Genomic DNA, 72,089 nt, shown 5'->3' with positions numbered 1-72,089 from the left:
CCTGGGTTCAATCCCTAGGTCGGGAAGATCCCCTGGAGAAGGAAATGGCTACCCACTCCAGTATTCTTGCCTGGAGAATCCCCATGGACAGGGGAGCCTGGCAGGCTACAGCCCATGGGGTCACAAAGAATTGGACACAGCTGAGCAACTAAGCGTGCACGCGCGCGCGAGCACACACACACTACACACACACATGCAACACTGTGGATGAGTCTCCAAAAAATACAGTGAGTGAAATAAGCCAATCTCAAAAGGTTACAAACTGTATAATATTAATATCATTATGGTGTATTCTTGAAGTGACAAAATTATAGAAAGGGAGAGTAGCTTAATGATTGTAAGGGGTTAAGAAAGGCAAAGGGATGAGAGGAAAGTGAATGTGATTATTATGGGGCTATGTGAGGGATCTTTGTGGTGATGGAACTGTTCTCTATTTACTCACTTGATTGTAGCAACATTAGTGTCTTGGTTCTGATATTATACAATAGTTATTCAAGATGTTAGCATTGGGGGAAACTGGGTAAAAGGTACATGGGTTATCTCTGTATTATGTCTTACAACTGCATGTGAATCTATATTATTTAAAGTAAAAAGTTTAAAAATTAAACTGTTTTTAAGATTGAGTTAGTTGAGAGGCAATAGTAGAGAAGGGCATTCTAGGTAGATGAACAAATGGAACTGAAACTCAGCCAAATAAAACTGGAGTACAGGATGCATGTTGGGTGGTGAATAAGGCTGGAGTGATCAGTCAAGGCCAAATTATAAAAGACATCATTTAAGGAATCTAAAATTTCTGAAACTTACAAAGAATCTTTGAAGAATTTTAAGTAGGACAGCACAGAGTCAGGATTTTGTTTACAGTGATGACTGGAGGATTAAGCAGTAGTTCCCAACCATTTTGGCACCAGGGATCAGTTTCGTGGAAGACAGTTTTTCCATAAACTAGAGGGTGGGGGGATGGTTTCAGGATAATTCAAGTGCATACACTTATTGTGCACTTTAATTTCTATTATTATTATTACATCAGCTTCACCTCAGATCATCAGGCATTAGATCTTGGAGGTTAGGGATCACTGGCTTACAGGAAGTTGGATCAATAGAAAGGGGCAAGCAGGCTGGGAGAAATGTGGAATTAAAATTTTAGAGATATTGATGAGGTGTAAGAATAGGGATACTGAAGATGAAAATTAAGAAAAGGTGGGAAGATGTAATTTGGGGGTAGCTATAAAAGAGGTGGCAAGAATACACTAAAGAACTGTACAAAAAAAAGATCTTCACGAACCAGATAATCACGATGGTGTGATCACTGACCTAGAGCCAGACATCCTGGAATGTGAAGACAAGTGGGCCTTAGAAAGCATCACTACGAACAAAGCTAGTGGAGGTGATGGAATTCCAGAGGAGCTATTTCAAATCCTGAAAGATGATGCTGTGAAAGTGCTGCACTCAAAATGCCAGCAGATTTGGAAAATTCAGCAGTGGCCACAGGACTGGAAAAGGTCAGTTTTCATTCCAATACCAAAGAAAGGCAATGCCAAAGAATGCTCAAACTACCGCACAATTGCACTCATCTCACATGCTAGTAAAGTAATGCTCAAAATTCTGCAAGCCAGGCTTCAGCAATACGTGAACCATGAACTTCCAGATGTTCAAGCTGGTTTTAGAAAACACAGAGGAACCAGAGATCAAATTGCCAACATCCTCTGGATCATGGAAAAAGCAAGAGAGTTCCAGAAAACATCTATTATTTCTGCTTTATTGACTATGCCAAAGCCTTTGACTGTGTGGATCACAATAAACTGTGGACAATTCTGAAAGAGATGGGAATACCAGATGACCTGACCTGCCTCTTGAGAAACCTATATGCAGGTCAGGAAGCAACAGTTAGAACTGGGCATGGAACAACAGACTGGTTCCAAATAGGAAAAGGAGTACATCAAGGCTGTATATTGTCACCCTGCTTATTTAACTTCTATGCAGAGTACATCATGAGAAACGCTGGGCTGGAAGAAGCACAAGCTGGAATCAAGTTTGTCAGGAGAAATATCAATATCCTCAGATATGCAGATGACATCACCCTTATGGCAGAAAGTGAAGAGGAACTAAAAAGCCTCTTGATGAAAGTGAAAGAGGAGAGTGAAAAAGTTGGCTTAAAGCTCAACATTCAGAAAACAAAGATCATGGCATCTGGTCCCATCACTTCATGGGAAATAGATGGGGAAACAGTGGAAACAGTGTCAGACTTTATTTTTTGGGCTCCAAAATCACTGCAGATGGTGATTGCAGCCATGAAATTAAAAGACGCTTACTCCTTGGAAGGAAAGTTATGACCAACCTAGATAGCATTTTCAAAAGCAGAGACATTACTTTGCCAACAAAGGTCCGTCTAGTCAAGGCTATGGTTTTTCCAGTGGTCATGTATGGATGTGAGAGTTGGACAGTGAAGAAGGCTGGGCGCCGAAGAATTGATGCTTTTGAACTGTGGTGTTGGAGAAGACTCTTGAGAGTCCCTTGGACTGCAAGGAGATCCAACCAGTCCATCCTAAGGGAGATCAGTCCTGCGTGTTCATTGGAAGGACTGATGCTGAGGCTGAAACTCCAGTACTCTGGCCACCTCATGCGAAGAGTTGACTCATTGGAAGAGACTGATGCTGGGAGGGATTGCGGGCAGGAGGAGAAGGGTGATGACAGAGGATGAGATGGCTGGATGGCATCACTGACTCAATGGACGTGAGTTTGGGTGAACTCTGGGAGTTGGTGATGGACAGGGAGGCCTGGAGTGCTGCAATTCATGGGGTCGCAAAGAGTCGGACATGACAGAGGGATTGAACTGATCTGAACTGATCAAGATTTTAGTCCAAGAAGTGGAATGATATTAGTAAATGGCAAAGAACTAGATTTGGAAGAAGAGTAAATTGCTGCAATAGAGTGGAACGTTGAGGAACTGTGATGTCAGATACATTGTGCACATGAACATTAGATGCACCTGGGACCTAGAATGGTGCCAGCACTAGAGAAGAGTGGAAGGTGATAAGTGTGATCCAGATGCTCTGTTCTATAATAAATGTGAATAGCACCTAGAAAGTCAACAACAAGGGAAAGACTGGGGGTTATAGCAGATGATATAACCCTCAGTGGAAGTATATTTATATAAAGGAGGAGGGGTAGTTATCTGAAGGTGGCAATGTTAAGCAAGATGTGTATGATGTGTGTCCCTTCTGTCTTTATGTGAGCGGTGAGACAGTGAGCAACCTAGGACTGGGAGGTGGGGACAAACAAGCAGATGGAGTGTTTGGGAGAAAGGTAGATATAATCAAGGATAGTTTATAAAGAGTGGGGATCCCAGAGAGTAACTTGAGAAGGGCTGATTGATATGTCAATAATGGGAGGATGATAGGTATAAAGAGTGAGAATCCCAGATAGTGACGTGAGAAGGGCTGATGGACATATCAGTAATGGAAGGATAGTAGGTGGATATTGGGGGCGAGCACTGAGGAACTGAACAGTTGAACGGAGGTGAGCATAGAAGAAAGGACATGTGATCAGAGGGGTTTGTGTGTTGCGTAGTGGTGAAGGATGACGGTTGGTGACAGGCATGGGTGAAGTAACTGGCCTCAAGATGCTGACTGGATTTCTGTTGTCAAATGTCTATTAAACTGGCAGAACCATTAGGCCCTGGTGGTGTCTGAGACAGGATGACATTTGTTGTTTGTGTTCTGGTCAGTGGATTGTAGCCTTCAGAAAGCAATTGGTTTCTGTTTCAGAAAAGTCCAATCCAAAGGATGGGAAGTGCGGTTAGGCCAACACATGATTGGAAAAAATTTCCAGTGTCTGAAAGACTTGGGCTTTGGTAGAGAAAGTTGATATGGTTAAGTTCAGGCTGGCCACTCTTGACCTTTGTGAAACCTGAAGCAAAAAGATGAATTCAGGCCCCCAGCCTGTGTTTTCCCCCTTGTCCTCTCCGTCTTGGTTTTGTTCTGCACCAGGCAGTGTCCTGGGGAATCCCCAGTCCACACATCTCATCTTTGTCCGTTAAATCCTGACAGCTGCCTTTGGCTGCTATTCTGGCCCAGTGGGGAGGAAACTGTTGGCCCAGTTCTTGCTCAGGAGATCTGTCCTGAGCAGTCCAGGCAGGCCCTGGAATGAGCCCATGGCTATTCTCAGGGAATTCAAAGGTTCTGGGTACCTAGACTCTAGTCTAATGAGAGGGCATGGGCACCAGACTGTCGTGTCCCTGTGAACTTCTTGCCCTTTAAAAGAGGCACCGCCCCAAAGATGGTCAGAGAGGGGCCCTCTAAATGACAGGTACAATGCTGGTGGGAACCCATTTTGCATGGGTCTAAGGGTGGCTGCTGCTGCTAAGTCGCTTCAGTCGTGTCCGACTCTGTGCGACCCCATAGACGGCAGCCCACCAGGCTCCCATCCCTGGGATTCTCCAGGCAAGAACACTGGAATGGGTTGCCATTTCCTTCTCCAATGCATGAAAGGGAAAAGTTAAAGTGAAGTCGCTCAGTCGTGTCCGACCCTTAGCAACCCCATGGACTGCAGCCCACCAGGCTCCTCCATCCATGGGATTCTCCAGGCAAAAGTACTGAAGTGGGGTGCCATTGCTTTCTCCGTACAGCAGCTTAACCTACCCTAATTAGTGCTTTGGGTTTTCTGGGTTGATAATCCTATAATTTGATAGTCATTTGTTTAATTTGGTAACAAACTCCCAAACTGTCTTCTGAAATGACTGTACCATTTTGTATTTCCACCAACAGTGAACTGGAACACCTGTTGTTTCACATCCTCATCAGCATTCGGCATGCCAGTGTTTTAGATTTTGACCATTCTAATAGCTGTGTAGTGATATCTCACTGTTGTTCCCTAATTCCATTTTGATACTCTGCATTCTAGTTGAAAGCTATCTTTGCCTTGAGAATCTTTAAATGCCCTAGAATTAATTATGTATTCTACTTTCTCTACTACCATGTACTAAGAACAGAATTATTGTCTATTTTATTATTTAAGGGTGAAAATGAATTAAAACAATGAGACTTAAGAAAAACCCAAGGGTAATCCGGTGGCTCATTTGGACATCTTGGAAACTGGTTAGGTAGGTTTTGAGATCCTTTTGTATAAGAAAATACACATGAAGCAAAAACCAGGTAATAGTCAAGAGACTTTAATTTTAGGAAGGATTGTATGATAGAAAAAATAATGGCCTTCTATAGATACCTATTTTAATCTCTAGAACTTGTGAATATATTACTTTTCATGGCAAGAGATTTTGTGGATGTGATTAAATCAATGATATCCGGGTAGCGAGATAGCCTAGACTATCCTTGTGGGTCCAGTGTTACCACAGGGTCCTTGTAAAGGGAGGCAGGTAGGACATATCAGACAGAAGATGTGAGGACAAGAGCAAGGTCAGGGAGAAAATAACGCTGCTGGCTTTGAAGGTAGAGGAAGGGGTCAGCAGCCAAGGAAAACAGCTCACCTCTAGAAGCTAGAAAAAAGAATGGATTTTCCCACAGAGCACAGAGAATGAATGCAGCCCAGAAGATTCCTTTTAGACTTTTGGCCAGCAGAACTGTAAGTGAATAAATTTATATTATTTTAAACCACTAAGTTTGTGGTAATTTGTTACAGCCAGTAATGGGCGGTTTTTACCCACAACATTTCTGTCACCAAACGTGTGGGTTTTCTAAGCCAAGCAATTCTCCAGTTTTCTGTGGACACCAACTGGGTGTCCCACAGTTCAGTTCAGTTCAGTTCAGTCGCTCAGTTGTGTCGGACTTTTTGCGACCCCATGAATCGCAGCACTCCAGGCCTCCCTGTCCATCACCAACTCCATCACTCTCCTCTTTCACTTTCATCAACTTTCATCACCCAAACTCATGTCCATTGAGTCAGTGATGCCATCCAGCCACTCATCCTCTGTCGTCCCCTTCTCCTCCTGCCCCCAATCCCTCCCAGCATCAGGGTCTTTTCCAATGAATCAATTCTTCGCATGAGGTGGCTGAAGTATTGGAGTTTCAGCCTCAGCATCAGTCCTTCCAATGAACACCCAGGACTGGTCTCTTTTAGGATGGACTGGGTGGATCTCCTTGCAGTCTAAGGGACTCTCAAGAGTCTTCTCCAATACCACAGTTCAAAAGCATCAATTCTTCGGTGCTCAGCTTTCTTCACAGTCCAACTCTCACATCCATACATGACCACTGGAAAAACCATAGCCTTGACTAGACGGACCTTTGTTGGCAAAGTAATGTCTCTGCTTTTGAAAATGCTATCTAGGTTGGTCATAACTTTCCTTCCAAGGAGTAAGCATCTTAATTTCATGGCTGCAGTCACCATCTGCAGTGATATTGGAGCCCCAAAATAAAGTCTGACACTGTTTCCACTGTTTCCCCATCTATTTCCCATGAAGTGATGGGACCAGATGCCATGATCTTTGTTTTCTGAATGTTGAGCTTTAAGCCAACTTTTTCACTCTCCTCTTTCACTTTCATCAAGAGGCTTTTTAGTTCCTCTTCACTTTCTGCCATAAGGGTGATGTCATCTGCATATCTGAGGATATTGATATTTCTCCTGACAAACATGATTCCAGCTTGTGCTTCTTCCAGCCCAGCGTTTCTCATGATGTACTTTGCATAGAAGTTAAATAAGCAGGGTGACAATATACAGCCTTGATGTACTCCTTTTCCTATTTGGAACCAGTCTGTTGTTCCATGCCCAGTTCTAACTGTTGCTTCCTGACCTGCATACAGATTTCTTAAGAGGCAGGTCAGGTGGTCTGGGTGCCCATCTCTTTCAGAATTTTCCACAGTTTATTGTGATCTACACAGTCAAAGGCTTTGGCATAGTCAATAAAGCAGAAATAGATGTTTTTCTGGAACTCTCTTGCTTTTTCGATGATCCAGAGGATGTTGGCAATTTGATCTCTGGTTCCTCTGTGTTTTCTAAAACCAGCTTGAACATCTGGAAGTTCATGGTTCACGTATTGCTGAAGCCTGGCTTGGAGAATTTTGAGCATTACTTTACTAGCATGTGAGATGAGTGCAATTGTGCGGTAGTTTGAGCATTCTTTGGCGTTGCCTTTCTTTGGGATTGAAACGAAAACTGACCTTTTCCAGTCCTGTGGCCACTGCTGAGTTTTCCAAATTTGCTGGCATTTTGAGTGCAGCACTTTCACAGCATCATCTTTCAGGATTTGAAATAGCTCCACTGGAATTCCATCACCTCCACTAGCTTTGTTCATAGTGATGCTTTCTAAGGCCCACTTGTCTTCACATTCCAGGATGTCTGGCTCTAGGTGAGTGATCACACCATCATGATTATCTGATTCGTGAAGATCTTTTTTGTACAGTTCTCTGTATATTCTTGCCATCTCTTCTTAATATCTTCTATATCTGTTAAGTCCGTATCATTTCTGTCCTTTATCGAGCCCATCTTTGCATGAAATGTTCACTTGGTATCTCTGATTTTCTTGAAGAGAACGCTAGTCTTTTCCATTCTGTTGTTTTCCTCTATTTCTTTGCATTGATTGCCGAGGAAGGCTTTCTTATCTCTCCTTGGTATTCTTTAGAACTCTGCATTCAAATGGGAATATCTTTCCTTTTCTCCTTTGCTTTTCACTTCTCTTCTTTTCACAGCTATTTGTAAAGCCTCCTCAGAGAGCCATTTTGCTTTTTTGCATTTCTTTACAGTTTAGTTCAGTTCTGACACTACCCGGAGTTAGTACATACCCCACAGGGTAAGGGTTCACACCAACAAGACTACTCCAACTCCAGACACCAGTCTCAAGTCTGAGCTACCAGTACTTCAGACAAGCTGACTATAAATTATAGATTCCCGTGACCCCCTTGCCAGGTTCAATAATTGGATGAATGGCTCACAGAGCTCAAGAAAGCACTGTACTACCACTATTATTTATTACAGGGACGTTCTAACACATACTAATGAACAGCCAGATCAAGAGGTACACAGAGCAAGGTCTGGAAGGATCCTCAGCACAGGAGCTTCTGTTCCCATGCAGTTGACATGTGTCACCTTCCTGGCACATGCATGTATTTACCATGTGCAGTAATCATTCTGGGTAGTGAAAGGTCTTAGACCTAGCTGAATCAGTTTTAAGAAAAATGATGCAGCGAAAGTGATGGGATATCACTTCTGAGATTGGGTTAACAAGGATGTCAGCTTCAGCTCCCTCCCTCTCCAGCTCTCTCTTGCTTACTCTGATGACGTCAGCTGCGTGTTGTGAGCTGAGTTACGGAGAGGCACATGCGAAAAGAACTGAGGGCAGCCTCTCATCATTCAGTGAGAATCTAAGGCCCTCAATTTAGTACCTCACCAAGGACTGAATCCCACTTGGATATTTCCTTCAAGTCTTAAGATGAGACCATAGCCCATACCTTGAGCATAGCCTTGAAGCATAGACTGTGGCAGATACCTAGTTAAGCTGTTCCCATGTTCCACACTCACAGAAACTGTGAACTAATAATGTTTATTAAATGGTATTTAATTTATTATTAATTTGTTATTAATATATTATTTAGTACATATTGTTTAATAAATAAGCCCCCTAGTTTTGTTACATAACAGTGGGGAATCAACATAAATAGATAAGAAGTGTTACATTCCTATGGCTGCGCTAACAAGTTACCACCAACTTGGTGGCTTAAAACAACTGAAATTTGTTCTCTCAAAATTCTGGAGGTCCAGAGTCAAAGTCTTAATTCCTGGGCTGAACTCAGGGTGTTAGTAGGGCTGCACTCTCTCTGGAGGCTCTAGAGGAGAATCCTCTCCTGCCTCTTCCATCTTCTGATAGCTGTTGACATTCTTTGCCTTATGACCACATCACTCCAGTCTTCAAGGCCAGCACCTGTAAGTCTCTCTGCTCCATCTTCATATTGGCTTCTCCTCGTCCCCATTCTGTAAGTGTGTGTGTGAAATTTCTCTCTGCCTCCTTCTTATAAGGATACCTTTGATTGCATTTAGATAATCTAGATAAACTCCCCATCTCAAGATTTACCACAGAAAGATAATATTTACAGGTTCCAGGTTTTCAGATGTGGATATCTTTCGAGGGAATATTATTTAAAAATTTATTTATTTTAAATTGGAGGATGATTGCTTTACAATGGTGTGTTGGTGTCTGCCATACATCAACATGGATCAGCCATAGGTATACATATGTCCCCTCCCTCTTGAAACTCCTGCTCACCTCCCATGCCATCCCACCCCTCTAGGTTGTCATAGAACACCAGGTTGAACTACCTGCATTATACAGCAACTTCCCATTAGCTATCTATTAATATTTTACATATGATAATGTACATATTTCAATTCTACTTTCTCAATTTGTCTCACCCTTTCCTGCTTGGGGGAACCTTTTTCAGCCTGCCACAAATAGCTAACATTTTAAAACACTTATTTTGCTCTAGATAACTATGGTAAACACTTTACATGTATTTTCATCTATATGAATTATCACTACTCTTTTTATATACAAAGAAACTGAGTCTCAGAGAGTTTAGATGACTTGTCTCAGGTCACACAGCCAGCAAGTGATGAAGCCAGAGTGAACCCATGCAGTCTGAGATCGGAGCTCATCTATCTAACTGGTATGTTGTATTACCTCTCCATAGTTTCATATGTATTTCTGTGTGCTCAGTTGCCATCATGTCTGACTCTTTGTGACTCTGTAGCCCACCAGACTCAGACTGTGTCCATGGGATTTCCCAGGCAAGGATACTGGAGTGGGTTGCCATTTCTTTAACCTGAATAATTAGGAAAGGGTATATTCATTTCATGGCATATAATATGTTCAGTGAGTTCTTATTAATGGTGTGTTTTGTGATATCATTTTAATTCTCAAGTTAAAAGAATTTTAGTTATTTTGGAATTTTCAGTTATTTTTAAGGAAAGACACTTAAACTGGGAGGACCTTATCTAACATTTAGAATCAAGATCTTTTGCCTAGAGAATATAGACCAAATAAATAGCCTTCCTTAGAGAATGGATCCCAGATGGGGTCTATTCCTCTTTGGTATGCCACATTTACATAATCCCAGTCTCTGATGTGGGGGCTCTGAAGAGCTGGAATAGCCAAACTGTACCCTGTGTGCCAGGGAATTCCCTGGTGGCTCAGTGGTAAAGACTCTGCCTGCCTACGCAGGAGACACGAGTTCTATTCTGGGTCAGGAAGATCCTCTGGAGAAGGAAATGGCAACCCACTACAGTATTCTTGCCTGGAGAATCCCATGGACAGAGGGGCCTGCCAGGCTACAGTCCATGGGGACCATGGGGTCTCCAGCCAGACACGACTTATTGACCAAACAACAACCACCATCCTATGTGCCCTGCTCTAGGAGAACTGATTGCTTTGAGTGCTTAGAGGCGCTTCTTCATAACCAGTTTTCGATGGATTTATTTTAGCTTTCTTGGGAAAAGTTCATCTAGAGACGAAATCTAAATGAATGTAGAGAGAAGTGATTCTTATGTTGATCAAAGTTCAGAATGAGAATGTGTAATGTATACCAAATTAGGTTCTGCTTAGCATTTACTATGCTATGCCTTTAACAATTTACTGATTTTTGTGTGTGTGTATTTCCTGTTAGTCTAAAAATTCAGATCACACAGGCACTTTAGCTCTGTGTAGATTTAAAGTTTAGGCTGTGACTCTCTTTTCTACAGAGCTCTTCTTGGAAGGAGATTCCACATTTAAGGAAGTAATGCTGTCAGAGGCTTTGAAGCTATTTCTTGAGCTTTTGTTTTTATTGCCACTGCACTAATTATGGCAGGGCCATCCCTTCCCCTCTGTGACATGCTTGAGCAGGTGTGCAGATGGTTAAAGCACTAGGGGGATGGGACTCAGGTGGCAGATGGTGATGCCTTGTCATGGTTCCAACTACACTTTGAACATTCTGTCCCTCCTCCGACACGCATCACTTCAGGTGGTAACCTCATTTGGAGGTGAATTGTTCTTTGATGTTTGTGTGTGTGTGTGTGTTCGAGTTGACCTCATACCTGGCACTGTGTGAAATGTATTGGCCTAGATTCTGCCCCAGAGATGATAGAGGCCTATTCGTATTTACTGTGTCCTCTTTCATATTGATTTTTAGAATAGAACCTGAAGAGATCTTCTAGTTTTACCGAGATTACCTAGTCACCGGCACTCTTCTATTAACCTCCATCTGGTTTTCTCTCCAAGGACAGATGCTTCATGAAAAAAAGGTGTTCCAGAGTCAAATTATGGAAGAAAGGGCAAATGCAGTTAGAAAATATTGATTCCTTTCCTCCCCCCATCACCTCTGTAGCCAGCGTGTTGATACCTACACCTTCTCTTCTGCACCTCTCTGAATATAGCCATAGTGGATGTTTCTGGTGTGCTGATAGCTTCTCCCCTTAAGTCAGCTCTCCTCTTGGCCTGAAGTAATTTTCAGCACTCTGGGAGCTTCCCTGGGTTCCCTGCAGGTGATACTCAGAAGCCATGGGAGTGTTCACGTCCTCAGCCCTCTAACTTTGGGAAGTTGGACTTGATAAATGCCCCAAACCAACCCATCCTCTGCAGAATAATTCTGAAGCCACATCATAGTTTCTCAGAGAGTTTCCAGCAGAACTGAGCTCTAAACAGAGCAAATGCTCAGAGCAGTGACCTACTAACATAAGCTGCATGGTGTTTCCCATTTCCCTGTTTCATTTTTCCCTGTCTCATTTGTGTTTCCTATTTATGTCTCGGACACAAACTACCTGCACTCAAGTCCTTATCTGAGAGTCTGCTTTTGGAAGACTGCACCTCTGGATAGCCCTATGCATATCCAGTTTGAGAGGTTTTTGAGTAGAGAAATTTATTTAGTCCTGTTCCCTAAACTTGCCATTCCATTCCACATTTTTTTTTAACTCTAAAATTCTGTGTATCTAATTTTTTTTGCAATATCATTCCTGAATTTGGCTGCTGGAGATATCTGAGAGAGGTATTGCTTAATAGTGGCCCTTGAAGGAGCCCACAGATTCCTTTTTACAGTTCATTTTTGTCTTGAGTCCCCTTGGCAGAAGCCTCAAGGTCACAGTTCTACAAGGGACCTTAGAGTCTATTTAACTCATTTTATCAATAGAGAAACTAAGACCTAGGGTGATGGGCTGTCTTTTGGCTCAGTCATCTGCAGTTTCATAGGACATGTGCAAATTATCTAGCCCAAAGTTTAGTAAACTGGCTTATAGGCAAAACTCAGCCTGCAGCCTGTTTTTGTACAGCCTACAGGCTAAGAACCGTTATTACATTTTTAAGTGGTTGAAAAATTTTTGAAAATACTATTTCATGATGATGAAAATTAATATAAAATTCTAACTTCAATATCTATAAAGTTTTGTTGGAATATAGGCACACCCATGGGTTTATGTCACTAAACCAACAGCTGTTTCACTGCTACAATGGCAGAGGTGAGTAGTTGTGACACAGATGGTCTAACCCACAAGCCTGAGATATTTACTATCTGATTCTCTGCAGAAAAAATTTTCCAGTTCCTGTTTTAGCTTCTCAGGACATGATGAAGAGAATTGCAGATGTCAGCATGCACACAGGCATAAATTAATAGAACGTGGTGGAGAGGTCAGAGTTGTGAGTTGTGGGTGAGAATCCTGTTCTGTGCAGTGCTCTTAACAAGCCTTGTTGGATTTTGGACAAATGACAACACATATTTAAACATCGATTTCCCCATTTATGAAATGAAGGGACTAGATCAAAGAGTTCTTAAATTCCCTAGTAGTCTATTTTCTCTTAGTTTGTCTATTCCGGATCCATTAATCACTGTGCTGGACTCATGGTCTCGGTTGTGACATCTCCCCTATGACACAGCTTTCACAGGTGTGCAAAAATCATATTATAAACTTTCCAGTGAATCTCGAGTCCATTCCCCAGCTACTTCCTTTATCTAAATCTCACACAAATCCAAGAATTCTCCTGCCATATTGCCTAAGGCCAGGTACCAGGCAACTAGAGACCACCCCTAGAGAGCAGAGGGCACCAATATTATGAAAACTAGCCAATTTTAGACCATTTCCCCCTTCCCTGCCTTGCCTTTCCCATAGAAAACACAATCAAGGCTCTAGGCCATGTTTTCCTCTCCTTCCTGCTTGTACCCGCTTGGTGTTTGCCCATGTGTGTCTCGTTTCTGGGGAATTGTAACAAGAAGCTCTTTTTCAGTGACACGGACCTTTCTGTATCATTACTCAAGTCACCTTTATAAATTAAGATATGCATAAATTGCTTAAGCACAAATAACTTATAACTGTGTGTGGTTATCTCAGAGTTTAATGTATGTATAATTCTAGAACATGATTTGTTCCTGATATTCAGCCTAAGCCAGTCTTCCTTTATTGCAGCTCAGTTCCACTGCTCCTCATCCATGAGCTGTAGGAAAGTGAGCACGTAGGCTGCATCCTTGCCTCTCAGGGAGCCTTTGGCTATTTCTAAAGTTCATATGACTTATTGGTAAGTCTGTGGTTTGCTGCCTCATAAATCAAAAGCTTAGATTAAGAAACACTTTCTCATCACATTATATGGTTTTTCATTTGTCTTTCCTCCTTACAATGCTCTGAGTCCTGGAAACACTATGCTTTCCTATTTAGCCCGGTATAAGCTGGGCTATATTTTTTTTTCTAAGTGCTTGCTTTAGTTATGTCAGGTATGATTGATTCTGTTTTTTCCAGAAAGTTGTTTGTCTTTTGGTAGCTCCTGTCGCTGTTGGTATTGTCATCTTTCTTTCAGGGATTCTGTCTTCTGTGTCGCCCTCAGAAATCAAGGTCAGTTAGGACTTACAGGGGTGTGTGGTGGCGCAGATGAGTAAACTAGACTAGGTGTGACACAAGCGGGGTGATGGGGACTGCGGTGAACAAGTGGCCACGTGCCGTCGACTCAGCTCTTATTTCTCAGCTTTGAGCAATTACTGTCACATGAGAATTCTGTCCAGTGGTGACAAAACTTTTCACTTTTTAAAGAGAAGTCCCAAATCTGGAATCTTAGATGGCATCTCTAGAATTTCCGATAAGTGAAAATGCGGGGAAAAAAAAAGTTTGAGTCAAATGAAATGCAGCTCAATTTGAATGGGCCTGTGAGCCATCGCTTTGCTATGTTTGATCTGTGATAAATGGGAAAATCCTTCCAGACTCATTCCAGACTCATTCTTGCTTTGACTAAGTCACTGGACCCGGAACCTATGACTGCTGAACTCTTAGCTTTTGTCAACACTTGTCTCATATGCCATGAGATCCTAGGATCCAGCTCCTTGCTATTTCAAGGGTAAATCAGGCAATCTAATGACCTCATTCATTCTAATGGGCACTTTTGCTAGGATCTTTCCTTCCTTCTTCATTAAGATGTATATTTTATGAATGAAATTATAGGGATAATATTCTTGTAGCTCTTTTCTATAATTGAGGATTTTAAACATGTAAAAGGGTCAGAAGTCCATAGTCGGCCAGAGGGAGATATATAGGCACAACAGTAAGTGGTACTTTGTGTTACCTCCCTAATCACAGGTATTAGCAAGCTGTCAGTGTCCAGGGCCAGGTCTGAAAATAATCTGGACTTGCATCATTGTGCCTGTGGTTGCCATTTTATCAGTATCAGCATCAGGTATGGGCTGACTTACAGAGGACCGTTAACCAACTTTAGTCAGTTCTCCCTTAAAGTTAAGGGTGCTTCTGCTGTTGATAGGCACTGTGTTTTTGAAGATTGTTTGTGTATGCACCTAGTAATTGGAGAAAGTGATGGCACCCCACTCCAGTACTCTTGCCTGGAAAATCCCATGGATGGAGGAGTCTGGTGGGCTGCAGTCCATGGGGTCGCTAGGAGTCGGACACAACTGAGCGACTTCACTTTCACTTTTCACTTTCATGCATTGGAGAAGGAAATGGCAACGCACTCCAGTGTTCTTGCCTGGAGAATCCCAGGGACAGGGGAGCCTGGTGGGCTGCCGTCTATGGGGTTCCACAGAGCCGGACACGACTGAAGCGATTTAGCAGCAGCAGCAGCATGCTCAATGGCACCCCACTCCAGTGTTCTTGCCTGGAGAATCCTAGGGACGGGGGAGCCTGGTGGGCTGCCGTCTCAGGGGTCGCACAGAGTCGAACACGACTGAAGCGACTTAGAAGCAGCAGCAGCATGCTTAATAAGATCCCCCTGAGCTTTTAAAACATTTAAGTGGAAGATTTAGATTGCACAAATAGAAGAGGCAGCTGGTGAGACTTGGTCATATGACAGGTGGAGGGGATATTTTGAGGTTTAGAAGCCCAAACCAGACTTTCTGTTCTTCTCTGCCCATTGGCCTAGAAGGCACCCACATTAAACCCACCAAGTTTTATTCAGTGAAACCAGTGAAATGTCTGCTGTTCCCATCTTCTTAGACTGCCAGCAGCACTTAACAAGAATCCAATGAGCGAGCGCCTCAGATGGCTAGTTGACCAGCTCTCTACCCCAGCTCCCTCTCAGGAATAATAAGGTTCTATGCCAGGATTGTACACATCCAACAGCCCAGCATGAGTCATTCTTTTGCCCCAGGGTTGGTTAAGATTGAATCAGTGAGTTGAGGAAAAAAAAAACAGAACAGTGATTTGATTTCTTTTATTCCCCCTGGGAAGTAGGTTGAGGATAAGGATGAGGACAAACTCGTTTATTTTACATGCTTATTTGCAGCATTAATATATAGTCTCCTTCCACGAGTAATGTTTTGAGCACTATATACAGCTCTATCATTAATGAGAGGGAAGTGGGAACTGTTTCATTTCCTTTTGGGGTAATTCTTTTGAGGCTAGCACCACCGTGTGGATAAACTGGATGCAGACATCTTTGGCTTGCGTAACAGGCCAGCACTGTGCCTCTGGCAACATGATTTGGTATCTTCTCTCCTATTTCATCTCTTCTGAGTCATCGTAGAACAGCATAGTGATAGGGATATTTTTTGCAGCCGTGTTATACAGTGCTGGGCTCTCAGGATTCTGTGCTTCCACAAGTGACTGAACTTGCAGGAAGACGACAGGAAAGATTCACAGAGCAGATTTGTATCAGGCAGAGTGTAAATTAGACCCCTAGTTTGGGATTAGCCACTGGACTCTAAAGTGGATGGTGCCAATTTGGACTCTGTAACAAACAACAGGGTCTGTTCTGAGGCAACTTTATGACCTTTAGTACCCGAGAGGAGCAGACTGAATCAGAGAAAATGAGGAGACATAAAATTTGGTGGTGGGGTACAAAAGAATTTTACCAAACCACAATGGTTTGCCTCCTGGTTGAGAACATGAGGTGCAGCTCCTCTCCTGACTCTTATGGTAGAATGAAGAGGAGAGAAGAATACAGGGCAGTTCTACTGACTGTGGCTTTAGGGCCTGCAAGCAGGGGGGGAGTGGCTGGCAAAGAGAGGAGGAAGATTTGCACCTCCATAGCGGCCTTTCCTGAGAGCTGGCACCAAGATCCCTGGAGAAGCGCAAGCCTGCTGCTCCCTGAGGGGTTGTTTCTTCACTTCCAAATTGACTTGTATGTGTGTGTTGGGATTGGGGTCTAACAGATGAAGGTAGGGAAAGCAGTTGCTTATAAAGAACTAGCCCCATTTAACTCCTAATAGATCACCCTTCCAGTCTTTTTCTTTGTTTAGTCTCCCAACTCCAAAGAGAAAAATTTTACTAACACTTAAAATGGGGAGCTGTGATTGTAGAAATTTCAGGGAGTCAAGAAAAAAATCAGGATATGCTAACATTCCTCTCTTCGATGAACTATTAAAGTGATAGGAAATGTATTGAACAGTCCTTGCCACCCACCACTCACTATTGCCTTTATATATCCCCTTTGGTGTATGCTCAGTTGTACAGTTGTGTCCAACTCTTTGCCACCCCCTGCACTGCAGCCCACCAGACTCCTCTGTCCATAGGATTTCTCAGACAAGAATACTGGAGTGGGTTGCCATTTCCTACTCCAGAGGATCTTTGCATCCCAGGGATCGAACCTGAGCTTCTTGCATCTCCTGCATTGGCAGGTGGATTTACCACTGAGCCACCTGGGAAACCCATATCTCTCTTTTACTCTTTTCCATAACTGACCTGGCTCCTACAGCTGTAAACATTAATATATCTGGGATTTCAGATTGAAACAGCTTCTTGTGGCTGAGTATGGATTAATGCCAATCTGGTGAGGACTTTCAAGGGACATGTTATGGAACTTTCCTCTGTAGAAAGCCATTTTTCAAACCTTAGTATGACCAGGAAGCTGGGTGGGCTAGCTGATATGTAAAGTGCAGATTTAGGTTCAGATTAAGATTAGAACAGAGATAAATTAATTAGAGAATAGAAAAATAGAAAAATCAATGAAATAAAAAGTTAGTTCTTTAGAAAGGTCAACAAAATTGACAAACTTTTAGTTAGATGACTGAAAAAAAAAAAGGAATCAGATAATTGCTGATATTACCACTGATGCTACAGAAATAAAAAGTATTATAAGAGCATACTATTAACAATTGTATGTCAACAAATTGGATAGTCTGGATGAAATGGGCAAATTCTAGAAACATAAAGCCTATCAAGACTGAATCATGAAGAAATAAAAAACCTGTTCTTAGAATAGATCTTTAACAAGTAAGGAGACTGAATCAGTGATCAAAAATCTCCCAAAAAGGAAGAGGCCTGGACCTGATGGCTTCACTGTTGAATTTTAACAAATACTTGAAGAAGTATTTGTTCTCAAACTTTTCCAAAAATTGAAGAGGAAGGAAAAGTCCTAACTCATTCTATGAGGCCAGCTTCTCAATCCTTCTCAAACTTTTCCAAAAATTGAAGAGGAAGGAAAAGTCCTAACTCATTCTATGAGGCCAGCTTCTCAATCCTTCTCAAACTTTTCCAAAAATTGAAGAGGAAGGAAAAGTCCTAACTCATTCTATGAGGCCAGCTTTTCCCTGATATCAAAAGACCAGACAAAGGCAATATAAGAAAATGCCATTCATAACTTCATTGAAACCCCTAACAAAACCCCCGTGAATGATTTTCTTTTAGGAGTAAAAATATTTAAAGAGTCATCCTGAAATTCATAGGAAATTTCAAGGTACAGTGAATAGCCAGAACAATCTTGAAAAAGAAGAACGTAGTTGAAGGACTCACACCTCTTGATGTCAAGACTTACTACAAAGTTATGGTATTCAAAACAGTGTGGTACTGGCATGAAGACATGCATGTATACCAATGCACCAGAATAGAGATTCCTGAAATAAACCCTTCCTTATATACTCAAATGATTTTCAACATGGATGTTAAAACCATTCAATGGGGAAAATTCAGTCTTTTCAACAAATGGTACTGTGAAAACTACTTATTCACATGGAAAAGAATGAAGGTGGAACCTTACCTAACACCATAAACAAAATTAAATCAAAATGGATCAAAGACCTAAACATAAAACTATTGAATTTGTAGAAGAAAACATGAAATTATAAAACTCTAAGAAGAAAACATATGAAGAAATCTCCTTGATATTAATCTCTTTGGAGAGAACCAAGAGGAAAGAAGAGAGGTAGAAATTTCTTCTACAATCTAGATGTCACCAGGAGCCACCGCTATCTTTGATGCTGGCTTAGATTGCTTTTCCTACTATCCTCCACATTTCATGTACTATATTTTAGTTCTTTTTCTGAGGATTTCTGCAAATGTTTTCTCCCACTTACTTCTTTATTCTATAACTTACAGCTGTTTCTTTATTTCTGATTGAGCATTGACTCAAACTGAAGAGATAACAGCTTCTTTTCTGCCAAAATTCACTTGTAAGGGTTAACAAAAGGCAACTTGTACAGGCAAATATCTATAACCATACTGGTAGAGTTTACTGGCCAGTAAAGTAAGCATGTAAGAGCAAATATTGCAGCACCACTTAGAAAATGATCTAAAATTGAATATCAGCTTTTCTTCTCTTCTGATAGTCCCTTGGTCCATTTCCACCAGCTTGGATTTCAGTGTCTCATCTTTTTGTTCAGCTTTCTCTCCTTGCTTCTTCTCTCAGATGTGACAAAAAATTCGTGTATTTCATTATTATGAAAAGCATTTCAGTTTTAGCACTTATCACTCCCTCACAATTCACACTTTGCATAACTCAGGGTTTATTAATGTGCCCTGCTAAAAAAAGGTTCATGCATACCAAGTGTCACCCTTTCTTCTTTCCACTTTCCCTGATAGGAGCAGGGAGAGAAATATGGCAGTTAATTTCACCAGAGCTAAGAATTATGCTTTTACCTTACAAGACTGGAGGGTACAGTTGATTTCGATTTTAAACAATAATTGCAGCAGCATCTTCATTATATTATTTTCTGACTGTAAAGAGTTGGGAAATGCTAGTTTCCCAGAAGGGCCACTGAAAAATGCTCAAGAGATCTAGTTTTATCCTGATTCTGTCACTAACTAGTTATGTGATTTTGGGTAAAGTGCCTCACTGAGTCGGAATGACTAATTCCTAAATTCCTTGCCAATTTTATAAATCTGTAATTTGTCTGAGAGTCTCCCAAATTCTTCCATAAATGTAGCCATGGCTGGGATTTCCCACTTCACAGGTGGGTGAACATCCCACCATGCTGGACTATGCCTTAGCCTTTCATTGGCCAGCTGTCAGGTCAATGTCTGCTGTTAGAAACAACAGAGGTATTAGAGGCCAAACTTTGGGTCCAGACACAGGCACAAATTCTGTTTCTTTCAACTCAAAACTCTGATTGTTCTGTTTGCTCTCAAAACTGGCTATTTGTAAACTAGGTAGGTTGTATTTAATACAGTGATGTTCATGAAATACTTAGTAAGGGGCCTTGTATATAATAAGTGCTTAATAAATGGAATTCATGATCATGAACATCATGTCTGTTATAAAGGGGCTGAGTAAATGTCATGACAAACTCTGAGTCTGCTGAGACATCTTAAGGCTTGTGGTAGAATGTTTCTCTTCTCAAGGGGCAGAAGTTGCAGAAAAGTCTGGAAAGTGCCTGGAAGGGAAGGTATTCACCTTGAAGCCTCCTTTGGAGTGTGTCACTGAGCCCTTGTGTTTTGAGGGTTGAGTCTTCAGAACAACCTCCTGACCTCCAGATAGGTGGATTTCCTAAGAGTAGGCTAACTTCCCAGATTGCAGGGATCCCTGTGGAAGTAAGGCTGATGGTAGCAGAAACTGGAATAAATCCTCTAGGAACTTAACCTTGGAAGTATGTCTGGATACTTGAAAGGAACAAGAAAGGTACAAAGTATGAAAGGTACAAGAGGTGCAGCTTGAGCTCTGGCACCAGGTCCTAAGCATGGTCACCCTTGACACTGAAAAATGAGATGTAACTGCATTAGCAAAATATATCATGTCAACAAGATTTTAGATTATATATATATATAACCATGCATCCTTGGTTTCCTTTGTAGCTTAGTTGGTAACAAATCTGCCTGCAGTGCAGGAGACCTGGGTTCAATTCCTGGGTTAAGAAGATCCCCTGGAGAAGGAAATGGCAACCCACTCCAGTATTCTTGCCTGGAGAATCCCATGGACAAAGGAATCTAGCAGGTTACAAGAGTTGGACACGACTGAGTGACTAAGCACACAACCATACATCCTGGTTTGCTGAGACAGTCCTGTCTGATTTCTCTTGTCCTGACATAATTCTTAAGAGTATCCTTTCCTATTATCAGATATGTCTCCACTGAGATGATTAATTACTTAGTCAACCTGTGTAGGACACATTTCCAACAGTGACATCGTGTGGCCTCAAGAAGCAATGACGGTGAACCAAAGAGTTAAAGTTCATTCCCTGCTGGTGTGGAAGTCAGTGACCCCTTTGTGCTCTTGGACTTCAGAGCTGTCAAGGCTCCTGATCATTTAGGAGGGTGGGGAAGTTCAAGAGGAAGCTTAAGTATATCCTGTCAAAAAGGCATGTACATGGTTCAACAATTAATTGGGAATGTTGGCTCCGTGGTAAAGAATCTGCCTGCAATGCAGGAGACACGAGTTTGATTCCCGTGTTGGGAAGATCCCCTGGAGGAGGAAATGGCAACCCACTCCAGTATTCTTGCCTGGAAAAATCCCATGGACAGAGGAGTCCGGTGGGCTACAGTCCATAGGGTTGCAAAGAGTCAGACATGACTGAAGCTACTGAACACGACTTGACCATATTTAGGTTATCCCAAGTTTGTGAAGCAGTTAATATGCCACGTGCTATTTACTTTATAGCATCCTTGCTTCAGCTTTGGAGATCTGGGTATTCACATATTTATATTGAGCTCTTTGCAATAGCTTATCTCAAATTATGATCTTGAAAAGCTATAGTTTTTACTGTTAGGAAGACACAGGAAGTGAGCTACAGCTTTGAGTTTAATTGCCAGAGTTGTATGTTTATGTGTAAGGCTAAAACTAGTGATTAAGTCAACGTCTGCTTTTGCCTCCAGTATCCTTTTCCCCTTCTCTGAAATTCAGTGCCCCGTTTCCTTTGGGAAGCACATTCCATATAGCTTACATGGGGCTGATTCCTTATCTCTTTCTTGTCCCCTTGCCTACCTTGTTCCTTTCAAGAGGTTGGACATATGGTTCATGGATTTGTGCTTGACTAATCGGAGTATTCCCATCCATTTGGCTATACTGAGTGTGTGACAGGGGTAGACAGTTGATCTCAACTAAGTCAGTTTATCTGAACTTTTCAGCTGGAGCTATTAGAAAAGATGGTTTCATTCTGCTAAGGATGCAACTCTTATAATATGAGGCTTAGGCTGTTGGTACCATCTTCTTGCTAAATGGAAAATGCCCATTCACTGAGAAGAGAGAGAGGTGAAGCTCCACTGACATTGCTTTCAATTTCTGGATCCAGCCATGCCTGGAGTCCCAGATTTTTAGTTCCATGAGGCAATACTTTTTTGTGTGCTATCGATTTATACATTAACTTAAACTAAGGCAATTTTTAACCAAAAAGTTCTAATATAAATAATGAACAATCTTCTGCTTTGCAGGGATCCAGTGTCTTAAATTTTTAAGATTCACCAGAAGAAGTGATCAACTCTAATTTTGTTCAGCATCTATGATATTATTCTAAGAATTGTCTACTCTATTTACTCTCTGGTTCTATTTAGCTTATGCACATAGCCACAGAAATCCATTGACAGAGCTCTTTACTGGACAAGGTTAATCTTGGAAAGACAGTGCAAGGTGGGATGGTGGTGAAGTAGGCAAACCTCAAGGGAAAAACTGAAGAAAACCTCTTCCCTCCACAAGTTCTGCGTCTCCTAGTCTATGGCTCAGGTGCTACTTGTCTTCTTTTGCTCAAGGATATTTCTTGGGGATCAGTGGGGTAACATGTCCTCTGTCTCAAGTGTGAGAGATGGAAAGAGGAAACATCTTAGCTTCCACAAGACGTTCCTACTCAGTATCTTGGGCAATATGTTGACAAAGAGATCTGGATTTATGAAGCTTATATGGAACAACAAGTAGCCCAGCAGTCTGATGAGAAACAGGGTGGTGAAAAAGAAATATTGAAAAATCCTGGAAAGAGAAAGCCGAGAAATTGTTAACTAGAGGTTAAAAAACCTGGAACAAAACAGTCATACCTAAATGCATGTCTGATTCTTTGATGTTCAAATGTCTCTATTCCTAACAACCCTTTTTAAAGGCAACCTCTTCCCCTCTGCTGGTCTGCCAGCTACTCTGTCTCTCATCACCATGTTTAATTATCTTTCAGCATTAGCACTATTTAAAGGTATCTTGTTTTGTTTGTTTTTATTTTGGAAAATTGTTTTTGCTCCAATTTATGTTCTATTAGCAGGGTGTGTTTCTACAGCTCCACAGCTTCTTCAACATCTGGTATTGTCAGATTTTAAAGCTTTTGCCCATCAAATGTGTATAAAGTAATATATCACTATGGTCTTAGCTTGCATTTCCCTGATGAACGATGGAGCTGAACATTTGTCCATGTGTTTATTGGTCTTATGTGATTCCTCTTGCCTATTTATCTTTTATGCTGTTTGGGCCTTTCTTATTAATTTGTAGGAAAACTTTGTATATTCTTGGTATCAGTCATTTGCCATTGTGTATATTTTGAATATTTCCCCTCTAGTTTATAACTTTCACCTGCTTTAAGAACAAAAGTTTTTTTTTCAAAATTTATTTTTAATAAAGTCTAATTTATCAACCTTTCCTTTAATTAGAATGAATGCTTTTTGTATCTTGTTTGAAAAGTCATTCTCTACCCCTAGGCCTAAAAGATACTATTTTCTATTAAATCTTTATGGTAGTTTAAAAATATGTCCACAAATTCTCCGTTACTCCTCCTTTTGAGAGCTTCCTTTCCATTGGAGTATGGAATAGACTTGAATGACTTGCTTCTACAGAACAGCATGTCACAGAAGTGACAGCATGTGATTTCCTAGGCTATGTACTAAAAGCACTGAAGCTTCCTCCTTACTTTCATGAGGAAGCCAGCTGTGAGTTTGTGAGGCACACAGGCAGCCTGCTGGAGAGGTCCTTGATATGAGGAACTGAGACCTCCTGCCAACAACCAGCTGTGTGAGTAAGCTCCTTTGGAAATAGATCCTCTGGCCTCAGCCAGGCCTTCTAATGACTGTAATTTCAGCCAACGTCTTAACTGCATCCTCATAACAGACCCTGAACTAGAACCACCCAGCTGAGTAGCTCACAGATTTCTGACGCACAGAAAATGTGAGTTGATAAAATGTTTGCTGTTTGCAGTCACTGAATTTGGGGTCAATTTGTTATGTAGCAATAGATGACTAATACTGAGTTTTATAAGCTTTTAAAAATTGATATTTACATCTTTAATTATCTGGGCTTGATTTTTGTTATACTATATAGTAGTGATTCAATCTTATTTTTTCTCATTTAGATAACCATTTTTTCCCCACCATATTTATTGAACAATCAATCCTTTCTTTCCCCTCTGACATATAATCCCTGCCATATATCAAGTTTCTGTACATACACTGTTTCTGAGCTCTTTGTTCTATTCCATTGGTTGACTTTTCTATTCCTGTGATAACACCACACCATCATAATTACTGTAGCTTCCTAGTAAGTCTTGATATCTTAAAGGACATGTTTCTCACTCCTTAACTCTCCTTTAAAATTGCCCAGGTCATTATTTGACCCTTTACTCTCCCGTATATGCTATATTTTATTATCATTTTATTCAATTTCATGAAAAATCTTTTGGGGAGTTTGATTGGAATTGAACTGATTTTATTCATTATTTGGAGACCATTGATATATTTATGATATTAAGGCCTGCTATCCATGATCTTAGTATTTTCTTCTTTCATTCATGTTACCTTTAATATTTCCTAATACATTGCTGTAAATTTCCTATGGTACTCTTGATTTCTTTTTTAACTGATTAATTGTTTCGCACTTGTGGTTTTAATATGATTGACATGAGCAAGCCTCCCCCGTTTCCTTTGCTATATTACCCTCATCAAGGTGTGGTAGGCTGCATTCTGCCCCAGGACAAGTTCACTGTTCAACTCCACTCACCAGTCAAAACAGCCCTTCCCCTCCAGTTTTCTGAAGTTTTCCTGTAGAGTTAATCTTGGTGACAAGATCCATTCTAGTACAGGATCTTGGTCAAAATGAGAATCAAAAGCTGTTTACCATCCTCTTCCCACCACTCTCCTCAATGTTGGATACCATATTCATGAGGAGGGTCTGGGATGACATCTCTGGAAGGACATGCCTAGGGACAATCTCAGGAACAAACTTGCTTTCTTATCAGCACACATATACCAGTGTCCCAAGGATGTGGATCAGGACAAGAGGAAAGACATTTGCAGTTTGATGTGATAAGGTAGATTTGCTGGACTTTAGGCTACTAACTTTTCTTTAGGCTACTAACTCTCTTTAAGGCAGACAATTTTTATCCTAGGAGTTCACGTGGGCAATTCCATGCTGGGCACTGGTTTCTGAATTATTGGTGAAGGTGGCCTAGGAGTTATAGGGAAAATTCTTCTGGTTGTTCTGGGAACATGCATTTAGGGATATTGGAGTATGTAATACTTCACTTATCTGGTATGAAGGAGTATCCCTCTTAACCAAATTTTCCAGACAATTGGAGCTGGACTTTAAGCACCAATAATTTTATGTTAACCATTTTGATGGGACTCTTTCTAAATCACATGTCATACCACTTTAAATTTATCTTTCTCTATGTGGTCATGTATGGATGTGAGAGTTGGACTGTGAAGGCTGAGCACTGAAGAATTGATGCTTTTGAACTGTGGTGTTGGAGAAGACTCTTGAGAGTCCCTTGGACTGCAAGGAGATCCAACCAGTCCATCCTGAAGGAGATCAGCCCTGGGATTTCTTTGGAAGGAATGATGCCAAAGCTGAGACTCCAGTACTTTGGCCACCTCATGAGAAGAGTTGACTCATTGGAAAAGACTCTGATGCTGGGAGGGATTGGGGGCAGGAGGAGAAGGGGATGACAGAGGATGAGAGGGCTGGATGGCATCACTGACTCGATGGACATGAGTCTGAGTGAACTCCGGGAGCTGGTGATGGACAGGGAGGCCTGGCGTGCTGTTATTCATGGGGTTGCAAAGAGTCAGACACGACTGAGCGACTGAACTGAACTGAACTGATGCCTTCTTAAACATATTGAACATAATTTGACCTTTTCTTAAAAATGAAAGGGCTTCAATACTAATTTTACTTTGCAATGACGGTGATTCCCTAAGGGCTAATATTGACTCAGTTGTTTGAATTTTGAGTTCTTATTTGTATTAAGATTTTTGAGCAGCTATTGTGTGCTGGATACTGTTAGGTGCTATCTCTTTTTCACAATCATTTTCTCTCCCTTTTATCTGTTGTTAGGCAGTGGTATCCTTGCATTTAGAAATTCTCTCCCTATTTTTATTTTTCACATTAAGAGGTAGTATGCTGATGTAGCAAAGTTTGAGGGAGGCATATCTCACACAATAGTGTAAAAACCCAATCATCATGCTTATGAACCACAGAAGGATCTCCCCATTTCTAATCTACTGATGTTACTGGAAAACCAGACACATCAAACTAGTTGAAAGTGTTAAAGGGAAAAGGAGTAAGAAGAGACTTACCGCATCTCTTCTAGGTAATAAGATTCCTGTTTCTAATTACTGCTAGGCCACTGGCTTCTAACACTGGAAAGTTGAGATTGGTAATCACCTTCAGAGAAGGAAGTCATAACATTGACTGAGAAACGCAGTCATTGTTGACTTGACTGTATGTGTGTGTGTGGTTGTGTGGCTAGACTTTGCTCTTTGCCAGAGTAGCTAAGTAGAACTCCTAGTTTTCTGGGAAGTTTACTCAACGATATTTACTTACCTTTTACAGAACCCTGCTTTCTTCTTTTGGAGAGAGTTATCCTAGGAGAAGAAAGGACAGTGATAAATAAACAATATCTGGAGGCTATTATCACTGCCAAATAATATTCATTGAGCTGTTAATTAAATGTTATTTTAGATAAAGTTTTACAGATTTTTTTCATATGCATAAGGAGATGAAATTTTCAAAGCCAAATATATGTGTGTATATATGGATGTGTGTATATGCACCCAGTCCTTCAGTCATGTCTGACTCTCTGTGACCCCATGGACTGCAGCCTGCCAGTCTCTCTGTGCATGGGATTTTTCAGGCAAGGATACAGGAGTGGGTTGCCATTTCCTCCTCCAGGGGATCTTCCTGACCCACGGATTGAATTCGTGTCTCCTGCATTGGCAGGTGGATTCTTTACCACTGAGCCACCTGGGAAACCCATATAAATATATACACGTACACATATATATGTAACTGCATCACCTTTTAATATTCTGATAAGAAAGAAGACATAGAAAGGGAAGGTCATACAGCTAGTAAGTGGCAGGACCAGGCCTGGATCCCAGGTCCTCTGAGTCTACTTTCTGGGTTCTCTCAACTATACCCTACCTTTGGATTAGCCAGTGACCTTTTGAGAAGTTTGTAGGCTATACAAACCACACAAACATATTCTAGAGATAAAACTTGAAAGCTATAAAAATGTAAAGATGAGGATATACTCTGGATTTCTATGACATTTCTCTTCCAAATGTTTTCTCAGTTATTTTCCTTTTAACTTCCTTGTGAGATAAAAAGGAAGAGAAATTATGATCACATTTTAAAACTGTGGAAATGAGGCTTGCAGAACTGGAATTAGAAAGTAGCTTTCTGGGTTACAAATTTGATTCTATAGCTTGAGTGAGATGAAGTGGCATGCTAGCTGGTCACCTGCTCAGGTAGCCTCTCCACAGGGATTGCTCAAACCTCATAGGTAATTGAACCATCTCATGGTACTCTCATAATCTTGATGGATACACCCTGTTGTTTCTCTGATAGGTGACCACAAGGAATAATTTAATGAGCCACTGGGATTAGATGATGGGACACATTGGGGAGCATGCCAAGCTTGGTTCTAGAGAGGTGGACTTCATTTATTTCAGGAGTTTTGCTTGCTGAATGGAATACATAAGCTTGGGACCAGAATAACCTGTTCAGAACAGTGAGAACTACAGTCATACAGTCTAATAAATATTCAAACATCTGGAGGACTTCAAGGATAATAGTCAATTGTTGATATGTGCTTTTAAAGAAGAGATGACTTCTCCTTTCTATGATTATAAAGACTGTATATCTCAACAATAAAAAATTCCTGATTAATGTCAGCCTTGGTTCTAAAGGAAATATAAATTACAACTCAAGTCCAGTAAGATTTATCTATGTACTTGCTGCCATAAGACACCAAGCAGGCCCAGAGGTCTGGTGCTGTATGTCCACATCAGTTTCCTTCAGACCTTTGCATATGTGCTGGTAACATCATGATGTTAAAGACTTACAAACATGGAAGCTGTGTCATAAAGAAACAATTGCTTCCTATGTTTTCACTCACAGGCCAACTCTGGCTGGACGGTGATAGATGCCCTTGGCATTCTGTGCAGTGAAAGACTCAGGACCATGCTGGGATCATCAGGAAAGAGTGCTGTGATTGGTGCAGAGCAGTGGTATATATATTGGCCTTTTGTCCATAGAGTGCACCCTCAGCTACTGTTCCTTCTTGCTTCCATTCTAAACTCTCTCTGCTCTTGGACTGGTTTCCTTGAGAACACATCATTTGCATGGCTGTAGGAGGGAAAACAGTTGTTCCTAGTGTCCTCTTGGTTTAAGGTTGAAATGCTTTGAAATGACATCTAGTACTGTTCTTGGAAAATGCACCTGGGAAGATTGTTAGATGTTTGGTGGCTTATAGTGATTTTGGAAACTCCTTTGAAAAGCAATGATGCTGAAGCAGCTAAAGATGGAGTGGGTACTTACCTTGTTATTTTGGCTGTTATACGCTTTGCTTGTGGAGTTCATGCACATAACTTTTGACCTAGGGGTAAAAGAACCAAGACAGAGATTGGATAAATTGCACACAGAGATTCATACTATATGGTGGTTATTTTAAAATAGTTTTATATTCTAACGCTATGTTGTCCACTATTGTAGCCATTTGCTACATGCAGCTATTTAAATTAATTAAAAAATAATTTCCTCAGCCATAATACCTGTTTTTCAAGTATTCAGTAAATGGCTTAGTGGATACTTAACAGATAGCATATAAATTTTTGTTGAATAGTCTTGGTTTAGAAACTTAGCTTAGCAGTCAAGCCATACCTAGTACTCAGGAAGGATTTTGGGAGACTTGAAGGTGTCCTTTAAGGGTGAGAGCCTCCAGGTCCCGGTGCCTTGGACACCAGGCCAGCATGTGTGCCTGCTTACTTAGAGGCTTTATGCAGTTTGGGTCTCTTTCTCTTCATCCTAAGATTCCAAAATATTTAATAAATAGAGATACTTCTTGATTGAATTAAGATTTAACTTCTAAAGAGGGTAAAAAAATTGAAGTTTTTGATTTAAACTAAAGAATTTAAGTGTCTCCCAGGTATCTCAGTGGTTAAGAATCTGCCTGCCATTGCAGGAGACATAGGTTTGATCCCTGGGCTGGGAAGATCCCCTGGAGGAGGAAATGGAAATCCACTTCAGTATTCTTGCCTGGGAAATCCCATGAACAGAGGAACCTGGAGGGCTACAGTCTATAGAATCTCAGAAGAGTCGGACACAACTTAGCGACTAAACAACCACCGCAAAAGAGTTGAACTCTTCTGACAAACTTAAGGTATCTTTTTTTTTGGGTGGGGGAGGCTTTTCTTTTATTTATGTTTAATATAGTATAATAGTATACAGTTGAGTTTCATAATATGATAGCCTTTGCAGGTGTCTGGAGGTTAGTGTCATGCCTATCCCATATGGTTTAATTTCTGTGTATTTGGAGTAAGTGAGGATGGTATTATTATAAGGCCTTTTCTGTGAAATATAAGGCATGCTCTGCTTATCAAGGTGCCTGACCACTAGTCCTTTTTAAGGCACATGTTCCTGGCCTTAATATAAACCCAAATAATTGGTAATATGATAAAGTTAGGAAGGGAAATGCATTTCTAGAGTCTTTTAAGAAAGCTGGGAAAAGGACCTGCATTTTAAATTTGGTTTATTATAATCATATTGTGTATACACTTGAAAATGGAGCTGTTTAAAGAAATTGTGTATTTATACAATAACAGTATATGAATTCATTTATCTTGTCTTTAAAAAAATAAAGTTGGTGTAGTGTAGGGGGAGTTGACCTGATCACTATAGAGGGGAAAGATATGTGGTGTCAGGGCTCATGCAATTCCAAATTGGAATTAGTCAGAGAGATGTTTGCTCTGACCCAGGCTGAGATGGAGTTACCACTAAAACCAGGATGTTCCTTTGTTTGCCAAAGCTCACACTTCTCTCTCAAGGAACCGAGTTTCTAGTTCTTCTTGTATTTTCTTCAAAGTTTCCTGGTACTTCTTCAAAGAGAAATAAAGGAAAGCACAGTTACTAATTAAAGCCCTGTGCTTTTCCTAATCATAATAAACACACATTATTTCATTATAACATAAATGTTTGATGTTCCCACTGCCACTTTTCCTCCTTCCTAGCCTTCACTCCACCATTACTGATCTCTCACTACGTTTCACCATTAGACAGGCCCCTGGGAATAATTGGGGTTATAAATAGGACACGTGCTCATCATTAAGTTAAAGGCACTAGGGGCTGGGAGACCAAGGAAGTAAAAGAATGATATTGGTGGTGGAGTGTCAAAGACTTTAAAGTCCCTTTGGAGTGACACCTTGAAGAGTTAAAATTATTCTAGATGGTCTTTGCTGAAAAACCTATTTGCATTTCACTGTGTACCTGAACAAACCCTTTGCTATCTATTTACTGAGAGGCTGTACCTTTATGCAGAGAGCTTGATCTTCACAGAGCTGGGCCACGAATGCATAGTCTTCTATTACCTGGGAAGCAAAATTTATTAGTCTTAAATTTTCTCAGGGAATTTCTACAAGAACAATAGTATACTTGTTTCCTCCTGTGTACAAGACCCTAAATGTAGGCTTCTAGTTTTTCTAAATATGTTTTTTGTACATATAAACTCATTTTCTGAGGATATACTTTATAGCCCCATGGGGATTATTTGGGGACAGTTGGGAGAAGAATAGATACTAATTTGTGGAAAATAGACATTATGGAATGTATCCTGTAGAATTGTTAAATAGTAGGTAACCTAGAATACTGTATTCATCTCCTTTCCTTCTTCTCCTCCTGATCCCATGTAGTTTTAGAAGTAGAACATTATTATAACTCAATCATCTGAAGAATGTGTTAGATTGTTGGACCAAGAATCACATTTCCCTTCCTTTGGGAGAAGAAACATTGACATTTGTGGTTACCTTGGCCAGCTCCTTCTCTTGGTCCGCACAGGAAGCTTCCAGTTGTTGTAACTTAACCTATAGACAGGAAAGGAGGCTGGTAACTCAGCAAGGCAAAAACAGAATTTCATTCTGAAATGCTATCACAAAGTTTATCTCACAGGTGGTTGAAGTGCATCAGGCACATTTCAGATATCTCTTTGTTGGAGAGCAGTCAAACCATCCTGTGCAGCTGCTTGGTGAATCCACTGAGCATTCATCAGTGCTCCCTTCGCCCTTAAACTTCAACTCTTAGCTTCCTTCTTCCTTAGCTATTTCTCTTAGAAAAAATCACTCTTGAAAACGTCACTGTTCCGTTTGCATTTATATATTCATTACTCCTTTCTTCCTCCCTGTATTCCTCTTTTCCTTCCTTGAATATTTGATGAAAGCCATTTTATATCAGCCACTCTACTGGAATGACAGGGAAAGGGCAAGGGGAGTACTGAGGATACAGTGACGAGCAGGATTGATAGGCTCTCTGCCTCACAGAGTTGACATTCTAGGTGGGGGACATAACAAATAAGTCAACCTGATAATGATAAGTGCTGTGAAAGAAATAAAAGCACAGCAGTGTGCTGAGAGTGAGTGATGGAGTAAGAGCTATTATAGGTGGTTTGTGAAGGCCTCTCTGATGATACTTGAGTTGAAGTCTAAATGATAAATATTAGCCAAATGGAGATCTGGAGGAAATATGTTCCATGCAGAGGTTACAACAAGGGCCAAGACTGTGAACTTTGGTGTGGGTGAGGAAGTTATGTGGCTGTCCATACGGTCGCAAAGAGTCAGACACAACTGAAGCAACTTAGCACGCATGTAATCACCTAACTTAGCAGGTAAAACTCACTATTCTTTTCCTAGACTGGATCCCATGACAGGATATGTAAATTTCCCAGCATACAGTAGATTTACAGATCCTAGCTCTGTCTCTTGGAGAAGGCAATGGCAACCCACTCCAGTACCCTTGCCTGGAAAATCCCATGGACGGAGGAGCCTGGTGGGCTGCAGTCCATGGGGTCACTAAGAGTCGGGCACAACTGAATGACTTCACTTTCACTTTTCACTTTCATGCGTTGGAGAAGGAAATGGCAACCCACTCCAGTATTCTTGCCTGGAGAATCCCAGGGACAGAGGAGCCTAGTGGGCTGCCGTCTCTGGGGTCGCACAGAGTTGGACATGACTGAAGTGACTTAGCAGCAGCAGCGGCAGCAGCTCTGTCTCTATGAATTCATACACATACCTTAGCCAGACTCAAATAGTCACTTTAAAATTATGTGATTTCAGGTTTTAGCAGTCCATAAAAGGGAAAGAATAGTTTGTATACACAATTTCACTCAATTTTCAAACTGAGGTTGGGAGGGACTGATTAAATTGCCCTTCATATACCACACTGAGTACTGGAGCCAGGATTTAAATTAGGGACTTTAGCTGCCTCCAGTGTTACATATGTATTTGTGGTTCTGCTCTTCCTCATGGAAGAAAGAACAAAATATATGGCTTCAGAGCAAAATTCCTGACTAAGAGCAGAGGAAAATTCAGCACTCTATGGCCCAGGCTTATGCCTGACATGGGTAAAACTACAAAGAATTTATCTCAACTTTGACAGTTGTTTCAACTTGAAGGCTTGTTTCCTGTTCACATAGTCCAAACCCATTCAAGAGTGCTTTTCCATTTACCTTTGACTCTTCTGGGGTTCCCTTTTGATTGTCTTGTTCACACTTTGTTGCTTTTTGAGATTTCCTTGTAAGCTACAGTTTCAAATAAAAAAATTCGATTACAAGCAAAAAATACATCCAAAAAAAAAAAAAAGACAAAGATATTCTCTGATGTGTGTGGGCTGGTAATTTGGCCTTGATAAAAGCTGTCAGGAGATGGTCCTTTGGTGGATACTTGGTACCCTTGAGAACATTTATTCTGCCTCCAATTTCTTCCCACTAGTCTTGGTCATCAAAGATAGATCTGCTCAAGACAGGGTTACTTTTCCAAACTCCTAATCCATGCTGGGTTACTCAGGGCTGCAGACCTGGGTCAGAAAGCACAATAAACATAGGAAGCCCACTGTATTCTGAGCAGGAGTTAAGATAAAGGGAATGTCTAGATGAAGAAAAGGGAATCCTTAAGAATCAAATATTTTTAAAAGTCTCTGTTGAAAGTAAAATTAATTCTCACTACAAAGTTGTCAGCCAATCACTTCCAAAATGTCTATTGGAATCCTTTTCCTTATAACGCAATGAAGAACCCATCGTATCACTGAATATCCTGAATACCCCACCCATTTCTTTCATCTGATACTTGTAGGGAAGATCTGTGGAATTTATTTATGTTATCGGGCTAAGTCTCAGGAGAGTAGTTCCCACCCCAGCACAGGCTGGCCTGACATGTGGAATCCCCTATGATCACTTTTGTTCCCTTGCCTCTCTGATGACTGCGCATGCAGCGGGAACACTGGGGAACACAAGAGCCCTATCCCACCTTTCTTTCAAGTTCTGCTATGCTGTGGACCAGGGTCTCATTCTTCCTTTCCTGTTGAGAGAAAGAAGCAGAGTGTAAGTGGGCATGTGTACATCATCATCTTTTTTCTTTTTTTTTCCAGTTGATTGTTCTCCATTTCACTCCAGTGATTTTTCCTGCAAGAACTCTATCTTACTGTATCATGTCAGGTTAGGAATCTGTGGTTTGATCTCAATACATACGTGCCAACTTACCAGGGACAGAGATGCCCACACACAGGGCTTTCCAGTACTAAATATTACCTAAGAAACCCTAACCTCCACACATTCCTTTCCAAGCATGGTCACATCCTGCCACAACTTTTGAGTTGACTACACAGTGTATGTAAAAAGGAGAGACTGTCTCATTCTTTGGAAGGACTGACGGTAAAACTGAAGCTCCAATACTGTGGCCCCCTGATGTTAAGAGATGACTCATTGGAAAAGGCGTTGATGCTGGGAAAGATTAAGGGGAAGGGGAGTAGGGGGCGACAGAGGATGGGATGGTTGCATGGAATCACCAACTCAATGGACATGAGTCTGAGCAAACTCCTGGAGATAGTGAAGGACAGGGAAGCCTGGAGTGCTGCAGTTCATGGAGTCAAAAAGAATCAAATGTGATTGAGCAACTCGACAGCAATAGCAACTTATCTGACGGTTGATGAGAGACAGGATGATGAATATAACCTGTCGAATAGCACTTCCCAGTTTCTTGCTCACCAGTCTGGCAGTTTCTTCTTCCACCTCCTGCAAGGCTCTTTCCCTTTCCATCGTGGTGCTGTTCTCCTTCTCCCACTCCTCATCCTCTGCCGCGTCTCTGGTCTGAGTGATCTCATTTTCCAACCTGGATGACACAAGCACACAGTGAGGAACTCAGTTTCAGGACTGATAAAACATGTATATCAGTTTCAAGGGTACCTCTGTGACCATAAATATGAATCTCAAGTTGGAAGCCCTTCTTTCCTGGATTCTTAGACTCAGAATCACTTTCAAAGCAGGAAAAGTAAGATTCCTCTAATTCCCAAGTCAAATACCTCAATGTTCTTTCAACTCAGGTAAATATCACCCAATTTTTTAGGAATCGCCTTGAAACTTGCTGTAGTTCAGGTTTGAGCTGTAGAGAAATGCCCAAGAATGAAGGAGAAACTTTGCCGTACAAGATTTAGATATCTAGAACAAACTGGAAAATTCAGTTTTGTCTCTTTTTTTCCCATCCCATCCTCTGGACTGAGTACTTTCCACATGGAACCCCAACACTCACCTCTGAATCTCATCTTCTTTCTTGTGGATTTTGACAAGAAGGTCCTGATTTGCTTCATCTATTCTCTGCATATCCCTTTCAAGGTCCATATTCAAACTGTTAATGTTCTTCTTTGACTCGGCCAATCTTAAGATTTCCACTTTCTCTGACCTATAGACTCAGTCCCCAAAATGAACAAGGGCCAGTTATTTTAAGGTCAGTAATCTTTGGACTAAAGGGCATATCTAAAAGGCATTAAATTCATTAACCTGGCTGTTTCTGGGAACATAGTTTTCCATTTTCATTCTTAAGAAATTACATTTCTTAATAATGCTCTACAATTTGTTTCAGTAAGTCTCAACTCGGTTAGCAAGGGAGGTTTTTCTCGGCTTCCTCAGCCAAAGTGTTTGATATACTCGTGCACCTCTACTTTGGTTCCAGGAGAAGTCTTGCTTCCTTAAACAGCCCTCTGCACTGGTTTCTCAGACAAATTGTTCACAGAATCTGCTCATGCAATCCACTTTTATTGAGTACTTTTATCCAGGTGGCTGGCACATTGCTAGTGATTGGGCCCGGCCTCATGCAGAGGCATAAGTGATTTCCACTGGCAGGGAGGGCTTTAGTCTTTCCCTTCCTCCTTATCTCAAAACTTCTGCCCCAGTGCCTGCTACAAAGCTTGAAAATGTACCATGACAATCACTCCATTAAGTTAACAGATGTGATCCATGCATACGCTTTCAAGAATGCAAACATCTTTTTGAAGTAAATTTGAATAAAATAAAGGTTAACACTAGAGTGGTCTAGAAAGGGTACCTGGCACATGGGAAGCTCTCAGTAAACTTTTCTTTTTCTTGTATCAATTAAGTAGTTTGCTTTTTAAATAATTAGCCACAAGCAAGTTAGTGAGGCAGAGAGATTTTTGAGTAAGAATGAGGGATGATTTTGGAAAAGGAAGTCCTACCTTGGAAGGACTTTACAACAACTATCGCTTAGAAGGGAAAATTTATAAACGCTACCCTTCAGGAGGGCACAAAGTGCTTGGGGTGGAATGCAGTGGGGGATGATTAGATAGTAGATGGAGAGAGAAGACTGGGACATGAAGGAAGACATCAACAGCGGGCCTTCTTCATACCTTGGTCCTTGCATGTGGCTTTGTATAATTATGATTACTTACTCATAATCTAGTTGATCTTCCTTTTGTTCTTCCATTGTAGATTTTCCTAAAATATCACAGAGATGTATCTAATGAATTGGGGAAATGGGTCCATTTATGAAATAGAGTAACTAGCTTAGAGCCCCCAAATACAGAAGCAAAATTAACTGGTTTCTTCCCACCAACTTTATGTTGTGGCCATGACAAAATTCAGCCTTTTGGTTTTCTGCTCATGATTTGATTATGCCTCAGTAAGGAGGCAGTGAGGATACAGTATGTACTTGATATTTCAGCATATATCCTGCTACAGATATATTCGGAGATAGTTCACCTACACAAAATCCTTTGGAATTTATATGCTGCAATAAGAATCAATAGTTATCCATTGTTCTTAAGTCCCTTTCTGCTCCAGGCCCAGTAGCTTTCTTAAAGAGCTCATGGACATGGATGTAGGTGTATAACTTCTCCGAAAAGTAATCTCTGCGCTCTCTAGCCTGGTGTCTATAAGAGTCTCCAGATATTAAGATCTTAGTATTAAATAGGTCTCAGAAAAACCAAGCAGAAGTAAATAATTTGGCTTGCTGTGCCTCCTTGGTTTCCCCTTTATCTCCATTTCTTCCGTAAACTCCACCTCCCTTCTGATGTGTGTGGTCTTCCTGATTCTGCCCTAGGCAGTTAGCTGCTGAAGCGTCAAATCTTTCCCCAGTGGAACTGTGCAATAGATTCTCAGAACCTTCATGACTCTGCTGTTGACACGGGGAGGGCGGAGCAGCATGTCACAGTGGTTTGGGTGGCAACGGTTTCTCACCATCTATGGAGACTTAAGAGCCTAGCTGGGTGTGTGTGTTTCATGGCCATGTCTTCCCTTTGGTAGCAATAGTTGAATGGATCTGATTTCTGGGCCGTATGAATGGGGTAGCCCCTGTTTTTTACTTCTCTGGTAGATTGTGCTCTCTCACTGCCCAAGTGTAACTAATATAGAAAGTCTGAGTCCTAAGGCCAGCAGTCTAATCCCATCATGTAGCCAGCTAACTATTCATTCATTTGACAACACTGAAGCTGTTGAAGGAGCCCCTTTGTATTCCAGGCACTGTTCTAAGCATTAGAGAGACAGAGTACACTAAACAAGTCAAGACACTTGCCCTCATGGAGTTTACATTCTAGGGCAGGGGTCCCCAACCTCTGGGATGTAATGCCTGATGATCTGAGGTAGAGCTGATGTAATAATAATAGGAATAAAGTGCACAATAAATGTAATGCCTTGAATCATCTTGAAACCATTTGCCCCACCCTTGTCCGTAGAAAAATTGTCTTCTATGAAACTGGTTCCTGATATCAGAAGTTTTGGGGACTGCTGTTCTAGGAGGGGTGTTGTGGGGGTAGTAATAACACAAACAACAAAATAAATGAGTAAAGTAATTTTATTTGGTATGACAAAAGAGAAGAGTGCTGGAAGGAAACATAACTGGGTGAAGGGGATAAAGGATTGTAGTGTGTTTATGTGTGTGGGAGGGAAGCGGTTGCAGTTATAAATAGGGTGGTGCAGCTGAGCACCCCCAGACCTGGAAGTGTGGATGTAGCTGCATTAAGAGGGCTAGTGAATGGGAGACCTTAGGTTGTGCTGGAGTGGACACAGAACCCAGAGACATGGGCAATAGCAAAGGTCATGGTCATCAGGAGCATGGGCCAGCATGCATCCTGAAAGGCCAGCAGACCCAAGAGCAACAAGCAGAGGTATGAAGACCCAAAGCTCCTCCTTCAATCCACCTCAAGGATACACAGCTTTCCCTTCCACTTGCCACTCTCCAGGGAAAGAAGAGAGCTCTAGAGAAGAATCTCCCAAGACTGAGAAATTACCTGTAAGAGATTTTTTACCAGGAAAAGTCTATGGTATCTTGAATTGGTCCCATTTAGTCTTTTCTGCCAACTTAAGGAGTCAGCTAAAGGGGAAGATAAGATCATTTGCAGAATATAAAGAATATAACTCTGCACACCTGGGTATGTACATTTTGACCAGATTCTGCACCATTTGTAACTTTGTGTGTGTGAATCATGGAAACCCAGGAAGTTTTGGATCTCGACTTAATAAGGACAGCATTGAGTTGATTTGTGGGCCAGAGTGACTTCTTAACATACTGTAGTTTCTAATAAACTATTTGTAAAATTAATGGCCTCTGATGACCCCCATTACCATCTCCCTTCTTCCTGAAAGAAGGCATTTCGTTGCTTTATGAAGCTGTACACAGAAGAGTAATTAAGTAACAATTCAGGCCAATGGCCTCTCCCAGGGATTAATGGTAGAGAGAGTTCATTAACCCCAGCTAGTTATGGCTTCTCCAGGAAATGCCCTGGACCAAGGTTATTGTAACTATTAATGGATTGGATAGGGACTTTGACTGAGATAAAAATAAAGCTCTATCTCCTTCCTGGGGAGCTTTTCTCCTTGAGGGGTTACCAAAGGCAAGCCTATAGGAGCAACAGAACCCCAAGCTTGGGGCCTGTGTGGGATGAGGACAACAGATTGCTATAGGGAGAACTGCTAAATTAAGGTAAAAACAGGGCCTTGGGGGCAAATTAAGGCCCTTGGTATAATCCTTCTTGCTCTTCAGGAGGTGGCTTGATTAATGCCTCGTGCAGCTTTAGGGCAGCAGTTATCACCTTGCTAACGTTTCTGTGCTGTGCCCTGCCCCATGCAGAAGAGCTGCTGAGAGACATGTGAGGTTTGCTGCATTGCTGTCAGAAATGCAGTGGCCTTTGTGTGGAAGTCTGTTGTGAAAACACGTGCTCTTTTCCATTCTGGGCACTCAGGCTTTGTGTGCTGGGTCTCACCCTTCTGCCACAGGGAGTCTGGCCAGCTGCCTGAAAGTCCTGAATGGAGCTGCCCGGACTCTCCCTGGCCCTTCCTGCTGCTTCACAGGGATGGAGAGCTTTTCCTTCTGTTCACCTCACTTGTCCTCACTTTTACTATGGCAAAATCTTTGGATATTTCTTATAAATGAGCTTGATTTTGAAGCTCATAATCCAGGCAAGGCTCTAGAATCCCATTTTAGATCATTCATTATTTTTTTAATACAGAATCAAGTATGCTATTTTCCTTAAGTCCTTACTTACTTTTAATGGCTATTTCCACTAACAGTGCTAATATCCGAAATATACAAAGAACTTATACAACTCGGTATCAACCCCCTTCCCAAACAATCCAATTAAAAAATAGGCAGAAGGAGGAGGCACACAGATGCCCAGCAGTCTCCTGAAAAGATGCTCAACATCATTAATCATCAGGGAAATGCAAATCAAAACCATAATGAGATACCATCTCACACCTGTCAGGATGGCTATTAACAAAAAGACAAGAAGTAGCAAGTGTCGGTGAGGATGTAGAGAAAAGGGAACCCTAGTGTACTGTTTGGAGAAGGCAATGGCACCCCACTCCAGTGCTCTTGCCTGGAAAATCCCATGGATGGAGGAGCCTGGTGAGTTACAGTCTATGAGGTTGCTAGGAGTCAGACACGACTGAGCGTCTTCACTTTCACTTTTCACTTTCATGTACTGGAGAAGGAAATGGCAACCCACTCCAGTGTTCTTGCCTGGAGAATCCCAGGGACGGGGGAGCCTGGTGGGCTGCCGTCTATGGGGTCGCACAGAGGCGGACACGACTGAGTGACTTAGCAGCAGCAGTGCACCATTGGTGAGAATGTGAATTGGCGCAGCCACTATGGAAAATGGCAGGGAGGTTCCTCAGAAACGTAAGAGAACTATCATATGATCTAGTAATTCCGCTTCTGGATATTTATCTGAAGGAAACAAAAATACGAATTCAAAAAGATATATACATCTCTGTGTTCTGTATAATCTTTAGGTTCCTAAAATATTTTTGAATTTTCTTTCAGAGTAACTTTCTCAAAAGTGGAAACTTGAACTCAAATGTGAAGGCAAAGAAAAAAAAAAATGAGGGAGAATGTACCATTAAAATTAAATATTTAAAAATCTATTGCATCATTGCTATTATAACAGCAATAAAGAAATAAAAAATAAAAAGTTCATCAAGGATTCACATCAGCAAAAACTCTGGTTTTCCAAGTTTTCTTCTATTTTTTGGTCTATTAGTAAACAATCTCTTATAGTAATCAGAGTAGCTGTATTGCAGTGTTTTGCCTTTTCATTTAATATTTTTTATAGACGTTTTCCTAGGTTGTTACATACTCTCTATAATTGTCATTTTAATCACTGCATAAAATTCTGCTGAGTTGATAATATGCAAAATTTACTTCACCATACCCTTTTCACCAAACTGTTTGTTTATTTGTCTCCTCTGGAGGGCCAGGAGAATGCCTGTATTTCTTCTGTATTTTCTAGGGTTTCCATATAACAAAGTAGTACAGATTGGGTGGCTTAAACAAGGCAAATTTATTTTCTCACAATTCTGGAGGCTGTGTCCTGATCAGGGTGGGTAGAGTTGATTCCTCCTGAGGCCTTGCTCCTTGGCCTACAGAAGGCTGTGTTGTCTGTGTCCTCACATGGTCATTCTTCTGTGCGCTGGTGCCCCAGCTGCCTCTTATAAGGACAGAATTCATAGAGGCCTGCGGCCCACCCTAATGACCTCATTTTAAATGAGTTACTTCTTTAAAGGTCCTATCTATAAACAAAGCTACATTCTCAGATACTAGGAATTAGGGTTTCCACATGTGAGTTTTGGGGGAACACAATTTGTATGAGATACTCAATAAATGTTTACTTGTGACCAAATTTATGAAACATTTATTGTTTCTCACCTTCAATAAAAAAGCAATTCAAAGAACACTTGTGTAGTTATTATATTTTTCAGGTCTAAGCAAAATATTAAAAATATATACTTCTATTTTTCACCATTTTTGAATTCCTATTTGTTAGCCTATGAGTCAACTGCTTTATGTTCTACAGATAAAAAGACAAGGACAAGAGGGATTAAACATCTTGCTGGGATTAAAAGATTAAAAAAACCTCCTATATCTGTGCCCATATCCCTCAACATTTTCTGGTTCATTCTGCAGTGAGCCTGGGAAAGGACAGTAGGAAGAGAGTATTTCCTCAGCTATAATATGAAACTGGTACTATGGAGTATTGATGCAGTGTAACCCACATCTTAGTGGCATCATTTTTGTTTTCAGTGAAGTCATTTCTTTTAAGGTAACCAACGCTTGGTCTCTGATCACCCTGCATTTTATTTTAAATTTGCTTCTCTAACTTTAATTAAAAGTTTAACATTAGAAAGTGATCATTAAGTGGAGGATTCCTAAAAAGGGTAACTAGCACTCAAACTTTCATCAAAAATTTACACTGAAATTTGGTGTAGTTTTTTTGTTTTGTTTTGTTTTGGTCATGCTACACATCTTGTCAGATTTAGTTCCCCAAACAGGGATCAAACGCGTGCTCCTTGCAGTGGGAGCACAGAGTCCAGGGAACCATTGGGCTGCTGGAGCATTCCCTGCTGTAGTTTTACGTGTGTGCATATGTTCAGTTGCTCAGTCGTGTCTGACTCTTTGAGGCCCCATGGACAGCCCGCCAGGCTCCTTTGTCCATGGAATTTTTCAGGCAAGAGTAGTTTTATAATCCCTTCTTAATTCTTCTAACTTTGTGTTCTTTCTGTCTTAGACTAGAAACACAGTCTGAAGTTGAATGTTTTCTTAAGCCAATTTTAGTTTTGGACAAAACATCTCTGAGAGGTCAAACTCCAGATAATTTCAGAATTCTAAACAGGTTTTATAACCTCTATTGGCAAGTGATGTATATTTGCAGAATCCATAAAGCTTTTAAGGTATAGTTGATATTGAAACAATAATGACCCTGGAACAGGATATTTCCTGGAGATTAATGACCAGCTGGGAGGGGTTGATGGCCTGAGGTGTAGTTGAGGGCCATTAACCTCAGACTGTCATTAAAGCCCAGGAAATGTCCTATGTCTAGGTCGTTATTGTTATTATAAATTGAAAATGGAAAAAAGAAACAGGCATACAGATGATCTGAAGGGCGACTCCATTTCCAATGGTTTGAACAGGGAGCGTTCTGGGAAAATTTATTCCCCTGTCCATTAGCCAACCAATCTCCCTGAATCCTCTGTCACATCGCCCTTCAACTGATGGGTCTTTGTGCTGGAAACCTCTAGATTCCCCAGATACTGAGTAGAGAGTACAGCTCCTCATTGTAGCTACCTTTGCCAGAGTGACTGGATTAAGCACATAGTAATGGTGAATGACTTTGCCACTGCTCTTAATTGCCTCCTACATTGCCATGTACTTGCTTCCCCTGGGATCAGCTATTTTCTTCTCTATTTAGCTGCAGTAAATTTCCCACAGCTAAAATTTAAGCTCTTGGATATTTTGTTTGTGCTTATTTCCAGGTCACTGGGGGTGAAAGTGCACATTATTTGCTTTGCAGTTGTGCTGTTTCTAGTCAAGCTAGATATGGCATCCTTGTCCAATTGCTTCTTCAATTTCCAAAAATACCATGACTCGGAGATATTTTGAATTCTCAACTAATAAGTAATGCTGAGTTTTGAATGCTGGAAGTTTCAACTTCATATTACTCCTGTAGCAGCAGATTCACTTTCATTTTTTTCCCAAGCAAAACATTCAACGTGGAGAAGTAATCACTTTAGGTTTCCATGATCACTTCAGGGCTTCATAACAAATAGTTGGATATGAAATATTCAGCTGCTCTAGTCAGAAACAGCACTTGCCAATTTGTTTTATTCATTGACTGTAGGAAATTTCATGTAATACACACACACACACACAAGCAGAACAATATCAGCATCATGAGGATACAGTTTCCTTGACTCAGTGGTCACAAGGAAGTTTGATCCATGTATTAGATCAGCTCAAGTTCATCACCAGTTACTATAAAAAACAGGAAAAATGCCAAAACATTTCCCTGATAACATTGGTCAGAAACATCAGCTTTGTAGAATGGCACATCAAGGTATAGTTACAGGCTGCCAATATTGTTAGGAATTTTATAAATTTGAAGTCTGTTCTCAAAAGGCTCCTCTTCTCCCTGTAGTGCTACCTGACATTTTCATATTATATATGAGTTTGGTCTAGGATATTGAAAAGCCCACTTAAAATACAAATGCTAAGTTTTTAACCATTGATACTTATCTTCATTTTAGGTTATTAAATTTTCCAGATCACAATTAGCCTGGGGATTCAATATAAGCAAAATATTAAGATTAATAGGGATTAAAGGGAAGTATTATGAAAGTACTCTTTTTTTTTTTCAAATCCTTATCAGTATAATCTGCGAAATCCCTTTTATTGGCAGAATCTTCAAAGTAGTTCATATTCTCTAGGCTTCCTAAAAGTCCTTGTATTTCATCATTTATTCTCATTTTAGTAACTATTTATTAAAAATGTTTTTGATGCCAATCTGTGCTCTGTTTCCTTCTAGCTGTCTTCTTTAGGCTGGCATTCCTGGTGAGGTGAGTGAACTTTCATGCAGGCCACAGGATTTGTCATGGTGGCACAACTCTTGAAATTAATGTTACCCTATTGGGCTGTGTTACTCTGATGATGCCAACTATGTAATTTTTGTACAATGATCTGATTTTGAGTTTAATTTCCTTTGTGTGCTTGTTGATTATAACTCATTTTACTTTACTAATTCCCCTCTCCACCCCTTTGATTTCATCACCTCTTCTAGTGGAATTTGGTGTGAGTTATTATGGGAATGGGGTTGAGAGATAGTACAAATAATGTTGCTTGTGGTGACCTGTAAAACTAACCACTGGTCTTCTACAGAAATAGGCATCTTGAATCTCCTATTGAGATGAATTCCCTCCATATTTCACACAGCCATGGAATGCCAAGGCCCTTTTGGAGAAGGTTTATGTGACCATCTTCACCCCATGTGGTCATTTCTCATTGACAAAGGCTCTGTAATCATCCGGCATAGTCCACAAATAAGCCCACTGGCATATTTGAACTTTTGCATTGAACCGGTAGAATAGAGACCCTTTGAGAACTCTCATTTTAGATTTTTTTTTTTGAGTCATTGTTGTTGCGCTTTGTAAGAGATATCAAATGGAGAAGGAAATGGCAACCCACTCTGGTATTCTTGCCCGGGAAAACCATAGACAGAGGAGCCTGGTGGGCTACAGTCCATGGGGTCGCAGAGAGATGGGCACAATTGAGCACACACACAAGAGATACCAAAAGGCATAAGTATCCTAAATGTCCAACCAGAATGTAATCCCGACAAGAGAGCAAAATGGAGAGAACAGCAAATGGCAATCTGCTGTCCTCTTTCTAAAGGAGGATGAGAGCATGGGACGATATAACTAAATACATTTGTTGAAGAGTTTCAGTTCCCTTGAGTTTACGCTCCCAATTACTGCTCTTTTTTTTTTTTTTTTTTGGACTATGCCACCTCATGTGAAGAGTTGACTCATTGGAAAAGACCCTGATGCTGGGAGGGATTGGGGGCAGGAGAAGGGGACGACAGAGGATGAGATTGCTGGATGGCATCACCGACTCGATGAACATGAGTCTGAGTGAACTCCAGGAGTTGGTGATGGACAGGGAGGCCTGGTGTGCTGCGATTCATGGGGTCACAAAGAGTTGGACATGACTGAGTGACTGAACTGAACTGAACTGATGGTACAGTCAATTACCACACTACCTCATTCTAGGCAGTCAGTTAATAACAGGTACCTTAATAATGTGTTGGCTAGATTTCAGAATGTTCCAGTCACTTTTAATTATTAGAATAGTCTTGTGTTGTTGTTTTAAGTTTTAAATTAAACTCAAGTTCTTTTCCTCTCTTCATTCTACAAAAATCTGACTCCCTCCTCCGTCCTCTATCTTTTATCATGTTCATGCAACATAGAAGAAGAGGGAGGGAGCAAACACCTTATTTAACTGCCCATGGGGAGGTTGAGTTCTCTGTTTGGCTGCTGCTGCTAAGTCGCTTCAGTTATGTCCGACTCTGTGCGACCCCATAGACGGCAGCCCACCAGGCTTTGCCGTCCCTGGGATTCTCCAGGCAAGAACACTGGAGTGGGTTGCCATTTCCTTCTCCAATCTGTTTGGCTAGCTGTTCCCATTGGTTTGGCTCAAGGTAATCATTAATATCTTCTGTGTGTCAGGGATGTAGTTGCTGGTCCTCTCACCTGTGAGTTCTGTTGAATATCCCCAAAGTCCTTCCCTTCCTAATGCATATTTCCTGACTTTACATTTTCCACTCCCTTAGTCCCTCCAAAAGGTGCCCACCCCAAAATTGAGATCCCTTTTCCTAGTGATCAGTCCTCTTGGTGAAGTCTGGGAAGACAGAATTCAGAAAATTGTCTCCTCATTTATTAACCCTCAGGAAATTCATCCACCCATGACATGTCAAATAATGGGGTAGATAGCTTCTTGGCTACCTCTTTGCCCAGCCTCACCTTGTTCTTTAATTCTCTTTTCCTTGGCTTAGGTAACTGAGGTGTGTTGGCCAGATTGCCAAAATTGGAAAATGAACTGCCCATATTCCTTTCATGTAATCACTCCATGTTCTCAACATGAATTCCCTTTAAACCCTTTTCCTTTAATTTTTTTTAAATTTTATTTTATTTTTAAACTTTACATAATTGTATTAGTTTTGCCAAATATCAAAATGAATCCGCCACAGGTATACATGTGTTCCCCATCTTGAACCCTCCTCCCTTTCTTTCTCCTTCATGAAACAGTGTCACTTAAAACAGCTCCCTTCCTCAGTGCCCTCTAAGTTATTATATTGCCCAGGGAGAGATGGTAATGATTAGTTGTAAGGCTTGTTCTAAACTGATGCCTGAAATTCTCTCAGTCACGTCCAACTCTTTGTGACCCCATGGACTGTAGCTCCTCAGGCTCCTCTGTCCATGGAATTGTCCAGGCAAGAATACTGGAGTGGGTTGCCATGGCCTCCTCCAGGGGATCTTCCTGACCCAGGGATCGAACTGAACCATCTCCTGAATTGCAGGCAGATTCTTTACCATCTGAGCTACCAAGGAAGTCCGTTAGTAAATTCCCTTATGTTAGAGTATGAGGATCTTAGCATACCTTAGTTTTCAGCTTTGATCTTAGTGTAATACTGGGGAAATTGAAAATTTCCACTTGATATCCTGCTTTAATCCAGAGACAGAAAGCCACTTCAAATTAGCCTAGCAAAAATGGGAATGTACTGGCTCACTGAAGGCTCCAGAGAACTCCCTTTGGGTAGAGCTCGGTCCAGGGACTTAATAGCATCATCTAGACTCAAAACCTCTGCATCTCTTAGCTCAGATTTCCTCTGCTGCTGCTACTGCTGCTGCTAAGTCGCTTCAGTTGTGTCCAACTCTGTGTGACCCCATAGACAGCAGCCCACCAGGCTCTCCCGTCCCTGGGATTCTCCAGGCAAGAATACTGGAGTGGGTTGCCATTTCCTTCTCCAATGCATGAAAGTGAAAAGTGAAAGTGAAGTTGTTCAGTCATGTCCGACTCTTAGTGACCCCATGGACTGCAGCCCACCAGGCTCCTCCATCCATGGGATATTCCAGGCAAGAGTACTGGAGTGGGGTGCCATTGCCTTCTCCGAGATTTCCTCTGGGTTGACTTAATTCAGATTGGTTTTCTCTTGGTGATGAAGTGACCATGCAGAGCTTCAGCCCTTTCAGTCACCCCAGTGAAGGAAAATTCTCTTTTCCGCACATTCTAAAGCTGTCTTTTGACATGCTTTTGGTATCTCCCAGTCAGGAGCAAGATCAGTTAGATGTTAGTACTGTTCTTCATGAGCTTGCTGCTCCCAGGGTCATTCTTCTAGGGGAGAGATCAATGCCTAACACTGAGAATTGCCCCTCTAATGGTCACATTTGAGCCTGCCATGAAGGCTGTTGGAGATGTGCAGTGAAAGAAGGGGCCCTCTGCTCTTCTCAGATAACATCATCTAAGTGATGTCCATTTTATCCCAGGGTGAGGCTTATTCTGTATCATCTACTATTCACAGACTCTTAGAAGGGACATCATACCTCTGTTTAGCCATCAAATGTTTGTTAGACTCTTAGTATTTTCTAGGCATTGTGCTTTGTACTGGAAATTCTGATGTAAATAAAATAATATCCCCTTCTTTAAGGAGTTCATTGTCAGGTCCAATAGTTCTGAGTTCTTGGCATTCACTTCCCCAAAGTTCAGGCTCCCACTCTGAGAACCTGAAGTACTTGACATTGTTCCAAGTGGTCCATTTAGAGGTCAGAATAAATTGCCTTCCATATTTAAACAGATTCTGTAGGTTTTAGAATTACACCTATGCCCACTTGTGGAAAGAACTTCCACCTCTCCTCCTAACACTTACCTCATCCCTCACCCCGTGCCTGGCTTTGTTTTGTCTAATATTGCTAAGTGTGCAATGTTAGAGAGTTTTATTTTTTGCTTTCTGTTTGTGACAGGATACTTTATTTAGTTTTTAAAACTCTGTGTGCCCCTTTTGCTAATGTTGGTGTTACAAGATTTTTCTACCCTGGATATCACAAATTTGTGCTCTTCAAACCCTGAGCTTTAACTTACATACCCCTATTGTTGCATTTTCAGAGGTTGGTTTACTTAATGATTACATTTCATTCTATTTCTAGAAGAAATTTTCTTGTTAACAAAGATCTTCTGGTAGGTCAGAAGATGAGCTTGTAGCTGTGCCAAACCATCTTACTCTCAACAAGGCAGAGATACAGCAGCTGTGGGTGCGTCTCTGTGGCCAGGAATATGCTTCTTTCTTCATTGATCCTGTTAAGTGACAAGATCCTGTCTTCTGGGGTGAAAAATACCCATGTGGTTAAATGCTTTAATTTATAATGCAATGATCATATTAGCTCTGTCGTCTTCTTACATTCTGTCATCTGGGCCCCTCTGAAAGGTGAGGCTATTACCCTTCTCAGGAAGGCACTGACTTACTCATCAAGAGGGGGCTACTTCCTGTCCGTACTGCTGTGTCTCCCTGGAAGCCTTCCAAAGGGACATCCATCGTTTACAAATTGATTTGTACTGCCTTGGCCAACGTGTAATTCCAGTTTCAATTTCTTCCCCTGCAGGCCTTCTACAAGATTCCAACTATTCCCTTTGGAGTTTCCCTTTCTTGTTGTCCAGTAGTTTTGTTTATTTTCTGATTCTGACAAAACCTACCTTTATCAAGCTTTTTTATCCTTCAAGACTCTATTTATTTTGTAGCCGTCTGAACTACTTTAACTTACTTCAAAGTCACACTATCAGTTACACACTACTAGTTTAGTATTTAATTATTGAACACCTTGCATCATAGCATAGCAGTCAAGGTTATAGGTCTTAGAGACAGATTTTCTGGATTTTCAAGCTGTTTTAACTTGGGCAAGTTGTTTAAGTTATTTACCATTTGTCGCCTTCAGTTTCTTCATCTGTAAAATGGGGCCAAGAATGACCTTTCTTGACATCGCTACAGGGTCCATCTAGTGTTTCAAAGTAGATGCTTGAGAAAGGAGGAGAAAGTATTTGCAGTTTCTTTTTTTTCCAATGATGGGTTTATTTTAGAAAGTATTTCCTTGCTATTTTAGGATCAAGTTTCTTATAAATGTTGATTGAGTGGTCTGTAGGCAAAATTTTATTGAGTTTATGGATTAAGGATTGTGGACTAATGAATTACAGCTTCAAAATTTCTGAATTAACAGTATAATGAGAGACTCATTCAGTTAATTTCACTGGAGCTCAAACGAGGGTAATAGCATTTGTTATATACTTACCTGACAGGTATCAAAAGAATGAATAGCACATTGACAAAAGAATATGGCTACACATAAATTATTTATTGAAACATTCAGAGTGACTGACTTTTTTCATGAATAATATTGAAATGAATCTAAATAGACATTTAGGAAGTTTTCCTTATGCTTTAGTTTCTCTTAGATTTTCCCTGCAATCTTGTTGATTGTGTTCAGTCATACTTGTATAAGTGACCATTGATCTAAGAGCAGGAATTTTTCCAGAGAACTTGTTCTAATGTTGTTTAAGGAGGATTCCTGGCAGGTCCTAATTTGACCTGTCCTTTAGGTCAAAGCCTGTTGTTTCATGCTCTTCCGTTCTCCCTTTCACATCTGCCTGCTTAGTTCACAATTTTATTTTGAATTCTGTTGCAAGTGAGCTGTGGGACCTTAGGATTTTATTTTTTAAAACAAAGGGATGAATTAGGTGATTCTGAAAGTTAGCATATTTCCTATATCATGTTAATTTTTGTGTTTTTTTTAAATTAAATTTATCAATATATTAACTGTGCATAAGTTTTGTGTTGGATTTTTAAATAATCAATGATGCATACAATTTCAGGCCATTTTCATAACTTTCACAGGTGAAATCTGTATTTAAGCCTTTTATACTCCAGCATTCAAAGTTTGGAGTTAGCCACTGGCCTTTGTAAATAGCATGGCATGGTGCACTGCTTTTTTCTTGTGACCTCATCCATTTAGAGCCTAGAGCAAAATCTTGTCAAGAGTTACAGGGTTTAGTTTGTATTTCCATTTCATTTTTGATTAAATTCATATATATTGAAAATTATATGTAATGTATATTCAATATCAGTTCAGTTCAGTTCAGTTGCTCAGTCATGTCCGACTCTTTGCAACCCCATGAATCGCAGCACGCCAGGCCTCCCTGTCCATCACCAACTCCCGGAGTTCACTCAGACTCACGTCCATCGAGTCAGTGATGCCATCCAGCCATCTCATCGTCTGTCGTCCCCTTCTCCTCCTGCCCTCAGTCCCTCCCAGCATCAGAGTCTTTTCCAATGAGTCAGCTCTTCGCATGAGGTGGCCAAAGTACTGGAGTTTCAGCTTTAGCATCATTCCTTCCAAAGAAATCCCAGGGCTGATCTCCTTCAGAATGGACTGGTTGGATCTCCTTGCAGTCCAAGGGACTCTCAAGAGTCTAGATTATATTAAATGTATAATTCAATTAAGGGAAATTTTATATGTATGTCAATTATATTTCAATACATACATTGAATTGTATGTTGAGTGTAAAATATATTGAATATGTATTTACTGTAACGTGTTGAACATCTTTTGATTATAATGTATATTGAATTTAATATATTGAATATATAATTTAGTGAGTATAATATTTAATGACTATATATAATTGAACTATATATTGAAAGTTGGAGGGTTTTGCCAGGTAGATGTACCAGCTTGAATGTCAATCTCCATGACACATGTGCTGATCATTCCAACCTCTATTAGCTTAAAATTTTTTGAGTTATTTTGAGTGGTTCAGCAATATCTATTGCCTCTGATCACACTGTCTCTGTGAAACAAATTTTTGCAAACTGAACAAATAAAAAAGTGCTACACTACCATGTAATAGTTTGAGGATATTTTAAGCCAAAACTCAGAATCCAAATTTAAGTTAAAAATTCAGCCATGTTGGCTCATACAGTAGAAATAACACAACTGAGGTTATTGGATAAATGTTTACTTTCAAATATTCACCAGTTTGCACATGTGCAGGCAATGATGACTATTGGCACTTCACAATTTATTCTGCTGCCTGGAGATTGTCAGATACTTTTTTAGAATCTATTTTATGAATCTCAGTTTTAGAAGTGTTGTAATAGAAAATTTTTTATCTTATAAACAAGAAAGTGTAGGGTATAACTTTTTAAATCAGGTGTAACTTACTTCCCCTCACTTCCCTGCTTCCAAAGGCATGATGGTATTATTTAGATGGTTTGTCATACATAAAGGTGAAACTCCAATACTTTGGCCACCTGATGCAAAGAACTGACTCAGTGGAAAAAACCCTGATTCTGGGAAAGATTGAAGGTGGGAGGAGAAGGGGACGACAGAGGATGAGATGGTTGGATGGCCTCACTGACTCGATGGGCATGAATTTGAGTAAGCTCTGAGAGTTGGTGATAGACAGGGAAGCGTGGCATGCTGCAGTCCATGGGGTCGCAAAGAGTTGCACACAACTGAGCCACTGATCTGAACTATCATACATATGGCCTTTAAATTATTTAAGGGTTTGAGAGCCACAAATTCTGATGTTGTTCAAGTGATGGCCAAAATAAGGGCCATCAAACTGGTTGAAAAGCTTGGTAAGGGTCTTGGTATCCTCTCAGGGGAGGCTTCCTGTTCAGGTATCAGAAACTTACCCATTGCTTCAAGAAGTCTGTTGTCCTGCCCAGGAGAGAAATTCAGTTGGTGGGGCACATTATAGATCTATCTAGTTCCTCCAGGACAGAGTAGGGAAAGCCCAACACCTGACACTTGGAGAGCTGGAGTCTCTGAATGAAAAACTGCCATGAATTTGAGTGAAGATAAGAGAGAAGGGGAGTGTGAAAGATGCTCCAGCGGTGAGGGATTGTCGGTGTTGGCAGCCACCCATCCCTCTTATCTCACCTAATGGCGGGTGCCTGCCAATGTTTATTTGGCCATTGCCATTCACCAGCTGCTCCTCTACCATGTTGTTTTTCTTCCCAGATGGCAACACGATGTTTCACGATAAAACTGACACAAAAAACAATGCAAAATTTGTCTAAGAGAGGTTCAGCAAGCATGAGAAAAACATCTGATATCTCTCAGAGCCCGCCAAGTTCGCAGGGTACAGTGCCAGAGTAATTATGGGAGGATTTGAGCAGAGGCAATGCATGGGGAAGCCACTTCCAAATGGATCAGGTAGGTTTCCAGAAGAGGCAAAACATTCGGCTCTCTTGTTTCTCTGGCGCCCTGACAGAATCGATGAGTGCAGCCTGAAGCCTCCCAGAAGCCTCATACATTACTGAATCTGTGCTTTACCCCATGCCGCCTAATTAATGGCTCAGTATTTTAAAAACTCTTTTATTCAATTAGACTCTGCTTTCAATAAGATAAACACTCCTGCTATCAGAATCCTGGGAAACCAACATTTATAGTCTGCCTTCTCGCCAAAGCATCTGTTTTTCTCTTGCCCTTGGTCTCTTATTCTGTCCAGTTTTCATTTGGCTGTTTGATTCTGTAATGATTGGCTGGTATTTGGGGGAATAACATGAAGGACGAGGGTGTCCCTGCCATCCTGTTACTCTGAGGACTGTTTTCCCCTAAACCTCTACATAAGAACACAAACTAAAGAGAATCATTTTACTATTATTGGTTACAAAGAGCCGCAGATGTTATTTAAAATGGAGCTTTGACTGGATTTCAAATTCATCCCTGTGACTCACAGTAATGCCTTTTATGTGGGTTACCATTACTGCATTGTTTGTCAGATCAGATTTTTAGGTGAAATGGTAGAGAGCTCTTTCTTCTTTAACTCTTGTGCCTTTTCATTTGACTCAGAATTGTCTCCTAGGGATAATTGCATTCATGTCTGTTTGGTTAGGTTTTTCTGTATTATTACACTTTATATAACTTATATGAGCGCTAAATACTGAAAAAAAAAATAGTTTTGAAAAAGCACTTATGGACTCTGCTGCAAAATGGCCCTATGATGAAACTGTTGGTTTTAAATCATTGTTAATGAGAATATAAAATTGAAAAATTTCCAGTAATCTTTGATGAAAAATACTGTTTTAATGAATGAATGTATCCTTTCTGACTGCTGGGTGGTATAATATATTAATAAAATTTAAAACAGATTTTGCATGTACTTGTTCTGGGAAGGAAGTTTTTATTTTGGGTAGTGTGTAACAGGAAAATGGGTTTAAGAAATGTTGACACATTCCCATATATAGAGAAAGACAGTTGAAAGGACTCAAGGTTTCCTGAATAAGACCTAAATTTATTCTGTGCTGTTAACTTTATACAGGTCACTTAACTGCTTGTAATTTCTATTTTATATAAAATAGAAACATGAGTAATGGTCATCAAATACAACTGTTATGAGGATCAAATCAATTGACAGATACAAAAGTTGTATAAGTTGTAAGTTGTATAACATGGCATAACCATTAAGTATTAACATGGAATTGATGATATGTTTCTCTGTTTAGCTGCAACTTCATGAAGTTGTACTTTTTCTTAGGCTATAGCTTTTCTTTAATAGGGGATTTCTTTTTCTTTATTTTATAATGTGTTACTGCAGCTTCAGAAATCATGGGAGGATAGGGCAGTGTGGATTTTATGACTCTTGTGAATATTTGACCTTCTAAGGGCAGAGGAAAGATCTGAATATATTAACATTTGAGGTCATGCTCTAATTCAGTTTTGTAGGAAGCAACGTCATTTGACATTTCACCCTTTTTGTAGGACAGATTGTTGGGCATTTTCCAAGGTAGCAAGAGCTGAACTTTTCCTTCCAGTGTTGAAATCACTTGACTGTCTATATATAGGTGGAATTAATATAATGTACATATTCTGGTTCATATTCATGTTGGAACAAAATGATTCCATGGAGTAGAACAGGGTCAAGTTGGGGATTCTCAAAATATTGAGAGAGAAGTTGATTTTACTAACCTATGCCTTCTGGAGTTCACACTCATCTAGAATAGAGCAATGGTTCTCAATCATGGCTTAAAATCACCTGTATAGCATTTGTGTTTGGTTTTGATTCTCCATAGCTACTGTAGCATACGTATGGTGAAATAAGGAAATTAACACTGATACCCAGAGAACCCATATACAAACATTCTGACTAAAATGATTTAGGGTGGCATTTGGCCATCAAAGGGGCTTCTCTTGTGGCTCAGACAGTAAACAATTTGCCTGCAGTGTAGGAGACCAGGGTTTGATCCCTGGGTTGGGAAGATCCCCTGGAGAAGGAAATGGCAACCCACTCCAGTATTCTTGCCTGGAGAACTCCATGGACAGAGGAGCCTGGTCGGCTACAGTCCATGAGTTGCAAAGAATCAGACACAACTGAGCAACTAACACTTTCACTTTTAGTTATCAAAATTTTTTAAGTTTCCCAGGTGACTCTTAGGTACAGTGAGGCTGAAAACCACAGATTCAGATGTAAGTGGCAATAAATTACTACCAAAAGGGGCACACTGCTTAGGTATTTGGCTAGGTGTGGTTCAGCTAGGCATGATTTTTGGGTGATCACTTGAGCCAACTTTCCATGATAGTGTAAAAATCATGTGTTTTGAGTTATTAGTGTTGATAACTAAAATTTTTCTTTTTGAGTGCTACTTTATTTAGTATCTTTAAATATTAAACTTGGTGTTTCCGTATGAAACATTAAATACATGTTACTGATTTTTGAACTTGGAACAATGGATATATGAAAACAGGAAGTTGCCATGAGTAAACAGCACAATGCACAGAAATTGTACTCATTTGGGAAGCTCAGGATTTGGAATGTCAAATATTCAATCTCTAATTCAGTTTAAAGATCCTCTCCTCATCTCTACCCCATAACTCCCAGCCTGAAACAGGCTCAGAAACCTGCACTGGGAAGAGAATATATGCTGTATTTTTTGCTTTCTATATTCCATCTTGTCTTACTCACTTCTTAGGGTCACAGTGAGGTGAGGAGGAGGAAGAGAAGGAGTAAAGTTAATTACTAAAGTGGTCATATGACTTTGTAGCCCTCTGCATGGCACATGGGATGTATTTTTTGTAGCACTGTTCCCTGGCAAAGGAGATGCACCCTCTGGCTGACCCTGGTTCTGATCCTTGCTGTTGGAGTCACCTGACTCTGAAAGGTGACCACCTGGACATGGCCCTTTGATGGCAGCTCAAGTCCTGCTACTTTCCTCGGCATCCATTCTGGTTCAAAGGAAACATTTGGCTCTTTTGTCCCATAAACTTCTTGAAGTGCAGGCTGCTCCCACCGTAGCCCTCCCTTCTCCTTTGCCAAAAAAGGGAGCAGTTCCTGCAAGCTTCATATTTTTGGACTCTTTCCAAACTAGAGTCAGCCACCAGGCTCTGTGTCCTTCAGACTCCCCGGGTTTTATGTCACGCCCTCTGAGAGACTTTCCTGAAGCTTCCCTCATTTGACCTAATGGTTATGGTGGGAAATATCCTGATGCACTAGGATTTTATAATAAGTAAGTTTAATGATGTCATTATTGATCAAATCTTGCTAGGGGTGTTATTATGACCAGAATGCCACAAATATTGGGTATAATATAAATGTCCATGTTCTAATATGTATATCCCTCATTTTATATTTATTTTTATATTTTTTGGGTGTGCCACTTGACATGCAGGATCTTAGTTCCCCAACCAGGGATCGAACCTGTGTCTCCTGCAATGGAAGCATGGAATCTTAACCACAGGACCACCAGGGAAGTCACATATATCCCTTGTTTTAAACATTTCAATTATTTTAAGCAATTAAACTTCTCTTACTGAATAGCCACTATATGCCAGTACTGCTTGGGGATAAGAGATCCCCAGAGTCCTTAATTTATGTTCAACAAATTCCTTCAGATAATATCTGGATATGCTTATGAGTGGACCTTGGGTGAAGACTAGACAATGGGCAGAGCACTAGGTAGAGAGATTCAGTGTATGTGCATTCACAAGGTCATGCTCTCAGCCGAGATGAATACCAATGTGTCAGGCATTGGACTTAGTCCAGGTCTAAGTGCAGAGAGGCTAATCGGACGAGGCATTCCATACTTACATATGAAAACTTGAAGAGTTCATACTGCAGCTGGAAGTACAGCTTTGTATAAGTGATCACAATACAAGGTGATATTTGATACTAGATTAGTGTTTTGTACAATGCATTGAACTAGCTTGGCTGGTGTATCACAGAAAAGAAGAATGTGTTGGTAGACAAAGCATGGGTCATATCATCTCTGTATGCATCTCAGCTCTGTAATTAGTGAGGTATGTGGCCCTGGACATATTCACTTAAACTCTCTGAGTTTCAGTTTCCTTACCTGCAAAATATGGATGATGAAACCTTGCACTAACACATTCTCTATATTTACCTTGTTTGCTCTTTTTACCTTGTTCCATATATGATTTAAAGATTAAAAAAATAGATGAAATTCATGATCAGGGAGAATACAAATACAGTGGGTAATGAAGTTTGGAAGGGGGTAAAATATAGAAATGTAGTCCATGTACTTCAAAATTATACATTAATATGACTTGTAAACAGTAAAATTCTATTCAATATTAGTTAATCAAATTTATAAAATATATTCTAGGTTCTAGGTGCCACCTATTCTTAGCACACTTTCATCAAGTTTGGATCATAAAGATGCCTGAAATTTACAGAGAATTTCTGAAATGAATAGTATGAAACATTGTGGAACTGATTTTTAGAATGAGAATTATACCCCAAGTTCCAAAGACTCAGAATGACAACTTCTGAGTTCCAGATAGTAGCTTCTGTCCTTCCTGGAGATTTTTCAAATTCATATTCCAGTTTTGGCAAAAGTGTTCATAACTCTTTATTCTGGTTTCTCAGTAACCAAATAATTTGGTGCCCACCAGTCATGTGTTTACCAATCTTTAGATCTGAAGGACACTGCATACTAAGTTGCTTTAGTAGTGTCCGACTCTTTGCGACCCTATAGCCTTCCAAGCTCCTCTGTCCCTGGGATTCTCCAGGCAAGAATACTGGAGTGGGTTGCCATGCTTTTCTCCAGGGGATCTTCCCGACCCAGGGTTCAAACCTGCGTCTCCTCCACACCCTGCGTTGGCAGGCGGATTCTTGACTCACTGAGCCACGTGGGAAGCCACTGCTTTCAGGATGCTGTGACTTGGATTAGAACCCAGGTTGCTGCCTGAAGGACATTAGTCTGTCTCCAAATACGTGTCTCTTTTGTCCCCTTTCCTGTGTGTATATGTGTGTACACACACACACACCCCTCCTCTAATGTGCAATCTGAGAATTTGGTATGCTTAGTAAATTCCAGTGATCAAGTAGGGAGTTCTTTAGTCAATAAGAAAATTGTCTAATTTTTCTCTGAAAGAAAAATATCTTGATTACGTTTTTGAGAATTTGTTTAGTTTTAAATGATTTTAGAGTGTGGATTAAGTTTTCCTTTAGGTAGGTGCAAGGCTTAATATATTAACAACCTATTAAGAGCAGAGTGTGTTTTGTGCATTTATTCCTTAGTTTATTCAACAAATATTTACTTGGTACCAACTAGCTGTCAGTCAATATTCTAGATACTAGGAATGTATCAGTGATTAAAAAAAAAGGAAAAATCCCTAATTGAACTAGCATTTTATTTGGACACTGGATTGTAAACAAAACAATTAAGTAAAATTCAGTGCTAGGAAATAAAAGAATTTAAAAGAACAGTCAGGGCAAATGAATCACAGGGGAAGGGGAGTTCAGTTTATATAGGTATGTGACTTTTGAACTAGTCTGTGGCCAGGCTTTTCCTTTTCCCAGAAGAGCAAGTTCAAAGGCATTGAAGCAATGTGGGTCTGGATTAGAGAGGCTAGCGAAGAGGCAAGTGTGGCCAGAACTGAGTGAGTGAGGATGTTAGTGAAGATGAGATTAGAATTAACAGGGAGTGAGGGGTGATCTTATGAGGCTTGTTCAGTTCAGTTCAGTCGCTCACTCGTTTCCGACTCTTTGCAACCCCATGAATCGCAGCACGCCAGGCCTCCCTGTCCATCACCGACTCCCAGAGTTCACTCAGACTCACGTCCATCGAGTTGGTGATGCCTTGTAGGTCACAGTAAAAACATCGACTCTTATTTTGAGGCCAAAGGAGAGCCATTGCACTGCTTTGAGCAGAAGTGATGTGATCTCACCAACATTTTAGCAGCGTTACTCTGATGGCTATGCTGAGAACAGACCACAAAGGCAGAAGTAGGGACCATTTAGGTGGTTATTGCAAGAGTCCAGACAAGAGATGACAGTGGAGGTGGTGAGAAATGGTCAAATTCTGGCTGTATATTGAAGCTAGAGCCAAAGGGATGTGCTGATGAGGAGGTGAGGAAATGAGGAGGTAAGAAAAAAGAGAGCAAGAGATGACCCCAAGGCTTTTGGTCTGAGTTTGGTTTGGAGCTTTCAGCTCCTACCAGCATATTGCTTCTTCTGCCTTCAGCTCTTTATAGCTTGTTCACTGCTATCTTTCACCTTCAAGTTCAGAACTGTCCCTGTTTTTCCTGTGACATAGTATTTGCCATATTGTTTACTTTTTAATTTATTTTTCATTTGAAAGTTACTAAAAAGCAAACCAAACTGGGAAAACACAAACTGCCCTGTCCTGAGCTAAATTCAATATGGTGAGATTTATGGCCTTTTAAATCAGAGCTCCTGTTGTCTTCTCTTCTTAATATATCATAGGGTAAAGCCAAAAGATTGGTGGACTGGATGTGGAAATTCACATTATTTTTTTTATGCTCTGTGATATTCAGTAATAAGCAAAAATTTTCTGGACTTTAATTTTGTCATCATTAAAACCCAGCAAAGCAGTATATTAGAGAAGGAAATGGTGACCCACTCCAGTATTCTTACCTGAAAAATACCATGGACAGAGGTGTCTGGCGGGCTACCGTCCATAGGATTGCAGAGTCAGACATGACGAGTGACTAAATGATAGCAAAAGTAGTGTATGGCCGGTGAAGTTGTTTCTGAAGCTGGTATCTAATGGGTAAACAATTATGTCTTCATTCTGAGCATTTCTCCTGGTCGGGAGCATCATGACTCCATGAATAGTACAGACTTGTTGAATTTGGTTCTTGTTGATATCTCTGATAATGTGTAAACATTTACTAAATACCTATTATAATCCAATCATGATCGTAAATGCTATGAAGAGCATCAAACACGAGGAACTTACGATCTTTTGCCATAAAAATCTAGTCTTTCTAACCAGTCATTTATAGAACTAACCCAATGAAGTGCATGATGTGGTATAGTAGAATGATGAAAGACCCAAGTAGAGATGAATTTTAACTAGAGGGTTCATTTAAAAAGATTTCAAGGTATTGACATTTGAGCTTAATCTTGAAGAATGAGTGAGATTTTTACAACTAGAGATGATGAGAGCACTAACAAAGATGTGGAATGTTGATGAGAAAGTGCACTAACAAGCTTAGAGAACAGTGAATAGTTTAGCTTCAAGGTCAGGAGTGTACTGCAGAGTCTCAGATGCCACTCAGAGGAGAGTAGATTTGGTGACAATGGGAAACCTCAATTTTGTTTCAGATTTTCAAACCTTATTTCTTCTTGCACTTAACTCCACTCCTTACTATCATCATCCTGTCCCTATTTCACTCCCTAATTCTTTTCTCAAGCCAGGCTCCTTGCACTGCTTTCTCTCTATTCTATTTAATATTTATTTCAGTTAGTGTTTTCAAGCCCTATCTACATCTAGCTCTGTAGTGCATGCTCTTCAATCCCAACATTGCAGCCATAGAACTTTTGGGAGCAGTGGTTAATGAACACCTTTGTATATGAAATCTCCAGACCCTCACTTAATGCCCATTGAGTTTAAGCTTTCACTCATCTATTAAAATACCCAGATACCTTTGATCTCCATTTTTTTTTTACCTTTTTGTCATTTAATTCTCTAATATTCTTCCTCTGTATCATGAGATCTAAAAACTGTTCAGTGAATTACTGATTTGTTGTTGTTCAGTCGCTCAGTTGTGTCTGACTCTTTGCGACCTCATGGACTGCAGCATGCCAGGCTTTCCTGTCCTTCACCATCTTCTGGAGCTTGCTCAAACTCATGTACATTGAGTCAGAGATGCCATCTAACCATCTTGTCCTCTGTTGTCCCCTTCTCCTCCTGCTTTCAATCTTTCCCAGCATGAGGGTCTTTTCTAATGAGTTGGCTCTTTGCATCAAGTGGCCAAAGTATTGGAGCTTCAGCTTCAGCATCAGTCCTTCCAATGAATGAATATTCAGGGTTGATTTCCTTTAAGATTGACTGGTTTGATCTACTTGTAGTCCAAGGGACTCTCAAGAGTCTTCTCCAACACACAGCTCAAAAGCTTCAATTCTTTGACACTCAGCCGTCTTTATAGTCCAACTCTCACATCCATACATGACTATGGAAAAGACCATAACTTTGATTAGACAGACCTTTGTCAGCAAAGTCATGTCTCTGCTTTTTAACACGCTGTCTAGGTTTGTCATACATAGCTTTTCTTCCAAGGAGCAAGTGTCTTTTAATTTCATGGCTGCAGACACCATCTGCAGTGATTTTGGAGCCCAAGAAAATAAAGTCTGTCACTGTTTCCATTGTTTCTCCATCTATTTGCCATGAAGTGATGGGAACGGATGCCATGATCTTCGTTTTTTGAATGTTGAGTTTTAAGCCAGCTTTTTCACTGTCCTCTTTCACCTTCATCAAGAGGCTCTTAGTTCCTCTTTGCTTTCTGCCATAAGGGTGGTGTCATCGCATATCTTGACAGTTCCATTAATAATCTTAAAGTGTATGACATTAAGTATAACTTTTTCTAAATTCAGCGTTATTGAGATTTATGTAAGTTGTATCAATAACATAGGAGGGAATATAGACACACATTTCACTCCTAAATAAAATTATGTATTACTATTGCTTTACCCAAATTAAAGATCTGTGTGTAAGTACCGTAAGCCTACATCAGGTGATTTTTAAGATACTGGAGTCTCTAAGCATAGATAGGGAAAAAAATTACATCTTTCTTTTCACTGATGTCTCACAGAGACAGCATTTCTCTCAATTATCAATGTAAGCAATAAAGCATATTAGTTTTTATCAACACTTGTGAACTTGTCACCAAGAGATAGCACAGATATTATTATAGCATACTAGAGTTGTCTATGGGGTCACACAGAGTCGGACATGACTGAAGTGACTTAGCAGCAGCAGCAGCAGAGTTGTTGTGAATATCTCAAAATGTCATTTATATATCACTATATGAAATTATGTGTGTGTGCACTCATGCTGTTATATCTGCCTCTTTGCAAGCCCATAGTTGTTATTAAATCTACCACCAGATATTGAGGTTTAATAAGTTAAAGAAACACATATGTTACTTAATCATAACTTTAAATTTTAAAACATTTTAATAAACTTAAATATAATTGGTTTCTTTGTTATAAAGTGTATTTTGTTATACACATTTAAAAATATTATTTAAGAAGCTATCCACAGATCTCCCTACATCATCAAAGGAACCCAAAAAAGTTATGAAGCCCTGGACTAGGTAATGATCTGAGTTAGATCTAGAATGATAACTATAAGGATAGTAGATACCACCACCACCAGGTCTTTATGAAGCAGTGGATGATCCAGCAGCAATGATGCTCTTAACTGGTTGCCAAATAGCTCTAGGACTGAACATATTTTTCACAAAACCTCTTTTTCTGCTTAACTAAATGGTTATACATGATAATCATATACAGAATGCTTCAGCCCAGAGATAAAATTTATAAACCTGGAACAAAATTGAAAATGTTAATAAATACATCACATATCATATTTTCTTTGTTGAATATATGTTTAGGGGAAATGCTAGCAAATAGTTTCTGCAAAAGAAATTTATGAGTTTGTACCTTGATTTGAATATTTCCTTCAAGCAACTGTGTTTTGTGATTATATGTGTGTGTGTGTGTATGCACATTTATACATATAGGTCTACATTTTTGTGCACACACATGGGTATAGGTAGATATCAAGGTTTTATCAACTGTGCAGAGTTGTTTCTATTAGTGATATATTTTAGAGCTAAGACTTAAAAATGGAAATGGCTCATTGCCTTAAAGACTCGTAATCTCTATTTACAAATCTCTCTACTTCTTATCTATTGAGGTTTTAGAAACAAATTTATGAAATTTATAAAAATCTTCACTAATTACTTTGTCCCATTAGATTGTATTACTATGTCACATTTCCTCAAAAATATCATGATATTAGTCATAAATATTAGTTTTAAAAAGAGGTACAATTTTAGATTTTAAATTTACTTGTCAGATTGTTTATTTCTGGCAAAGATATTTGTTCTCTTTGTATCCTACACTATTTTTTTTAAGATCCATTGACACTTTAGTCTTGATCTTTTGCCACAGCTTTTAATTGAAAGCAATGCTTCTATTTTATTTACCTTATAAAGCCTTCTTGGACTAAGGGAATGCAGGGATGATTTATACCTTCTTTATACCCCTTCTAACAAATAATCATTCAAAAGATTCACTGTTTTGTCAAATATTTTTTCTTTGCAGGTATCAAGTAGACTTGAGTGTGCCATCTATTACCATCTTGCTCTAATGGGTTTTATTCTATTCATTTATTATATTGGGTGTCTCTAATTGGGTTTGTGTTTCAACTACTTTCTGTAAATGTCAGCCACTCAGCCAGTTAAGAGGACTGAGTCCTTTTTGTTGGGGACCATGGTCCTTGGTGGATTATGTGGCTGTTCTAGCCAAGTAGCTGCCAAGTTGTCCTGGATCTGGTAGGTACTCAGTAAATTCCAATTCATAATAAAAATGGCACTCTCTGACCAAAGTGCACCTAATACATCTTCAAATCTCTTTTGAGGTCAGTCAGTTCAGTTCAGTAAGCCGGCTCAGTCATGTCTGACTCTTTGTGACCCCAAGGACTGCAGCATGCCAGGCCTCCCTGTCTATCACCAACTCCTGGAGCTTGCTCAAACTCATGTCCATCGAGTTGATGATGCCATCCAACCATCTCCTCCTCTGTCATCCCCTTCTCCTCCTCTGTCATCCCCTTCTCCTCCTGCCTTCAATCTTTCCCAGCCTCAGGATCTTTTCCATTGAGTCAGTTCTTTGCATTAGGTGGCCAAAGTATTGGAACTTCAGTTTCAGTATCAGTCCTTCCAATGAATATTCAGGACTGATTTCCTTTAGGATTGACTGGATTGATCTTTCAGTCCAAAGGACTCTTAAGAGTCTTCTCTAACATCATAGTTCAAAAACATTTTTTGAGGTAACTGGTAATAAAACTTAATTTGGTCATATAGGTAATTATTATGGACTTGTGCTGTGATTTAGGCTGTATATGGAATACAGACAATTTTGTCTTTTGGAATTTCAGAAAGCCCATATTTAGTAAATATGTGACATAACATCTGATATATATGTCACATTAAAAACTTTCACTGTAGCCTATTAAGTAGGCATCTCCAAACATCCATTTTACTCAGGTATAGCACTGTTCATGCTATAGTTGGAGAAGTTGATGGGTATATTGCCTGAGAAAATATTTAGTTTAGGATATTGCTCAAGATATCTTAAGATTTGCTCAAGGATATCTTTCAAACTATGGATGCTTTCTATGACAATATGTTGTAAGTTTTAATGTTGACCTGGTAGGTTTTGAATTTGTTACCTGTGAACAACCAAATGTATATCTCTTTGGCAAGGCAGAATACTCAGTGTTGCAACTGACATCACATTACATTTTCTGCAGATTTTATAAAGGCAGAGACCTAGGAAGGGACAATAAAACTTTGAATATCTCTTCTTGCCTTTGAAACACTTAGGCCATCTAATAACATTGGGTCCCTATTGCTGTGTTCAAGTTCCAAAAGTCCTAGAAGGAAAGCTACTCACAAATTTACTTTTCCTCATGGAATTGACAAGCTATTTTGTAAATAGCTCACTGTAGTGTAGGACAGGATGAAAGACGTGCCGAATGGAGAGAAAAAGAGGACAGATAACTGATGGCCACAAACTGTCCTCAGAGGCAGCTTATAAAACAGAGAACCATGTGTTCCCTGACAAATTGCTGTTAAAAAATCTAGTATTCAACTGAGGGTTAAGAATGAGCAGTGTTTGCCAACCAGGGTTGAAAGGAGTGTATAATGAAACTCATTTAATGAGATTTTCAGAAAGCAGAAATGCTTTGACTAGAGGCAACTTCCACTTGTCTAGTCATCATTGTGGTTTGCTCATAAGTAAAGGGGTTTGTTGTAAACACATTCTTTTTCCAAAGTGTTCGTTTGACAATAGAAGGGGACTGCAATTCTCTCTTCAGGCCATAAGAGGGCACTTGGCGCACTCTGAGTGCATTATAGTTGCATCAGGACAGGCATTTGACTTAAATTTGTCTGGATGTTTTCTGACTCTCATAGAATAAATCTAATTAAAATATGGTTTGGGAACCTGGAAGGGATGTGAAAGACAGAGTTGGTTAAGATCTGACCTGGTCTTTTTAAGCAGAAGATACACATTTATTTAGGTGTGTATAATATTAGTGATTCAAAATCTCATTCCCCTTGTGTTCGTGGTGGTTTAGTTGCTAAGTCATGTCTGACTTTTTGCAACCCCATGGCCTATCAGGCTCCTCTGTTCATGGGGTTTTCCAGGCAAGAATACTGAAGTGGGTTGCCATTTCCTTCTCCAGGGGATCTTCCCCACCCAGGGATTGAACCTGGGTCTCCTGCATTACAGGTGGGTTCTTTACCAACTGAGCCACCAGGGAAGCCCTGGTTTAGTCATAGTATAGTAATATACACTTTGTATTCATAGTATAGTAATATAGTAGTATCCAAAGGAGCTTCTGTTTTGATAGCTGCAGCATATAGCAGAAAAGGACTAATATTTATATTCAACCCCAAAACTTACCTTCATAGATCCTTTGCCAAAAATGCTCAGTTGTGATTTGCTTGGACTTTTAATTATGGAAGACTTCCCTTCTTCCTTTTATTTCCCTTCAAAGTCCTCCATTTCTTAACCAAGAATGTTAGACTGTTTTGAGATCTGTAGGACTATAGCAGCTCATAAAGTTCTGAAGATGAGGCCATAAAGCTTGAAAATAGCATCTTGAAGATTGGTTTGTGGAGTCAGTATAAACATGACTGACCAAGTTTGTTCACAGTTGCAAGGATTAGCCTTATTTTGTTTTGCCTTTAAGGGCAATCCTGCCTAGAGGCCAAGATGAACTAGGAGATCTCTTGAGGTAAGATCAAGGACACTATAGGAATTTCCATTAATCCTTTAAAAACAAAGTAATGAGCTGACTAGAGCATGGATGTGAACTAGGATTCTTGAATTTTAGCTTCTATCCAAAATGGACTGAGTTGCAGAGTGATCTGAAAAGTTTGCCTTTTTGCAATTAGTTGTCTTCCCAGTTAATTGGAAAAAATAGATTTTCCTTTATTCGTTTGGATTTTTCCAACAATTAATTTTTACAGAGGCATTAATATAGAATCTGTGGACAAGTAAAGCCTGTTTTTTTTAATTGACCTAGTTGATTTACAATATTGTGTTAGTTTCAGATGTACTGCAAAGTCATATAAATATATATAAAATATTTTCAGATTATTTTCCATTATTCATTATTATAAGATATTGATTATAGTTCCTTGGGTTGCACAATAAATCCTTGTTACTTATTGATTTTACATATAGTAGTTTGTATCGGTTAATCCCGTACTCTTAATTTATGTACCCCCTTTCGTCTTTGGTAACCCTAAGACTGTCTTCTCTGCCTATGAATCTGTTTCTGTTTCATAGATAGATTCATTTGTATTATTTTTTATATTGTTCGTATAAGTGATATCATATAGTATTTGTCTTTATCTTACTTAGTATGATATTCTCTAGGTCTATCCATGTTGCTGCAAATGGCAGTATTTCATTCTTTTTATAGCTAAGTAATATACCATTGTATATATATCTCAATCACATATATCACATTTTCTTAAACCAGTTTTCTGTTGATGGGCATTTGGGGTCGTTTCCTTCTCTTGGCTATTGTAAATAGTGCTGCTGTGAACATTTGATTTCATGTATCTTTTTGAATTAGAGTTTTCATCTTTTCCAGGAGTGGGATTACTGGATCATATAGTAACTCTAGTTTTGTAAGGAACCTCCATTCTGTTTTCCATAGTGGCTGCACCAGTTTACATTCCTGCTGACAGTGTAGGAGGGTTCCCTTTTGTTCATACCCTCTCGGCATTTATTCAGTTCAGTTCAGTCACTCAATTGTGTCCGACTCTTTGTGACCCCATGGACTGCAGCACGCCAGGCTTCCCTGTCCATCACCAGCTCCTGAAGCTTACTCACACTCAAGTCCGTCGAGTCGGTGATGCCGTCCAACCGTCTCATCCTTTGCATCCTCTGCCTCTCATCCTCAGTGTTTATTATTTGTGTACGTTTTGATGATAGCCATTCTGGCTGATGCAGGGTGATACCTCATTATGGTTTTGATTTGCATTTCCCTAATGTTTACTGATGAGCATCTTTTCATGTGCCTGTTGGCCATCTATATGTCTTTGGAGAAATGTCTATTTAGTCTTCTGCCCAGTTTTAGATTGAATTTTTCTTTCATATTGAGTTATATGAGCTATTTATATATTTTGGAAATTAACCCCCTGTTGGTCACATCCTTTGCAAATATTTTCTCTGATTCTGTAGATTGTCTTTTTGTTTTATTTATGTTTATGCTTTCCTTTGCTACAAAATCTTTTAAGTTTGATTAGGTCTCATCTGTTTATTTTTGCTTTTATTTCTTTTCCCTTGGCACACTGTTCTAAGAAAATATTGCTATGATTTTTGTCTGAGAATGTTTTGCTTATATTCTCTTCTAGGATTTTTATGGTACCATACCTTGTATTTAAGTCTTTAAACCATTTTGAGCTTATGATTTTGTGTATGATGAGAAGGAGTGTTGTGTTCTAAATTCCTTGAATTACATGAGACTGTCCAGCTTTCCCAATACCACTGAAGAGATTATCTTTTCTCCATTGTATATTCTTACCTCCTTTGTCATAGATTGACCATAGGTGTGTGGATTTATTTCTTGGCTCACTATTATATTCCATTGATTCATATATCTGTTTTTATGCCAATACCATGCTGTTTTGATTCCTGGAAGTTTTGCAGTGTTTCTGATGTCTGAGAGGGTTATACCTCTAGCTTTGTTTTTTTTCTTTAGCATTGCTTTGACAATTCTGTGTCTTTTATAGTTCCACATAAATTTTAGGATTGTTTGTTCTAGTTCTATGAAAAATGTCATGGGTGTTTTGATAGGGATCCTATTAAATCTGAAGATTGCTTTTGGTAATATGACCATTTATTAAAAATAATATTCTTCTAATGCAAGAGTATGGAATATGTTTCCTTATCTTTGAATTATCTTCAATTTTCTTTATCAATGGTTTATAGTTTTTAGCATATAGGTCTTTCACTTCCTTAGTTAGGTTTAGTTCTAGGTATTTTATTTTTAATGTGATTTTTAAACAGGATTAAAATTTTTTTATATTTTATCATCAGTGTAAAGAAATGTATGTTAATCTTGTATTAGCTGAATTTATTTATTATTTCTAACAGCTTTTGTGTGAAGTCTTTATGGTTTTCTGTATAAAAGTATCATGTCATCTGCAAATAATGACAATTTTATTTCTTCCCTTGCAACCAATTTGGATACCTTTCTCTTTTTTGAAATTGTTAGATTGTTGTGACTAGGACTTCCAATATACTCTGTTGAATAGAAGTGGTGAGAATGGGTGTCCTTGTCTTGTTCCAGAATTTAGCTGGAAGGCTTTCATTTTTTTCATTAGTGAGTATTATGTTGGCTTTGGATTTGTCATAAACAGCCACTTTTATGTTGAGATATGTTTCCTCTACACTCACTTTGGTGAGAGCTTTTAAAAATATTTATTTATTATTTGACTGTGTTGGGTCTCAGTTGTAGCACTTGGATCTTTGTTGCATCAGGCAGGATCTTTTGTTATAGTGCACAGACTCTCTAGTTGTGGTGTGTGGGCTTAGTTGCTCCTCTGCACATGGGAATCTTAGTTCCCCAAGCAGGGATTAACCTTTGTCCCCTATCTTGCAAGGCAGATTCATAACCACTGGACCACCAGGAAAGTCCCTGGTGAGAGTTTTTATCATGAATGGATGGCGAATTTTATCAGATGCTTTTTCTGCATCTATTGAGATGATCATGTGATTTTTATCTTTTGTTAATGTGGTACATCACATTGATTGATTTGCATATTTGAACCATCTTTGTGACCTTGGAATAAATCCAACTTGATCATGGTGTATGCTCCTTTCTTTGTATTATTGGGTTCAGTTTGCCAATGTTTTGTTGAGGATTTTTTCATCTGTACTTATCAATGATATTGACCTGTAATTTTCTTTTTTGGTTGTACCTTTGCTTGGTTTTGGCATCAGGGTATTAGTCTTGCATAGAATGACTTTGGAAGTGTTCCCTACTCTTCAGTCTTTTCGAATAGTTTGGGAAGTGTTGGTTTAAGTTCTTTATATGTTGGGTTGAATTCCCCAGTGAAGTCATATGATCCTAGACTTTTGTTTGCAGGGAGGTTGTTTTTTTTTTTTTTTTAATTACAGATTCTATTTCTCTTCTAGTGATTGATGTGTTCAAATTATCTGTTTCTTGACTCAATTTTGGAAGGGTGTGTGATTATAGAAACCTGTTCATTTCTTCTAGGTCGTCCAATTTATTGGGATATAACTGTTCATAGTATTTCCTTATGATTTTCTTTTTGTATTTCTGCAATATTGTTATTGTTTTCTCTTCTTTTATTTCTTATCTTGTTTATTTGTGTCCTCTCTCTTTTCTTCTTGGTGATCCTGGCTAGAGGTTTGATGATTTTTAAAAGTCTTCAGTAAACCAATTCTTGGCTTTATGAATTTTTTCCATTTTTTGGCCTCTGTTTTATTTATTTCCCCTGTGATCTTTATTATTGCTTTCTTTCTGTTTACTTTGACTTTGTTGTCATCGTTGTTGTTCAATTCTTGTAGATGGTAGGTTAGGTTAGTTGAGATTTTTCTCATTTCTTGAGGAAGGCTTGTATCACTATGAACTTAGGATTACTTTTGCTGCATACCACATTTTGTCAGGCCATGTTTTCATTGTAGTTTGTCTTAAGGTATTTTCTGATTTCTTTGATTTTATCACTGACTTTTTTATAACATCGCTTTTTTAACATACATGTAATTTTTTTCCCCCTGTTTTTCTTCCTGTGGTTAACTTCTAGTTTCACACTGTTGTAGTCAGAAAAGATTCTTGAAATATTTTGTCTTCCTAAATTTGTTGAGGATTGTTTTGTGTCCGAGGATGTGGTCTGTCCTGGAAAGTGTTCCATGTGTGCTTGAAAAGAATGTGTGTTCTGTTTTTCCCCCCTTAATATTGGATGTAGGTTCCTACTGCTGTCAATTAAGTCCATATGTTCTACCGTATCATGTAGGGCCTCTGTTGTCTTATCGTTTTCTGTTAGACATGCCCATTAATGTCAATGGCGTGTTAGTGTCTCCTGCTGTTATTGTATTTCTGTCACTTGCTCCCTTTATGTCTGTTAGTATTTGTATTATATATTTAGGTGCTCCTATATTGGGTGCATACATGATAATGAGTGTAATATCCTCTTCTTGTTACTGATCCTTTTATCATTATATAGTGTTCTTATTCGTCTTTCTTTGTGGACTTTGTTTTAAAGTATATTTAGTCTGACATGAATATTGCTATCTCCATTTTCTTGCTGTTTCATTTGCATAAAATATCTTTTTCTATCCCTTCACTTTCAATATGTGTTTTTTGCCCTAATGTAAATCTCTTACAGGCAATATATTATAGGTTCTTGTTTTTAATCTAATCTTTCACTATATGTCTTTCGATCAGAGCATTTAGTCCATTGATGTTTAAAGTAATTATTGATAAGTATGTAATTGTTGCCATTGTAAACAGTGTTTTCCAGTTGATTTCATAGTTCTTTTTTTATTCCTTTCTTCTTATTTTGTCTTTCCTTTTGCAGTTTGATGGTTTTCTTTTCTATTATGCTTGAGTTCCTTTCTTTCTTTTTTTTTTTTTGGTGAATATATGTTTTTGATTTGTGGTAATTCTAGTTTTCATGTATGTTAACCCATAACTATATCTACTTGCTTTAGACTGATAGTCATATAAGTTGAAACATTCTCAAAAATCTACATTTTTTTACTACCTTCCTTCACATTTTGTGATTTTGAGGTCCTATTTTACATCTTCATGTCTATCCTTTTGCTGTTAATTGTAGTTATAATCACTTTTTAAAAAAAAATTTTTTTTTCAAAAATTTTTTACTGTTTTTTAATCTACATACTGGTTTGTTTAAGTCATCTTCAATCTTTTTATATATTTGCCCTTTCTGTTGTGTTCTTTCCTTTCCTATGTATTCTTGCTTCTTTTCTATTTAATGAATCAGTATTTCTTTTAAGTTAGGTTTACTGTTGCTATATTCTTTTGGTTTTTGCTTATCTGAGGAATTCTTTGTCTCTCCTTTTATTTTAAATAACAGTCTTATTGCGTAGAGTACCCTAGGTTGCAGGTTTTTCAAGCTTTGAATATATCATACTACTCCCTCCAGCCCTGGAAAGTTTCTGTAGGGAAATCAGCTGATAGCCTTATAGGGGTTCTCTTGTAATTGACTATTTGTTTTTCTCTTTCTGCCTTTAGACCCTCTTTTTAACTTTTGTCATTTTAATTATGATGGTTTAATTATGATATGATGGGAATCTGGGTTCTCTTGTTTGGGACCCTCTGTGTTTCCTGTATCTGAATATCTGATTTCCTACTTTGGGTTTGGGACATTTTTAGCCATAATTTCTTTAAATAAATTTTTGATCCTTCTCTCTGTCTTCTCCTTCTGGAGACCCTATTATGCAAAAGTTGGCATACTTTATATTATCCCATAGATCTGTTATGTTGCTTTCATTTTTTTCACTTGTATTTCTATCTGCTGTTCTGATTGGGTGATTTCCATTATTCTGTCTCTTAGATCACTTATTCATTAGTCTGCTCTCCATTGCTTTTATCTCAGCAATTGGGTTGTCTAATTTTGATTGGTTCCTCTTTGTAGCTTCTAGTTCCTTGTTATACTGATCTGCATTTCTATTGATAATCTTTTATATCGTTTTAGCATTTTTATTATCCCCTCTTTTGAATTTGAGTCTAGTAGACTGAAAGGGTCTGTTTCATTTTTTTGTTCTTTCAGGGGATTTCTCTTTTTCCTTTAATTGGGAGTAGTTCCTCTTTTTTTTTTTTTCCCATTTCACTTAAATTTCTGTCTCCATGAATATAGGAGAAATAGCCAACTACTGTGGTCTTGAAATTTTTTTTTTAATGTGGGAGTATATATGTGTAGACTATATGAAACTAATGTTTTTGGTGCAAGGGCTGTTTTTGGTATGGATGCTAGCTGTGATTGGGGTGGTGTGGTGACCACAGCCTGCACTGCATATTGGGCAGGGCTTCTTTGCTCTGTGGCTGTCACAGCTTTGTCAGGAAGTTGGAGTGGAAGTTCTGATGGTTAGATTTGATAAGGCTTTATTACCTTTGAGTGTGTGCTCTATCCCCAAGGATATGTTTGCTGAAGCAAGCAAGGCCTGTGTGGTCACAGCAAACCTATGCACCACCCATGAATGTCTCCTCTATCCATCCTGACAGACCTAGCCTGTGAAGGGGGTTCCCAGGATGAGAGGCCACCCTTGTGTATGGTTCTTCTTTCATAGTTCCCTCTAAGGGAGGGAGCTGTTGATCCTGTAGCTTTGCTTTTTTTTATGTGCTACTTGGTTACATGGGGATCTTTCTTGCAGCTTCGGTTGTATAAGAGATATTTCCTTCCTTCATTCTTTTTGCATATCTTATTATTTTATATTTTATAGACAAAACATTTCCAATAATGATGATGATGCCTTAATAGCAATAGCTTGAAAATCTCCTTTATGTATATTATCTCAATTTTATCCTAAGATCTATAGTTGAGGAAACCAGAGTTGTGATATTTTAAATGGCTCTGTAAGGTCAGATGTCAGTCAGGAGACCATCATTTGTTGTTTAGTTGGGATAGATTTGTGATTAAGAGAGAATAGCATTAATAATATGCCAGTTCAACAGCACTAAATGGAACTGTTCTCAGAAGATAGTGTTATTAATAAGTGACAAAGTGAAGACTTGTATCTAGGTCTTCTGACTTTATGTTCAATACACTATACTCTCAAAGGATATGATTTCTGCATCTTTCAACTGTTGCTGCTGCTGCTGCTAAGTCGCTTCAGTCGTGTCCGACTCTGTGCGACCCCATAGATGGCAGCCCACCAGGCTCCCCCGTCCCTGGGATTCTCCAGGCAAGAACACTGGAGTGGGTTGCCATTTCCTTTTCCACTGTTAGCAGGGTTATAATAAATGACGATTATGAACTATTGCTAGATCCTGTGGTGTCATGTGGTGAATCTTCACAAAACTGAATTGTATTCAACATAGTTTGGTACTGAGTAATTTTTTCCATTTTGTTTTGTTTTATAATTCCTTCAAAACTGACAAACTGTAGAACACTGAAATCTTGATCAGTTTATGCACTCTGTACCTTGTTGCACCAAATGTGTTCTGTTTTCTTATATGTATTTACAATAATATTTTGCATGTGTTAAAGAGTTTAATAATCTTCTCACTTTACAGATGAGGGAGATGTATTTGTGACTTGTCCAATATAATCAATATGCCATCATTTTTAGACTCAAATATAAATTCCTATTAACATATATAAATTTTATGGACAAAGGTACAACATACCTTACCTTGCCTTCCTCAGGTATTGGTGAAT

At 39.6% G+C, this 72,089-nt stretch overlaps 1 protein-coding gene and 1 non-coding gene across 2 annotated transcripts; both read right to left on the bottom strand.

The window, feature by feature from the left end:
• Nucleotides 1-22,302: 22,302 nt before the first annotated feature.
• On the bottom strand, nt 22,303-35,760 carry TMCO5A (transmembrane and coiled-coil domains 5A). Its single transcript, XM_055537320.1, has 11 exons — nt 35,726-35,760; nt 34,573-34,722; nt 34,032-34,155; nt 33,295-33,345; nt 32,499-32,570; nt 30,805-30,861; nt 30,310-30,369; nt 29,816-29,880; nt 28,325-28,382; nt 26,327-26,367; nt 22,303-22,501 (listed from the first exon to the last, which is right to left on the bottom strand). Exons 1-11 carry the CDS (start codon nt 35,758-35,760, stop codon nt 22,303-22,305), a joined length of 912 nt encoding a protein of 303 aa, XP_055393295.1.
• On the bottom strand, nt 25,882-25,986 carry LOC129622191 (small nucleolar RNA U13). The gene has a single exon (XR_008699867.1). It is a non-coding gene; the product is annotated as a small nucleolar RNA U13 (small nucleolar RNA).
• Nucleotides 35,761-72,089: the final 36,329 nt, after the last annotated feature.

The sequence above is a fragment of the Bubalus kerabau genome, chromosome 10, assembly GCF_029407905.1.
Source record: "Bubalus kerabau isolate K-KA32 ecotype Philippines breed swamp buffalo chromosome 10, PCC_UOA_SB_1v2, whole genome shotgun sequence".
In the NCBI taxonomy this organism is placed as follows: Eukaryota; Metazoa; Chordata; class Mammalia; order Artiodactyla; family Bovidae; genus Bubalus; species Bubalus kerabau.
Note: the sequence above shows the minus strand (reverse complement) of the source record. Positions and strands in the feature narration are given on the sequence as shown.

Excerpts from the sequence above, each read along its gene's own strand:
- TMCO5A (XM_055537320.1), bottom strand. The coding sequence starts at position 35,760 with ATGGAAGAACAAAAGGAAGATCAACTAGATTATGA. Across the intron at positions 29,881-30,309 it reads ATCAAGCTCTCTGCATAAAG|AAGTACCAGGAAACTTTGAA; the intron begins GTACAGCCTCTC and ends TTCTCTTTGAAG. Across the intron at positions 26,368-28,324 it reads ATAACAGCCAAAATAACAAG|GATAACTCTCTCCAAAAGAA; the intron begins GTAAGTACCCAC and ends TTCTTCTCCTAG.